We start from the raw sequence: 72,089 nt of genomic DNA, 5'->3' as shown, positions 1-72,089 counted from the left end.
TTTAACAACTCATCGACGCGAGTTATCAGTTAATGGCCAATTCGTGTAAACTTTATCAGTGTGAAGTGGGTTTAATCATGTGAACGTCCCGATTAACCCGTTTGTGGAATTAATGCTTAAGGATTGTGCCGAATGCATTAATTGTGAAAACGATTAGCGACTCGATGAGCAAGACGATTCCATAAGGATCGAGGATAATTTGGTCCAATGACCGAAACTACCTTCGTAACCGAATAGACCCGAATGAGTCATCGATACCCAAATCCATGCATGCTTTGTTTTGAAAAGACACTTTCATGCGATATTGCGACGATAATGTAAATTGAAAATTACACGAAAGCCGAGAAGGGACTCAAAACGGGAAGAGGAAGCCTCATGCAACCCGTACGAGTCTAAGAGGCTCTCGGTCACTTCTCCTTGGAGATAACCGAGAGGTCCCATGGCCCGAATGAGGTTCCACGAGATTTCCCTATCTCGTTTCGAATCATTTCTCGCATGCTTAAACGACAAACATGATAAATGACACGATTAAACGAAAGTCGGTATTGCCATGATTTGAATAACACATTCGAGCATGCAAACATGCACAAACAAGTTATTTAAGGAATCGATAAAACAATACCAACTTCATGCATGTAAGAAAACACGAGAAAACTCGGGAATCGAACTTAGATCAGGCTAAGAACGCCGTTCTTAACCCGAGGAAAGCAAGCCAAGTCTCGATTACCTCTTCTTAAGGCAAACCCGAGAGCTCTTTTGCTTATTTCAGGTCGGGAAGGTCTTCGAGGGTCGATCCAAACGTTTCCCGACATGTTAACATGTTATATGATGACGAGCATGCATAATATAACATGAAAGTGTATGAAAATTAAGCCTTGCAAGTTAAACATGCATAAAACGCCATGTTACTCCATAGCCATGCAAATAATGTAAAAAGCCCTAACTCCTCTAAGTCAAGAGTGATTTACCTAGCCTCGGGATACGAGGAAAGAGTCGGGGAAGTGTTCGAGATTCGGGTGACTCGGTAGAACGCTTGGAAGAGTGCTCGAGTGCAAGGGCATGCACGTTCGGGGAGCTAGGCGCTCGGGGCGTGCGGCTAGAGTGCACGGTAGGCGCGCGGGAGGCGTCAGGCCCGCTGGGCGCATGCGCGGGCGCGCGGTTGTGCGTGCGGCTGGACGCACGGCCACGCGGGAGCATGCGGCTACGGATGCACTATTCACCCGAGAGCACATCCTTCACCCGAAATCACCTAAATGACCTGAAATAATGAGCAAATGACTTCAAATAAAAAATCTAAGTTCATAAATGAACTCCTTGGGTCCAAAACATGTGGTCCATGGAGTTTGAGAATTTTTTAATTTAAGTCAGGATGATGAACATCGGCTTCCGACTTAAGAAACTCAAAGCTTTCTTCGGGTTTTCTTCGGTTTTTCTCTCTTGGTTTTTGAAGTGTTGAAGCTTGCTGGTTTTGGCTATGGAGTTGAGAGCTTTTCTTGAGGGAGAAAGCTTGGAGAGAATGTGCAAGAGGAGAAGTGATTAACTTAATCACTTTGGGGCTATTTATAGGCAAAGCTAATGGGCAATTAAGCAAAAGCAAGCACACTTAAGCCTCCCATTAGCAAATTTCGGTTTGCCTAATAAGGTTGAGGATGAATGTGGACCAAGTGTTCTTGATGAAGATGATCCAAGAGCATTTATGAGCATTGAGTGTTGTCTTCAACCTCTCCAAGATATTTTGGCTAAGAGAGGGCAAGTTGGCTTCTTGCATTGAAGAAGAAGAAGAAGCTTCTAGTGCAAAGGGTGACTCATCTTGGGTAGCCCGTGGGTCCCACGACCGAAGAGGAGAAACCGGGAAAAAGCTCGGGTCTAGATTGATCGCGCATTCGAGGCTCGTGGTTCGAACCGAATGTTGAATTATCGATATACGCGAGGAAATGGATTTAATGAGTCCGAGATTGGCATTTTCCGTGAGGAATTGCCAAATGTCTGTATGAGGCTCGAAAGCCGGTTTTGCTCCTTTTATTCATTCAGAGCGAGGTTACCCACTTCTGACAGCATATCTTTGTATCTGCATCCCGCGTCGGTCATTTTGACATAAATTGTCAAATTACGTGGGCACATGTCCCTTAAGCCGGTAAATGCAAATATGGAGCCGGAGATGTCCTAGGAGGCCGAAACTGGATTTCTCAGATTGTTTTATGAGTTTCTTGAGCGATCCGGAGATCACTGTGATCTCTGTTTGCCGAGATTGGGCCTCTAAGGATATGAAAAGTGCATCTGAGACCCTTAAAGCACTGCTCGAGGGGTCTAGATGAGTTGTCTGATTCATTCCGACGATTCCACATTGAGCCTTGAGAAGGCTAGCATTGTGTAAGGTAAGCATCCGGCGTCAAGTTTCCCCAAAGAGAACCTCCGGATATGGATTTTCACTGAAAATGGCCTTTTGTGCTCCTCGGAGGTTACTCGGGAAACCGTGAAGGGTTTTGCTGTCTGTTTTGCTCAATTGCGAATGTCCGCTGGAGTTTTCAGGGCAATGTAGTGTGAACTTCGTTTGCCGTAATTCCATCAGACCAGTCTCCGATTATGCTCTTCCGAAGAGAGGTATGCCCGTTTTGTCGTTCGGAAGTCATTCAGGGTGTCTGTATGGCTTCCAAAAGACAATCTGAAGCACTGCTCGTGCTCTGTATGATTGTGGGACATGGCCGCATCTAATATTTGGAATTAACTTTTCTCCGAGAAATCGGCATTTTTGGACTTTCATTGAAAAGTTGTCTGTATACAGAAAGTTGTTATGTATGGAGCAGATGATTTGCAAAACGTCTTTGGGGACACTTTTCATCTGTTTGGCCTTGGAGTGGATTTTTGAAGTCCAATATTGGCTATCTTCCGACGGTCGAGCGAACTATCGGAAAATAGGCCTGTTCGTGTGAACTCTGGAAATGCCGGTTTCGGACATTGTTGAGCTCTCTAGTCACTCTGTTGCTTCTTGATGACCCCTGGAGTCATTATGTCATATCCACGTGTCATTTGCTCAATTTTGTCGACTTGAGGATGAATAATGATTTTTCGCTCTGTTGAGCCGTTTTTTCTGTACTCTGCTCAAGTCATACCTTAGATCATTGCTGATAATGTAATTTAAATGAGTGAGCCAAAATGGAGTGCTGACAGCTTGCCCTTCTTTGACTGCGTGCTCGAGTAGAGGATGCAACCAAAGACTTCAGAAGCACCCCAGTTTGATAGCAATGATCGATGTGAAATTTCCTATATGGCATTCTCCTTCGTGCTTTGGATATGTGGGATGTTGTACCTGATAAAAAAGAGATATAGTGAGATGTGCATAATGGACGTGCAGAGTCCGGAACAGAGCTGGGATAGGCATTTAAAATCGGGATTGACCCGAAGGGGATTGACCCCAGTGCAGGAATTAAAGTCGCATGGGATGCAATGCATAATGAAAATGCTCGCAGAAAGTAAATGCAAACGCTGGGGAGTTGCATGAGGAGTGGAAGGAATCATTGTGATTCCTCCATTACTGAGCTCTTCTGTGCTGCAATCAATGTTGTAGTAGAATGCTTCGTTGCTTGCCAACTGATTGTAATGCCATTGAGTGCATGGAGTATTTGTATCATCTGAGAACGAGACTCAGTCTTGTGGAAACCTAAAGATGGGACTTGGCCTTGTCAGAGATCTATCGATGGGACTCGGCCCTACAAAAGATCAAAGGTTGGGACTCGACCCTGTGAGAGATCTAAAGATGGGACTCGGCCCTACGGAAGATCAAAGGAAGGGACTCAGCCCTGGGAGGATCTAACGACGGGACTCGGCCCTACGGAAGATCAAAGGAAGGGACTCGGCCCTGGGAGGATCTAACGACGGGACTCGGCCCTACGGAAGATCAAAGGAAGGGACTCGGCCCTGGGGGGATCTAACGACCGGACTCGGCCCTACGGAAGATCAAAGGAAGGGACTCGGCCCTGGGGGGGATCTAACAATGGGACTCGGCCCTACGGAAGATCAAAGGAAGGGACTCGACCCTGTGGAGATCTAACGAGGGTACTTGGCCCTACGGAAGATCAAAGGAAGGGACTCGGCCCTGGGGGGATCTAACGACGGAACTCGGCCATACGGAAGATCAAAGGAAGGGACTCAGCCCTGTGGTTGTCATTGTGAAGCGGTGGTGCTGTAGGTGTGTGGGGCGAATGTTGTCCCGAGAGTGCTGATTCGTCGAAGGCATGTGTTGTTGCTACTAGGGCGATCGTGCTTTGCTGAAGGGTGACTTTGCTGTGGAGCAACTGTGCTTTCGCTGGTGATGCTCCTGCCGTGCAATGAGGGATTTTGCTTTGCGTTGCGGGATACCGTGTGCTGAGGGACTCGAGCTCTGGGGTGGAGCGCCTACGTATCCTGAGTGGTCGGGAATCAGAGTCTGCCGTAGTTCTTGCAGTTTGCAGTACTTGTGATCCTAACATTACTAATAAATCATGTGAGAAATACTAACATGAGATAGGCACAGGTAAGCAGTAAAAATGTTATTGCAACACGCATATCTTCAGTTTTGGGTCACCTAAGTGACTCGTGAAGAATTTTGCTTTAACAGTGCAGATGGGTCTCGTTCTCGGAGGCCTAGATGCGAGGCCTCCATGGGCTCCCATTAGCTATGTATTGGGCATATCGAGACATCCCTGACAATGCCCTAGCAGCTCTATCGGTTGTTCGACGCACCCGTCGGCTTTGAACCATTCTCAATAAGGTACCGTAGGGCGGCTGCATTTGGAACTCGTTTGGGGATTTCTATTCAGATTTGGTCAGACTCGGTCTAACCATTTCCAAAGCGTTAAGACTAGACTCTCGGAGATGAATGTCTGGGATTTTGGCTCTGTGATAGCCTATTGAAGGGTGGCTGTGGCCCATTCGGAGTTATGCAAAGACAAAGTGAAAATAGAAAGTTTGGGAAGCACGTTGCCCCAGGCTAAAAGGATACACGGGCTCACGCCTGCAGCGAGATGTACCCCCATTTTCCTTCGTCCTTCTATTGTGTAGGTTGTACTGAACTGCTTGGACAGCATATTCAGTTACCCACTATACTGGAGGAAGGTTCCCTCTTGGACGGTTGAATGGTATTGGAGAGCCGATCAGGGATCATGTTGGAATAGATAAACTGACCACTTCCCTTGGGGATCCCTTGTCCGCATGATGTGCGAGAGGCAATTTTTATCATTCTCTCGTTTTGCTCTCCTTTTGCTACGGTCACCCACCTCGGGGCCGCACCTCTCAACCTAAAGGGGAAGAGCTCTCCTTTTGCCACGACCGCCCCAAAGGGTTTCCGGTCATGCCTCTCTTTTACCCTAGCTTTTGCCTAGGCCGCCCCAAAAGGGGTTTTCAACCTAGCGGGTTCGATTCTTTTATCTCTCGAGTTTGCAAGAGCGAAGGGTTCGAAGGATTCAACCTCCAAATGCATTGTTTTCTGTCTCCGTCGAGGAGTTGCGTCTGCTGCTCCCCTTTTGTCGGGGTTTGTTGATTTTTTCGAATTGGCAATGCCAAAGCTTTAAATCTCGGTGGTGCCTTGTTTTGTTCATTAGCGGATTTTTCCGTGTCTTTTCTCTCTCTTCATTGGCGGGTTTTTCCCGCTTCTTTTCACTCTGTTTTTTTTTTGCAGCTGGGGTTTGTTTTGTACCCTGTGTCTTTGTTTGAAACTCCTCGACTTTGCATCGCCAAGGCCGCTTTAGTGTGCTTCGCCTCATGGAGATTTGTTGTGTGTTGCTAGCCCCATTTTGTGAGGACCAGCTTTCTTGGAAGTTTGACTCCCGTGCACTCGAAAGCTGAACTTCGTGTCATTTGCCCTTGCAATCTCTTCAGGTGAATTCCCCTATTGTCTAGAAGGAAAATACAAAATTGCCATAGGGAATCAGTGGTCGGGGTTGTCTTGGTGCTTGTTGTGGAGGAGGCCTGGTCTTGACACAAATGACTAGGAGCGTTCCAACGTCACTTGCTGGAGTGACCCACTATGGCGACCTCGGGGCGAACTTCAACCAGGGAGGCCCCAGTGTACGTCGCTTGCCGAGGTTGTGTTGGCGCGAACTTCAACCGAGGATGCCCCAGTGTACGTCGCTTGTTGAGGTTGTGCTAGTGCGAACTTCAATTGGGGATGCCCCAGTGTACATCGCTTGGAAAAGTTGTGCTAGTGCGAACTTCAACCGGAGATGCCCCAGTGTACGTCGCTTGGAAATGCTTATCGTGGGTGGATGATGTTCGAGGTGGTCTCGGTGCAAGCGTTGAACGCGAATGCCCCGGTCTTTATCGTCGATGTGACTCATGGTGGGCCGTTTGTGCAACTATCACCCCTGACCGTCTCATGTCGTCAATGTCAACTGAAATGGTTGCGTTGATGGCATATGGCTCGCTCAGTTATTTTTGTCTTTAGCTTTGTAGGGGGTACCTCCGTACCGAGCCCCTTCCCTGTCAAAGTATAAGGGAGGAGGCTCGAGAGGAGTTCTCGGAAAGGCGTGAGCCTGTACATCACTCTTCACCTGTGACCGGCGTGTCCCTGTAAAAGATGACAAAGAAGATGGTGTGTTAGGCGACTGTGCGGTGGAATATACGGTAAGAAATATGAGGTGGACCCATGGGGAAAATCCCTTTTGTCCCGCACGCGACCCATGGGGTGTTGCGGTTTCCGAGAATGTAGTCATCACTACTCTAGAGTGGTTAGACCATGACTGAGGTCACATAAGCATGTTTTCCCTAATTGCGAATAGGCATGCGCAGCCGTCCTAGGGAAAGCTCGAGAAGCCGGGTCCCATGATGACAGGTGAGTCGAACAGGTCCAACAGAACTAATAGGGCGTCTTCGACTGTCCTAATGCTCCATTGAAAGATTTGTTCATGTCGGGAGCCCATTTGTGGGAATGCATTTGAATGAAAGCAACAAAGAGTTTAAAGAAAATTGCGCTTGTTGCCCCAGTATTCAATCAGCGACCCCAACGGAGGTGGATGAGATCCATTTTTTTGATCGAAGGCATGATCGTGCTGGTATCTCCTACAATTGAGGGTTGGGTCATGCTCTGTTTGTGGAGCTGTCACTTTTGGTCTTTGCAGTGGAAGGATTAGACTTGCTCCTCGGAGTATCGCTTGGATAAATTTGAATCCAAGTCGATTTTGGATTTCAGATGAGCCTGAAAGCAGTAAATGGGATGTGTCAAAACCTGAAAGCAGTAAATGCGGGGCCGGAGCCCGATGCAGTAAATGCAGGGTCGATAGGAAAGTGCAAGAAATGTGAAAGCAAAGGTCAATGCTGAGGAATAACGCAAGGCGTTGCAAAGCGGTGACGCTGATTTGCTTGCGGTCTTACTCTGTGGAGCAAGGATGGGGACTTAGTGTTGAAATCCCAAGGAGCTGGATGAGAGACGTTCGTCGTCTCAATTGTGTTCGCTCAGTATTCAGGGTGTCTTCTTGTTGAGAATTTCCTGCAATGGAAAAAGAAAACAATGAAGGAGCGTGAACTGTTCAGGATTTCAATGCAAGAATGTAGGGAAGCGAACTGGCCTGGTAGGTGTCGTGCAAGCACACCGAGAGACATGCATTGATACGTTGAGCAGGCATGTATGAGTTGGTGTGAACATGATTGGACATGTGTGAGACACGCTTGATTATTGGTAAATGCGTGGGGTCATGTGAAGGGATGTGCGTCCGATCACACGGTGACACTCTCCGCGAAGGTTGGCACGACTCGCCGGTCATGCGGGATGGGTGGTCGAGCTAGACGGCCTCTGGTCATAGCACGTCTCGCCATGGAGAGGTGAAGACCGCGGGTGGTCTACCCGCGAAGGTTGGCACAATTCGCCTGTCGTGCGAGGTGGATGGCCGGGATGGACGACCTCTGATCACAGCACATCTCGCCGTGGAGAGGTGAAGACAGCGGGTGGTCTACCCGCGAAGGTCGGCACAACTCGCCTGTCGTGCGGGACATGATAGTTGCTATGCAAACATCAGATGCAGGCAATGTATGAGTTTTCAAAAGCTAATGTCGTTGCATTGATTTGATTCAAGTTCCCAGATTTACGAAGATGATTCATTTGAGAAAGGGAACTTAAGTAATAGACCAATGCAATGTCCTAGTTTGTTTGAAAATATGCATGCAGTGCAGAAAAGTAAAGTATAACTGTATCTGTTACAATGTACATCGCTCTTTGTGAAAAACAGCAAAAGGCCCGCCTAAAAAGAAAACTACGGGCCGACTCAAAGACTGGACTTTGGGTCGGTTGGCGGTATGAGGTTTGTTTTGGTCCAGCATGACGGTCCCTATTTATGCATGGTTTCAGTGTTCTACTGGGAAAACCACTAACTAGGGATGGGGGCTCCCGATTCAAGGGGATCAACTCCTTGAAATCGAGCGAGGATCTTTGGGGGTCGGTTCGGTGGCAGAGCCAACTCGATCCGTTCCCTTACTCGGAACCTCTGACTAACCTAGCTTCCTAGATCGGTGCCCGTGGGATTTCAGGCATTTGGTACCTAAATCCGCTAGAATGATGCAATGCAAGTGCAGGAAAGTAAATGTGCGCAAAATAGATGTACGGAAAGCGATAAATAAACATGCAAGCAAGCAAACGGATCGAGCCTGAACCCACTAAGTATGTCCCCAGCGGAGTCGCTAAGCTGTACGGACCCGAATGTGAACTCTCGTCGGGGCCCGCATTGCGCGCTTTTGGATCGCGCGGCTTGGGAGTGTCCACCTTCCCATGGGGACGCGTGACGGACACGCGTGAGAGAAGGAGTCGCCACTTATCATTTTACGACCCGAAGGTCGAGGGCGGATAAGTTACCCTAGGTCTAGGAGTATGGAACACCTAGTTGTTGTTAAGGCATTGGTCCACATGGACCCGAACGTCCATGTAACATCGGACCGCGCGTTTCGGGTTTTGAAATTGATTAGTTTGAAAAGGGCACCAACGTCATTTAACAACTCATCGACGCAAGTTATCAGTTAATGGCCAATTCGTGTAAACCTTATCAGTGTGAAGTGGGTTTAATCATGTGAGCGTCCCGATTAACCCGTTTGTGGAATTAATGCTTAAGGGTTGTGCCGAATGCATTAATTGTGAAAACAATTCGCGACTCGACGAGCAAGACGATTCCATAAGGATCGAGGATAATTTGGTCCAATGACTGAAACTACCTTCGTAACCGAATGGACCCGAATGAGTCATCGATACCCAAATCCATGCATGCTTTGTTTTGAAAAGACATTTTCATGCGATATTGAAACGATAATGTAAATTGCAAATTACACGAAAGCCGAGAACGGACTCAAAACGGGAAGAGGAAGCCTCATGCAACCCGTACGAGTCTAAGAGGCTCTCGGTCACTTCTCCTTGGAGATAGCAGAGAGGTCCCATGGCCCGAATGAGGTTCCACGAGGTTTCCCTGTCTCGTTTCGAATCATTTCTCGCATGCTTAAACGACAAACATGATAAATGACACAATTAAACGAAAGTCGGTATTGCCATGATTTGAATAACACATTCGAACATGCAAACATGCACAAACAAGTTATTTAAGGAATCGATAAAACAATACCGACTTCATGCATGTAAGAAAACACGAGAAAACTAGGGAATCGAATTTAGATCGGGCTAAGAAGGCCGTTCTTAACCCGAGGAAAGCAAGCCAAGTCTCGGTTACCTCTTTTTGAGGTAAACCCGAGAGCTCTTTTGCTTATTTCGGGTTGGGAAGGTCTTCCGAGGGTCGATCCAAACGTTTCCCGACATGCTAACATGTTATATGATGACGAGCATGCATAATATAACATGAAAGTGTATGAAAATTAAGCCTTGCAAGTTAAACATGCATAAAACGCCATATTACTCCATAGCCATGCAAATAATGTAAAAAGCCCTAACTCCTCTAAGTCAAGAGTGATTTACCTAGCCTCGGGATACGAGGAAAGAGTCGGGAAGTGTTCGAGATTCAGGTGACTCGGTAGAACGCTTGGAAGAGTGCTCAGGTGCAAGGGCATGCACGTTCGGGGAGCTAGGCGCTCGGGGCGTGCGGCTGGAGTGCACGGTAGGCGGGCGGGAGGCGTCAGGCGCGCGGGGCGTGTGCGCGGGCGCGCGGCTGGACGCGCGGGCGCGAGGGAGCGTGCGGCTACGGGTGCACTGTTCACCCGAGAGCACGTCATTCACCCGAAATCACCTAAATGACCTGAAATGATGAACAAATGACTTCAAATAAAAAATCTAAGTTCATAAATGAACTCTTTGGGTCCAAAACATGTGGTCCATGGAGTTTGAGAATTTTTGAACTTGAGTCGAGATGATGAACATCGGCTTCCGACTTAAGAAACTCAAAGCTTTCTTCGGGTTTTCTTCGGTTTTTCTCTCTTGGTTTTTGAAGTGTTGAAGCTTGCTGGTTTTGGCTATGGAGTTGAAAGCTTTTCTTGAGGGAGAAAGCTTGGAGAGAGTGTGCAAGAGGAGAAGTGATTAACTTAATCACTTTGGGGCTATTTATAGGCAAAGCTAATGAGCAATTAAGCAAAAGCAAGCACACTTAAGCCTCCCATTAGCAAATTTCGGTTTGCCTAATGAGGATGAGGATGAATGTGGACCAAGTGTTCTTGATGAAGATGATCCAAGAGCATTTATGAGCATTGAGTGTTGTCTTCAACCTTTCCAAGATATTTTGGCTAAGAGAGGGTGTACGGACCCGAATGTGGACTCTCGTCGGGGTCCGCATTTGCGCGCTTTTGGATCACGCGGCTTGGGAGTGTCCACCTTCTCGTGGGGACGCGTGACGGACACGCGTGAGAAAAGGAGTCGCCACTTATCATTTTACGACCCGTAGGTCGAGGGCGGATAAGTTACCCGAGTCTAGGGGTATGGAACACCTAGTTTGTCGTTAAGGCATTGATCTGTGCGGAACCGGAAAACCCGTGTTCGGGGGTTCATGTTACGTGCGGGCCTATATCCCGCACGCCCTTTCGGTACTCTGGTTTGCTAGGCTTGCATTTTTGTTTTATTTACCGCATGAATTAGGCTGCACTCGGCTCACACGTTTTGACACCGTAACTTTGATGAATTAAACGATGTCGGTGGAGAAGCTGAGAGAGAAGTTAACCCGTGTGTCGGGGAATTGGTTCACAATCTTGCGTTACAGTTCATCGAACCATGGAGGTTGAATCCCTGCGTGAACCAGAACCGCGAGTTCTTGGATTTACTTGTATCTGGGCAAGCATTAGACCGATTCGATTAATTCGACTCTCGGACCGTTCGCTCACCGACTGGAATTCTTACAGAATAAATGTACAAAATAAAATCCTTACAATGCTCTCGAAAACAATAAATACAAATTACAAATGGCCGAATTCCAGTCGACTCGCGTTCGGTTATTATTCCACTCTAACTCACCGTGAGTTTAGGGAAAAAGACCGAAGAATTGAAATTCAATGGACGCTCTCACTGAATAGGGCGTTGGACCCTGTGAGTGTTGATTAGGGCGTTGAACCCTGTGCTCGATGATTAGGGTGTTGAACCCTAATATTATTCGGCCTAGGGATCAAGCTCGACCCGTATGGCAAACAAGTGCGGAAAGATAACACGCAACATGTTAATAACAGACAAGGTGTTTTGTATTTACCGAATGTACGTGGATTAACAAGTTTATTAATCCAAAAGTGTTTTTGCAAGCAAATGCCATATGCTAAGCAATCAAACACGTGCCAATGTTTTAGTATTCTGCTTTTGTTGGAAATTTGGAAAAGAGAATCGAATATCATGTGTGTAGATTGCTTTTATAGTGATTCGGTGTTGTGACACTGAATTACCACTGAATTGATCCAAACTTGTATTTTGACTCTAGATTTGGAACCTAGAGTTCCGCCTAACCATTTTCTAGGATTTGGTTAAGTCGAGTGAAATGATTAGTCCGATAACTGTATTTTGATACAGAATACCCAACTGACATCTTAAACTGCGCTAGGATGTCGGCGAATCACGAAATGATGTTCTTGCCCTTGATTTGAAAATTTGTTTTCAGAAAAGGAGAACAACACAATAAGGATTTGAAAGTATGAGGGTTTTGAAAAGGGCATTAACACCGTTTTGTAATTCGTCGACGCGAGTTACAAATTAATGTCCAATTCGTGCAAAGTTATTTAAATGGAATGAATTAACCGTGTGAACGTCCCGATTAACCCGTTCGTGGAATTAATGCTTAAGGTTATTGCCGAATACTTTAATTGTGAAAACGATTCGTGATTCGGCGACCAACACGAATCCGTAAGGATTGAGGATATTTGGTCCAATGACCGAAACTACCCTCGTAACCGAATGGACCCGAATGAGTCAACGATACCCGAATCCATGCATGTTTTGTTTTGAAAAGACATGTAATCGATGTTTTAACATGGGAATCGTGGAAATATCGAAATTACACTTTCGTACAATCCGAGAAATGAATTAAACTCGAAATAAGGAAATCATTCTTGATCCAAAAAGGGCCAAGAAGCCCTCGGCTTCACCTTGTCAAAGATGGCCGAATACTCTCATGGCTCGATTCAAATCACAAAGAATTTCCTTGTCTTGGTTTAATCATTTTTCGCATGCTCAAACATCAAACATCATGAATAACACGTTTTGACAAAAGCCGGTATTACCATGATTTGATTAACTCATTTAAACATGCAAACATTCACAAACATGTTATTTAAGGAATCGATAAAATAATATCGGCTTCATGCATGCAAGAACAACAAAATAAACTCGGAAAATAACTTGGATCGGGCTAAGGAGACCAATCTTAACCCGAAAAGAGCAACTCAAGTCTCGGCCATCCCATTTAGAGACTTGGCCGTGAGCTCACTTGCCATTTCCGGGTCGGGATGGTCTTCCAAACAACAATCCAAACCTTTTTCCGACATGCTAGCAAGTTATAAGGTAATACACATGCATAATATAACATAAAATTGCATAAAAGTTAAGTCTTGCAAGTTAAGTATGCATAAAATACCATAGTACTCCATAGCCATGCAAAAATATAAAAAGCCCTAACTCCTCTAAGTCAAGAGTGATTTACCTAGCCTCGGGATACGAGGAAAGAGTCGGGGAAGTGTTCGAGAGTCGGGTGACTCGGTTGAACGCTTGGAAGGATGCTCGGGTGCAAAGGATGCACGTTCGGGGAGCTAGGTGCACGGGGAATGCGGCCGGAATGCACAGGAGGGGCGCGCGTGCGCGGGGCGCGGGCAGGCGCGCGGGCGTGCAGGCGTGCGCGCGGGGCGGGCGCGGGCGTCCGCGGGGCGCGGGCGTGCGCGTGCGCGCGGGCAGGCGCGCGGGCGGGCGCGGGCTTGCGCTCGGGCGGGCGCGGGCGTGCGCGGCTGGCGCTGGCGGGTCACTAGTCACCCGAGAGTAGCGATTTCACCCGAAATGCACTATTTGACCTGAAACAATAATTTAAAGACTTCAAATGGAAAAACCAATTTCACCAATGAACTCCATGGGTCCAAAATGAGTGGGATATGAAGTTTTAGAAATTTTGAGCTTAAGTCGGGATGATGAACATCGGCTTCCGACTTAAGAACTCAAGGCTCTCTTTTGATCTTTTCGGTTTTCTTTTCTCTTCCTTCTAAGTGCTGAAGTTTTCTGGTTCTTGAGTGTTCTTGGCTATGGAGTTTGAGAGGATTTCTTGAAAGAGAAAGGTTGGAGAGAGTGTGTAAGAGGAGAAGTGATTATCTTAATCACTTTTGGGCCATTTATAGGCAAAGCTAATGACACAATTAGCAAAAGCAAGTGCTCTTAACCCCCATGCTTAGAAAATATCAAGCATCATCCTCTTCCATTGCATTAATGAAGAAGTGATAAGACATTGATGAGCATTGATGAGCATTGATGGAGGCTTGAGTGTTGTCTTCAATCTCTTGGATATTTTCAAGCAAGAGTGCAAGTTGGCTTCTTGCATTGAAGAAGAAGAAGAAGCTTCTAGAGTAAAGGGTGACTAATCTTGAATAGCCTATGGGTCCCACGACCGAAGAGGAGAAACCGGGAAAAAGCTCGGGTCTCGATTGATCGCGCATTCGAAGTTCGTGGTTTGAATTGAACGTCGAATTATCGATATACGCGAGGAAATGGATTTAATGAGTCCGAGATTGGCATTTTCCGTGAGAAATTGCCAAATGTCTGTATGAGGCTTGGAAGCCGGTTTTGCTCCTTTTATGCATTCAGAGCGAGGTTACCCACTTCTGACAGCATGTCTTGTATCTGCATCCCACGTCGGTCATTTTGACGTAAATTGTCAAATTACGTGGGCCCTTGTCCCTTAAGCCGGTAAATACAAATATGGAGCCGGAGATGTCCTAGGAGGCCGAAACTGGATTTCTCAGATTGCTTTCTGAGTTTCTTAGGCGATCCGGAGATTACTGCGATCTCTGTTTGCTGAGATTGGGCCTCTAAGGATATGAAAAGTGCATCTGAGACCCTTAAAGCACTGCTCGAGGGGTCTAGATGAGTTGTGTGATTCATTCCGACAATTCCACATTGAGCCTTGAGAAGGCTAGCATTGTGTAAGGTAAGCATCCGGCGTCAAGTTTCCCCAAAGAGGACCTCTGGATATGGATTTTCACTGAAAATGGCCTTTTGTGCCCCTCGGAGGTTACTCGAGAAACCGTGAAGGGTTTTGCTGTCTGTTTTGCCCAATTGCGAATGTCCGCTGGAGTTTTCAGGGCAATGTAGTGTGAACTTCGTTTGCCGTAATTCCATCAGACCAGTCTCCGGTTATGCTCTTCCGAAGAAGGGTATGCCCGTTTTGTCATTCGGAAGTCATTCAGAGTGTCTGTATGGCTTCTAAAAGACAATATGAAGCATTGCTCGTGCTCTGTATGATTGAGGGGCATGGCCGCATCTGATATTTGGAATTAACTTTTCTTTGAGAAACCGGCATTTTTGGACTTCCACTGAAAAGTTGTCTGTATACAGAAAGTTGTTCTGTATAGAGCAGATGATTTGCAAAATGCCTTTGGGGACACTTTTCATCTGTTTGGCATTGGAGTGGATTTTTGGGGTCCAATATTGGCTGTCTTCCTTTGATCGAGCGAACTATCGGAAAATAGAACTGTCCGTGTGATATACTGAAAATGCCGGTTTTGGATATTGCTGAGCTCTCTAGTCACTCTATTACCCTTTGGTGACCCCTGGAGTCCTTCTGTCATATGCATGTGTCATTTGCCCGATTTTGCCGACTTGAGGATGAATAGTGATTTTCTGCTCTGTTAAGTCGTTTTTCTATATTCTGCTCAGGTTGTGGCTTGGATCATTGCTGATATCATCGTTTGGAAAGGTGAGCCAAAATGGGGTGCTGACAGAGGGCAAGTTGGCTTCTTGCATTGAAGAAGAAGAAGAAGCTTCTAGTGCAAAGGGTGACTCATCTTGGGTAGCCCGTGGTCCCACAACCGAAGAGGAGAAATCGGGAAAAAGCTCGGGTCTAGATTGATCGCGCATTCGAGGCTCGTGGTTCGAACCGAATGTTGAATTATCGATATACGCGAGGAAACGGATTTAATGAGTCCGAGATTGGCATTTTCCGTGAGGAATTGCCAAATGTCTGTATGAGGCTCGGAAGCCGGTTTTGCTCCTTTTATTCATTCAGAGCGAGGTTACCCACTTCTGACAGCATATCTTGTATCTGCATCCCACGTCGGTCATTTTGACATAAATTGTCAAATTACGTGGGCACATGTCCCTTAAGCCGGTAAATGCAAATATGGAGCCAGAGATGTCCTAAGAGGCCGAAACTGAATTTCTCATATTGCTTTCTGAGTTTCTTGAGCGATCCGGAGATCACTGTGATCTCTGTTTGCCGAGATTGGGCCTCTAAGGATATGAAAAGTGCATCTGAGACCCTTAAAGCACTGCTCGAGGGGTCTAGATGAGTTGTCTGATTCATTCCGACGATTCCACATTGAGCCTTGGGAAGGCTAGCATTGTGTAAGGTAAGCATCCGGCGTCAAGTTTCCCCAAAGAGGACCTCCGGATATGGATCTTCACTGAAAATGGCCTTTTCTGCTCCTCGGAGGTTACTCGGGAAACCGTGAAGAGTTTTGCTGTCTGTTTTGCTCAATTGCGAATGTCCGCTGAAGTTTTCAAGGCAATGTCGTGTGAACTTCGTTTGCCGTAATTCCATCAGACCAGTCTCCGGTTATGCTCTTCCGAAGAGAGGTATGCCCGTTTTGTCGTTCGGAAGTCATTCAGGATGTCTGTATGGCTTACAAAAGACAATCTGAAGCACTGCTCGTGCTCTGTATGATTGTGGGGCATGGCCGCATCTGATATTTGGAATTAACTTTTCTCCGAGAAACCGGCATTTTTGGACTTTCACTGAAAAGTTGTCTGTATACATAAAGTTGTTCTGTATGGAGCAGATGATTTGCAAAACGCCTTTGGGGACACTTTTCATCTGTTTGGCATTGGAGTGGATTTTTGAAGTCCAATATTGGCTATCTTCCGATATTGTTCGTGTGAACTCTGGAAATGCCAGTTTCGGACATTGTTGAGCTCTCTAGTCACTCTGTTGCTTCTTGATGACTCCTGGAGTCCTTCTGTCATATCCACGTGTCATTTGCTCAGTTTTGCCGACTTGAGGATGAATAGTGATTTTCCGCTCCGTTGTGCCGTTTTTTTTGTACTCTACTCAAGTCATAGCTTAGATCATTGCTGATAATGTAATTTGAATGAGTGAGCCAAAATGGGGTGCTGACAACTGAGAAAGAAAAAAATCACACTAGAACGAAGGTGTTCCATAAGGATGCCGGAGAATCACCTTGGACTGGCAATAGACTCGAAGGCCACGGCCCGAGGACCGGAGAGCCTGACCGGGATCGCGTCATCCTGGGATGGATTTGGCTGAGACGAACATCAACAGTTGGTTTGAAGGGGAGAGGAAGTGGAGCCCATGGCCGTGATCATTAGAGGTGAGGAGGAGGAGGTTTGATTTCGGAGAGAGAGCAGCCATTTCCGGGCTCGCTGGATAGAGTGAGGATTGACGGAGGGGGGCAGATGGGGTTTATTGAATCAGACAGCGCCCGGCATGACACAACACGAATCCGACAAAAAAAAAACCCAGACGAGCTGAAGCCTCTGGACAGAAAAGCGCGGTGATGGCGAGAGAGAGAGAGAGAGAGAAAGAGAGAGAGAGAGAGAAGTGGGGAGTTTAATGTGAGAGAGAGAAGGGAAGAGAGAGGTGGTGGAGTTGGTGTTGAAGTCTCCGCAGACTTTTTGCCATTAGGGGAGAGGGAGGGAGGGAAAGTCCAAGTAAAAGCACTTATTGAGAGAGAGAGAGAGAGAGAGAGAGAGAGAGAGAGAGAGAGAGAGAGAGAGAGAGAGCAACACCTATTCTTCATGTTCTACCAAATCTTGCTTATCCTAAACTACAATTTAACAATAGGTCCGCTCGGATTACGGGTGAGTGTCTTCTATTCCTTGAAGTTTTTATCCATATGAGTAACAATCAATCAGAATATTTATAAGTGAAAATATGCGTAAGTTTTTTACGAGTTCAGTTTCTCACTTTCAAATATTCTGATTCGATGCTGCACACCAAGTTACTGAGAATATTCATCGAATATTTGCTCATTTCGAGGCTGATTTTGAGAATGGATGTATATTTTCCCCTTGTACATTGATTCAAACAAACTATTAACTCTTGGTTGAACTAGCATATAAAGAGAAAACTATCGAAATGGCTCTCAATAAATTGAAAAATCAACACTTTTTTTCTCTCAAGGTTTTTTTCCATCAAAATGGTCTTCCAGTGTTAATTTCGTTCGACAAAATAGTCCTCCATTAGAAATACCGTAACACTGGCACTAATACTGTTAAAATGATGTAATAATTAAAAAAATTATAAAAAATACTTTTTTTCTTTTTAAAAAACAAGGAAAGGAAGATCGGAAACATAACATCATAATCAATAATCATATTGACATACATGTGCGTCTCAAAATGCTAAAATGACCATGATAATGAATTTTAAACATTATACACATACATTTTGAAAACACAGGTTATATTACTCACCTTGATGATTCACTTGAAAATCCGACTCTTAGGCTATCTTCAATTGGTCTGTCTCTAAACTGGGTTCTACACTACCGCCTATAGCGTCACGTCAGACAAAGACAAGCTCCAAAGAAAAAGATAGATACCAACTCCATTCATATCTATGATTTTGGTGTCTCTGATTTAGGCCCATATACATATTATATTAATTAAATGCATATAACTACTATTATATATAATTAATATATATTCTTAATAGTTTTAATTAATTAAATTAATTAAAAATAATTTAAAAAATTCAAAGGAAATAAAATAAATTATTAAAATTTAAATTTAAAAAATATGTTGATTAATTAAAATTCATTAAAATAAAATAATATTACATAACGTTTTAAAAAATATAGGACGTAAAAAGAAAAATATACCCATTGAGAAAAAAATTACATGCCGAAGGACAATTTTTCTAAATTAAAATTACACCCCGTTTGTGGTTTTGTCGTTGTTGTCATATATGTTCCACCAAGTCCGCCTGTAGTTATCGATGTTTTTCTCTATCCTAAAGCCTGATATTATTTTGAAAAAATTCTTGCACTGGATAAAAATTTTGCTCTCCTTCCTCCGGTTGTGGTAAGCCGTCGTTGGGGGGTTCATCGCACAAGGTTGCCAAATCGACGTTTACATCATACATTTCTCACTCATCCTCGACGATCATATTATGCAAGGTCCCATAATCACTCCGAGCTTCTCCTAAGACCACGATCTGGCAGGGCCACGTATAATTGCAAAGCGAGCCTTCATCACTCCGAGTGCATATTCCACGTCCTTCCATGTTGATTCTTGAGCTTTAACAAACAATTTACTCTTCTTTAACTGTGGTCGAGGGATTGAGTCGACTGGCTCTACAATCTGAATGCCCTCTTCGACTAGATCGGGCTCACTGTTGTTGTCTTGGTAGCTGGGGTCATCTCCTTGGCTAAGGCCATCTATTTTGATCTCTATGGTTGTCATCGGCTACGCTCCTCCATTCGATCAATTCTGTTGTTCCAACATAGTTGTGATCGTCCCCTCTGTGGTCGTCCTCAACATCTCAGCCCTCCGAGTTGTGGTAGAGGCAGTGAAGATGGCATCCTGGAGGTTGTATTGGCCCTGCTCCCCTTCCTCTTCATTTTGCAAAGAGGTACATGTAATGGCGATCTCCCTCTCCCCTCCAATGGTCGCGTCTTCTCCCTATTCGGTTAGATCGATGGCCGAGAATGGCAGTAATCATGGCAGCAGTGGCGAGACAGTAGCACCGAACGGCCTTGACCAACCTTGGAAGACCCTGGTCGACCTTGACGCCTTGTCCAACCTCTTAATCCAAATCAAACCTCATTCGCAGCCTTCTCTCTCTGTCCTACCCGCTCTCCTCGCCCCTTCGATGGCTGTTCTTGTCTAAAGCTTCTCGCCTCTTCCTTCACGACAGCATCCCCGCCATCCACTTCACACTTTCATGACAATAGTATGATCGATCCTACCTTATGCGAACATCGACGAACCTGCCGTGAAACCCAGCAACAATAGAATGAGATCAAATCCGAAATCATCCAATGAAGGTTTCAAGGATAGGGAATATTGATGCGATAACTATAAAGAGCCACAAACCAATATTATAAAACGAAATATTGGCCCGCTAGCTAGAAAGAGCTAGAAACCAATATTATAAATGTCGGGAATCACAAGTTATTACACTTGCAATATCCGCAAAGTTGCTGAAAAATAGCTTGGAGAAAATCTCTCTCAAAAAGATTGAAAACTGATATATCTTTCTCTATGGAGACCACATGCCTATTTATAAAGATACTAACTGATAACCTAAATGGACTAATGGACTTCACTAACATAAATCCTAAGTTTAAGGAGTCCAAAATGAAATTGGCCTAACTTATTAAAAGTAACTAATTATATCTTACAACAATAGCCCAACTTCAACCCTTTGAACTTGGATCATTTTCTAGATAGGTTTCTAGGATATTAACGATCGTGGCTTCATGTTCCACATGCATCTCGCCCAAGAGCTCGACTTCTCCTCTAAGGACATGCAATAACATCTTTTGTATGGCTTGTTCGATTCGCTTGACTCGTGCTCTTGTACTTAGTCCAGCTAGCACATGCATGTCCCAATGCTCGACTTCATGCCACACCCCGTCATCCTATCATGCCCATGCAAAGGGTCCCCCCGTCACCCTCTCTCCTCAAAAGGGTTCATCCTCGAATCTGCACCCACATTAAAAGGAGAGAGATAATAAACATTTGGAGTAGAACTCACTTGAAAATTACCTAGAAGATCCAGCTTGTATGAATTATCGTCAATTTGATGCTTAACCCATTTGTTTGGTGGCCATCCCGGGGGCATTTGCTCGAGAAAAACATCATTGAAGTCCTGCAAAAGAGATGTAGTATTATAGGGTAACGAAGAATCGAGGTTAGTAGTAAGAAGATAAGCCTCTTTGTTAAAGAACAAGATCATTGGCCTATTTTCCGTAAACGCACTCTTGATCTCTTTCTCTTTTGCAATGAAACTCAATTTATCTTCCGTTTTCCTTACCATGGCTAAACTCCCAATCTTTTCCTTTTCACCTATCTATTTTTCCTTCTTCACCTCACTTTCTTTTCTCTCATGTTCACACTCTTTTTCTCTTTCTGTTTCAACCATACTCTCATTTTCCTTTAAATTGGAAGCAACGAACTTGATCTGAAGTTGCTTTGTATACGCTTGGTGAGGTGGAAGCGGCACAAGTGTTACATTCCGACCATCGTTTTTCGGGCATTGAGAAGCAATATAACCTTGATCTTTGTTGTCAGGTTGAAACTTGGCCATGGGTTTCTCTTGTTTTGACTTCAATGCTACTTTCTCTTCTTGTTTCGAAGAAGAACCACACTTCAATTTACTAGCAGATGAACCAAAAGCTTCATCATAGCCATCTAGCAATTGTTCAATCCGTTTATCTTGCATTTCCAACCGATCACAAATCTTATCAAACGCCACATTCATGCGTTAAAATTGTTGTTGCATGGCTCGGATTAACATGCTTTGATTAGTCTCTCCACTGTTCGGATTAGCTCCTTCGTTATTCTCTTGTCACATGGTAAAAATCAACTAGTGAAATTCTAAACATACAAGTGGACCTCACATACTCCCTCACGTGTATAAACTCAGTTAAATGTGACGCAAACACTCGTGTTTCGCTCAATTTTATGCTTTTACCCTCTGATATACTCACCCACTCTTGCCTTTTCCTCTCTAGATTTTCTCCTCAAAGTTCCTAAGAAACTAAGCAATTCAATCACAAGAGTAAAATCACTTGATCAGCCCAAAGCACTTATAATCACTGATTTCAAAAGTGAGTCAAATTTAGGAGCCAAACCTAGACGAGAAAGGAAGTAATGTGGTAAAGGAATTTAAGAAAACAAATGAGATGGACAAGGAAGATTTCCGGGATTAAGGAAACAAGAAATTTATGGAGACTATCTAAATGGAGGAAAGGAATGATTCTGAGAAACAAGAAAGGAATGTGATAGAAAAAAAAATTCAAATGAAAGGAAACAATATTAGATTTTCGAACCATGCCTTATATGCAATGGTTCACCAAGGTAAACAAGAATATCTAAAGGAAGGTAAAACAAGGATAATGGCAGATATGGAAGGAAATGAAATGAAACTTTTGGGATTCCCAACTTTTCTTGTATAGCAATGATATCTAAGGAAGTTTCTTCCACCCCAAAAGTAAATAATTCACCAACAATTGCTTTTTCCTTTCTTTCTTTTTTTTTCGTTCCTTTTATTTGTCTAACTTTTTTTTCTTCTCTTTTCCTTTTTTATATGTATTTTTTTTGTCGAATTTTCTTTTCATTTTTATTTTTTTCAGACCTTTTTGAAATGACAAGACGTAGTTCGACTATTTGCTGAACCCTAGGACAAGAACAATAATAAGAACGAAATAGGATAAGTGAAGCCTGGATTGGAGCCAAAGCTCTTATACCAAATGATGCGAACCTAGACGAACCTACCACGAAACTCAGCAACAATAGAATGAGATCAAACCCGGGATCGTCCAATGAAGGTTTCAAGGATAGCGAATATTGACATGATGACTATAAAGAGCCACAAATCAATATTATAAAACGTAATATTGACTCGCTAGTTAAGAGCTAGAAACCAATATTATAAATGTCGGGAATCATAAGTTATCACACTTACAATATTCGCAAAGTTACTGAAGAACAGTTTGGAGAAAATCTCTCTCAAAAAGATTGAAAACTAATATATCTTTCTCTATGGATGCCAAATGCCTATTTATAGAGAGATACTAGCAGATAACCTAAATTGGCTAATGGACTTGGCTAAAATAAATCCTAAGTGTAACAAGTCAAAAATGAAATAGGCCCAACTTATTGAAAGCAATTAATTATGTCATACAACAATAGTCTAAATTCAACCCTTCGAACTTGGATCATCTTATAGATAGACTTCTAGGATATTTACGGCTGTGGCTTGATGTTCCACATGCATCTCTCCCAAGAGCTCAACTTCTCCTCCGAGGACGTGCAATAATATCATGGCTTGTTCGATTTGCTTGACTCGTGCTCTTGTACTTGGTCCAACTAGCACATGCTTGTCCCAATGCTCAACTTCATGCCACACCCTATCATCCTAGGATCCTTCTTCATGCCCATGCAAAGGGTGCACCAGCTGGATCATATCACTACCACCCACCTATGAAAAAACTAAACTTTTGTGACTTTGGCTTTTTTGTTATTGGTTTTTTTACAGGTCTCGGCTCTTCGGTAGCAGTAGCTAGTTTGAACCAATCAAAAGAGTCTGGCTACTTTTTTTTTACTGTACTGCAGTCCATGGTTTGAACCGATCAAGATAGTCTGGCTTCTTTATTTTAATAGTGTCTAAGGATTTGGCTGTTTAGAGCTTGCCTGATTGATTTAGTCTAGAGGTTGTGATCTTACGAAGGGTTCTTATGCCGGGTACTAGTTCAAGACCCTACTTGGCTCTGCTCCTCAGTTTTCATATAGTAGTAGTCTCTAAATGGATTGCAACTACCTCCGCTTCTCGATTTTCACTAGAGTCCATACCGAGTGTAGTTGCAAGAGGTCGAGACAGAACTAGAGCAATTGGAAGAATCTCTGAAATTGTATTTGCGCTAACTTATCGTGCGTTCGTCACTTCGTATCTTTCCTTGTAGTGATCACGATGGATATGTTGTATTTTCTTTTTTCTTTGTAACTTCACTATTGGTCATTTTACCTTGTACTTATTTTTCATATTGTTCTGCCTAGAAATGACCAAGCCAATCTCTAGCTACCACGCATCGGCTAGGGAGCCGATTGTGCCAGGGTGCAGTCTCAAGAAAAGGCGAAATCATTAGTTGTCTTCACCGGCTTATAGCGAAGCGTCCCTGAGGTCCGTAGGTATAGGCGGCAGCTAGGTTTCGGTTTGATAGATGATTGAGTATGGTCGCATGCTTATTGGAGGTGTTCAAACGATGAAGTGGCTCTGAGGGTTAGACCACCGAAGTTCTCCTAACATGCGTGCGATGTATGCCTGAAGTGTGGGGGCAATGGGTGCCCGAGTAGCCGGCACCAGATCGCAACTGAGCGGCTAGAAGTAGTGTGGATTGAAAGTAGCCCAGCTAAGGTAGCCGAGATACAAGAAATGATTCCCAGCCCGGAAGCTGAGACGGGCGTAAAGAAGGAAATCAACTCTGAAGCAAATTGAAAGTGCGAACTAATCCTGCCCAGAAATGAGGAGCGGTGAAAGAGAATCGAAGAAGCTGAGGGCTCCAGTAGTAATTGAAAGGAACGGGTAGGTAATGTGCAATGGTGCGATCGCTTGTAATGTTAAAGCGCGTGTAATGTAGATATGAAAGGATGCACGAGCGGAAGAATGTAGTTAAGAGTGCTGGAAAGGTAGTATTGTGTATTGAGAATGCGGATAATGTAAATGTAATGTAAAGGTAAGAGGCGTTGGGTCGGTTTGTGTGTTTGACGCGGGAATATTTTACAATGAGTGCCTCTACTTGCTTTTATTGGGTCGGACCTAGGAGACTCAAATAAAGTAAGTTTCGGTCTTATTAATGGGAACTAGGAAACTATTAGCTAAGTTCCTTATCTACTTGCTAGAAACTAGGAAAGAAACATTATTCTAGCTAACATAGGAAAATTGCTTAATATTGATCAATCTAATTGGCAACATCTAATTAATTTCCAAAGATGTGAACAATCAACCAAAGCAACAATCAATGGCTGCCAAATCGAGATGTCAGCCTTGCCTTCTTGCCTTCACGCGCACGTTCAACTCATATAGGAAAAGATTTTCAGACTTTCCTTGTGTGAGCTAACTTCTTTCATTTCTAGCTGTTCCCATGTCCAATTGGCTTTGCTAAGGAAATGTTCCCCAGTTGTCATGTAGAACCGCCAACTTTGTATGTGAATGTATCCTGATACAAGTGCGGGTATTGTCTTGGAAAGCATCGAGATCCTTTCCTTGTGAGGGCTATTAGCCATGTGCCCATAGCTACTCGTAATCTGATCAGCCCGGCTAAGAAATTTTCCTGATTTTCTTCTTGAATTGCCACTCCGCCACTGCTATCCATGCAGGTTGTGCCGTAGTATCCCGGATGAGGTCAAGAATTCGATCTTGGGCCGCCTCCTTACTTGGGCTGCATTGTCCATCCAATATGTCGCATCGTGTCGTGGACAACTAGTTAGGCCCAAAATGACCAATGAAGCTCGAACATAAGTCGGTCACGGACATCTAGTGCAGGTATTGTCTTGAAAAGCATCGAGATCCTTTCCTTGTGAGGGCTATTAGCCATGTGCCCTCAGCTACTCGTAATCTGATCAGCTTGGCTAGGAAATTTTCCCGATTTCCTTCTTGAATTGCCGCTCCGCTACTGCTATCCATGCGGGTCGTGCCGTGGTATCCCGGATGGGGTCAAGAATTCGATCTTGGGCCGCCTCCTTACTTGGGCTTCTTTGTCCATCCAATATGTCGCGTCGTGTCATGGACATCTAGTTAGGCCCAAAATGACCAATGAAGCTCGAACATAAGTCGGTCACGGGCTCCACAACCTATGCTAGATGCAAAAATTGGGTGTAAACACATATCAATGGACATTCAGTGATTGAACACGAAAAAAAGAAGGCAGATAGATAGAGAGGTAGGTAATAGATAGATAGAATTCATTGTACAATCACTGAAAATAAGAGAACCATAAACTTACTTTTAGTTTAATATTCACTCAAAATCCATTTATTACCGGATGTTTGTGTACTTCTAGTATGGACTTCATTTTATGTTCAACAAAAGTTCGTAAAAAATTTGGTCTTTGCACTTCATCTCACGCAGAGTTTCTTATTATTATATATTATGAGTATATAAACATGTAAAAATGCTAAATTCTCCTAATTAGTGGGCTTAAATATCCTTCTAATTCAAAATTTCACTTACATCACATTATTAAATAGCTCTTTTATATTGTGTAATTACAATTCATGCGATTTTGAGTGAAATTTTGAATTATGAGGATTATTAGGTTGATTACTAGGAGCATATAGCAACACAAATTTATACATACATATATATATATATATAAAAAGTTGTATCCTACTCTATTAAATACGGTAGAATAGTAAATGTCTCTATTAAGTTGGGGCATAATAGTAAATGTATTGATGAATTAGTATGTTGAATAGAAATTGAATAATATTACTTATTATTGTAATCAAAGAGAAATAAATATTAAAGAACAATTACAATAATTTATTGTCATTTTATAAGCAACTGCTATTTTGTAATTAAATAAATAAATATAATTTCAAAGCAATTAAGATTTATTAAACTTTACTTAATTAATTTTAAAAATCATTATTAGTATTATAAAATTTAAATTAAGTAAATATCTCATCGACATTATTAGTTATTTTATCTAAAGTAGTCATTTTATCCAAAGTTATTCAAATTTACAAAACTTAATATATGAAATATGAGTGAGAAAAAAACAATTACAAATACTTAATGTTAAAAATTTTATAGACGCTATGATTATTAATCTTTATTTCATTGACTAAAGCTAGAAATTTTGTATTTTTTGGATTTTATAATTATTTTCTTATAAATTCAATTGATAATTGAGATCATGTCTATCAAATATTTTACTTTAATTATTTGCTCATGAACTCTTGAATTAATATTATCTAGATTGATTATGAAATTTATCGTATTAAAGTTTATATAGTATAAAACCGTATCAATCAATATTATTAATTATCTTAAATATCTAATATTTTGTATTTTTTTTTACAAAATCAGTGCAATGCACTGGTTCAGTAGTCTAGTAAAATATATTTAGGTAACAATTTTCATAAATTCAATATACAAAATATTAACTAAAATCTATAATTACTCCCACCCAAAAGCGATAGTAACACAAAACTAATTAAAATAAATCATTCTTCCTCCATTTAATGTATACATATAGCCAATAAGTACATCCACATAGTTTTGTTGAAGATTTCATTCTAGAGATTAGAAGGAAACTAATTATAGACTTGATTTGATCTCCTCATCTTCAAAACGTAACGCTCGGGACCTTGCAGGATCCACGACCTGCTCGAAAAATAATTCAATGCTATGTCAGATAAATGAAATTGCTTCAAATATCAGCATATATTTGCACTATTATTTTTTCCTGCTCGGGAACTTGTACCCAAAGACTACCTATAAAACGTTCTAAGACAGTGCCAGAAGCTCATCCAGCGTCACAGTTTTTCATCAAGCGTGTCTCTCACAGAGGGATTAAGCGGGATGAATTGCAAACGAAATCAAAAGACTCATGTGCAAACAGGATGGATTTATAATTTTATAAGGATGACTAAAGTGGCAAACCTAAAGGATGGGGTGTAAATTGCGAATTGAAAATTCATTGGGCAGAATGGATGATTAATCAAATTTGAGGTGCAAAAAGGCAATTTACTAAGAAAATATTAGGGAAAGATAAAAAAAAATTCAATTTCAACTTTGAATAACTTTTATTTTCCCCTCGAGGAAGTCTTGTGTGTGAAGAGTATATGGCACATAGCATATGTCACTAGTTAATAATAGTTTTGACACATGAATAAACTTGTCACAAAATTTTAGAGGGTAAAAATAAAATAAATGCATTATGATTTATCAAAAAGAAAAATAAATGCATTATGGAACCAAAATGCTATCGATCGACTCTAGTGTAATTTGTTATGGAAAAAAAATCAAAAAATTCCATTTGAGAAGAAAGTTTTATTGAAGATGTATCGTCCTTCAAAATCCGAGAACAAATGTAATACAATGGTGATCATATCTTATCAGATAGAGGAAGAAAAGATAGAGAAAGAAAGTACTGATCTAATTATTACATAGTGGATTACTATTTTGCTTATTCCAAAAATCTTATTAATTATTTTTTACCATATCATCGCGATCTATCTCGATGCTCAAGAAAGAAAAAGAAAGAGAACCAAGGAAGATACACTCAAAGAGATCAAGAAAAGACTCACTTGGATTTGAAGTGGTCTGCTCAGCAAGTCCATTGAAATAGCAAGTGGCCCCCTGACTCCTGAACCGAGCCCAGAACGAGCTGAACGCGTAGCTCGCCCGCAGATATTCTGAAACTGGCTCTTGGCACTCCCCTCCTGGCATAAGTGCATCGCACGTCCCATTCCCACTTGCGCAGGCATACTCTATCGCTAACCTGAGCTCCGTCAAGTTTGCTTCCCTAGCTACCACACACCACAACTCCCCCTTGCATGGTTCGTTATTGGTGGGCAATGGCAACGATTTGTACTGGGAAATTGGCCTCTTTCCTGTGAGATCGATTTCGTAAATGGACGTTCCATTTGGATGCAGTAGTCCCCAGTGCCGCTCCGACCCTGGACCTGTTTTTTGGTCCTCATCGTACAGAGAGAAGATGAATGTCGGAATGTTGACCCCGGGCCGTGCTGGTGTCCCACTTGGTGGCTTGGCTGTCAATTTCTTGATCAGGTTACGGTTATAGATTGCGGCATTATGCACATTGACTCCTGACTGGTCAAGGTCCCCGCCGTTTGGCCATCCTGTTTCAGCTATCACAAGCGGGATCTTCTCATAGCCAAGCTTAGACATTGCAAATGTTATGGAATCGAGCATTTGGTCAAGCAAATTGGTGTAGACTAATCTGCTTCCAGGGTCGGTGTACCTGAAATAGAATGTAATGATGCATGATTTGTAATAAATAAGAGATTGATAAATACTTAATTCAATCGGAACGATGATATATTTCTGTTCATTACTAACGTGTAATTCCCTTGAAGGAGCGCAAAATCAAGGTCTATGTTGGTGGGGTCGCCGGACCACGGGAAGTAGGGGTACACATCCACGAAGAAGTGCGATCTCGTTCCATTCAAGAACCGGAGCAGAGGTTCCATTACAGACTCGGAAATATCAGACCGGAACTTCGCGCTCGAAGGTGGAAAAGTCGACTCCACCACATCCATTGCCAGTGGAGTGCTGACCTTGATGGTGCGGATACCTTTCGCCCTAAGGGAAGCTCTAATCCTTCTCATTGCAGGCACAAGGTCCCGCCACAATTCACGGTCTTGGTCCAAAGTGGAGCTCAGGACTTCATTCCCCACAAGGATGAAAGAGATAATTGTATCGGGGTAGTACAGGAGGACATTGTTCCGGACCCATTCATCAGCTATCGCCTGGCTCGAACCGATTCCTGAGATTTCATGGTTTTGGACCATAATGGAAGCCTGGAGCTTTGTCCCTGATAACAAATTCAGGACTTCAGGGTTGGCATCATAGAGCTTTACCCTGCTGAACTTCATCGATTGGATGAGCTCAATGGATCGGGCTGGTGATGGCAGATTATTTCCAAGCATCCCGTAGTTTACGCCAATCTTGTTCGGGATTTCAGCCACTATGTATTTCATTTGTGAACAACAAGATCTATTAATTAGAGCAGCTCAAGGAAGATGATATAAGAAATGAAAGCTTTGTCTGAATTAATGGAAACTTACTTGAGAGGCCGAAGAGGGAGAGGAGAAAGAGAGCAACAAGAGTCTCCATTAGATTACAGAATGACATGATTTATCGATCCGCTGGAGTTTGCTTTATCGCGAGAGGAGCTTCTGTATACGACGATGATCGATCGTCATGAAAGACTACCATTTATGAACTGGTTTTGAGAATAAGTTGTACTTTAGCTGAATCATCACCTTGGTGAGGCTCACAATAGAAAAAATTCTTTGGTGTTATAAAACGAATTTTAAAGGGAAAAAGGCATCGTGCATGGATCAAAGTCGGAGACATATATTTATATAACAAAATTGTATGTCGTTTCGATTATAAGACATCTATTGCCATTGGCACAAATGAATGAGAAATAAAGGGAAATCGGAAATCCTACAAATGATAATTGATCTCGAATCTCTTAATTTCTAGGTAGAACGTATGCCATTCTATTATATCATCGTTCTCGAAATTTATGTTCGTTTGATTTAACAAATTGGAGATAAGCACCACAAACCCAATAATGGAAAATAAAAGAGAAAAATGACTCTCGTCTCTTTGGCATTCCAAGCAAGAAAGGTAGCTAAGGAAAAAAAGTTAAAGAAGTTCGAGAAGTTGGGACATCAACAAGACTGTGGGCTTAATAAAGTGAATGCATGCACTTCCATTCACTTGATAAATTAGTCCTTTTCATTGATTCTTTTTCAATTGTTTCGGGGAAATTTCTTATCCTTGTGCCCTGTATTTATAAGGCAGGAAAACATGTTTCGAAGTTTCGAATTGGATATTCAGCCTAAAGAAAAAATTTAATTGGATAGTTCAATACTTAAAATAATATTAAATAATCTTATCTCATAATGACATAATAGAAAAATAAGTAAGTTTTTACAGTATAATGGTCGTCTTCTCATACCACATGGTTATACATAATATCATTGTAAAGAAGAGTCGTCCCTTATTTATTCCATTCTTGTGTGGAGTAATTTTTGTCAAGGAAAATGCATTCTAGAAAATTTAAAGTTGATTTCATGTCATTTGATAGTGAATTCCCATACAGGCATTTGTTTTGTGAGTTTTGGATACTTATTTAATTTAAATTTCTTTTTAGTGGAAGCTAAGGACAAATCATTTTTTTTCCCTGAATATTCATATTAGCACCAAATTCCAATTGTGTAAGGCCGGGACTATTTCAACAGTCAATTGAAGTCAATTGAAGCTGATCGACTAGGTCACCCTTTTTTTTTCTAACCATTCGAGTAATTATTATAATTGTTTGTCGTTGTAAAATTCTTTTTGTTCTTTTTCACCACACCATTGTAAGGTAAATGTCAAGTCGGACCATTTAAAATTTTCTTCTTTAATTGATTAATTGAATTTAAAGGGCAAGATATGGTAATAAAGTTTGGAGTTACTCTAGTCTCCAGCCAATAATAGAGTTTTCAGATAAAACGTTAACATTAATTTCAGAATTAATTGAGTTTCATAGACCGGGCCGTGGGATTATTATGGCCCAGGCCTGCTGGCAGTAGGCACAAATGAAAGCTTATCTTCTTGCCAATCGGGGCCGAAATGTGATTTTGCCGGCCATTCGAAGAAAGTAGAAGCCAGAAGCCGAAATGGATAGATCATAATAAAAGAAAAACGGTGAACTAAATAAACTGGGTTCATATTGGAGGCTTTCCGAGCCCCCATCAAGCACCTAGATGATGGAAATCGGGACACCATCCACCTTATCATTGTTGCTGGTGAGTGGCGGGCTAAGCGGCATGTCAATCATTTAACAAAAAAATTTAATGGAGGCGAACAACGTATGATAGGTGTGGATCATATATAAAACGTTGTGACCTTACATAAATAAAATACGTGTTAGATCTAACATAAGTCAAGAGGTACATGTTTCTCTGAGTCATTTATCAAAGACCAGATAAAACTCTAAGGTACATATTTAGAAAATGTAGACTTTGTTCAACTTTTTATTAATGTTTACTAAGAAAATGACAACATACTTGCATCGGGTCAATTACACAGATGGTACAAAATTTTTTACAAATGTAATACTCTGGTACAAAATTAAAAATTTAACAATCAAGTGCAAATTTTTATCATTTTGTAACAATATTGTATATTTCGTCAACTTAATGCTGTCGACATCAATGGTTGCAGATGTGGCTTCTTGCGTAGCTATTGACTCATCAAACATTGTTTATGTGGCTCCTACTTGGCGTTGACATGTCATTTTGAATTAAAAATAAATAAAATAAAATACAAAATGAAACCAAAACAATAAATATGAAAAACTAAAAATATAACAAAAATATTAAAAATAAATGAAAAATAAAAACAAAGTTTTTAAAATTGAAATTAAATAAGTAAAACTAGATTATTAAAAATAAAATAATTAAAACTAAACCTAAATTAACAAATAAAAACATAGAAATTAAAAAAGTGAAATTAAAAAAAGAATATCTTATATTTTTCTCATCCAAAAAATAAAAAAAAAGCCTGAAATTTTAACGAAAGAAAGAGAGAGAGAGAGAATAATGATCAGAGATGGTTGAAAAGGTGCTCCTGTCGGCCACCACCCCCTACCGAAGTTGCGGGGGCTGGCTTAGACCCTAATGCAAATCGTAGCTCGACTTTAAAGGATTCAGTTCAAGTTCCAATTAGGGATCTAGTTCAAGTTCCAACTAAGGATCCAGTTCAAGTTCCAATTTGATCGGTTACGCGGGCATATGCAAAGAAGTTTAAAGATGAACTCAACGGCCTGATTCAAGAGGTTTGGGCTCAAGCAAATTCGTGGAGGCCCATTGGACATGAACCACGTGATCAACAAAGATCCATCAACATGATTCAAGTTATAGAAGATTCCGGACAAGGCTAAATTTAGCAAGTGTTTAAGGAAGCTTCTAGAATATTTGATGATCAAGAGAAGATATTATCATATTTGTTTAAAGTTTAAATCTCATGGAGATATTCTAGGGATATTTAGATTTCATATCTTTATAGATTATGTCATATCTTTATAGATATTCTAGGTTTTATTTTCCTTATCTTTAGGAAGAGATATGGTCAGATTAGGATTAGTTTATGTCTATATATATTCATCTTAGTCAAGTTTTTTAAAAAAATGAACATTCAGAAAATTGTGAAAGTATTCTCTTTGGTTCTTGAAGAACTAATTTGAACTTATCGGAAGTTTCCATGGCGTTCATCAACGACTTATCAAACGGCTTTCCACTACCGTTTGTGGCGTCTTCATCGACTTATCAAACGGCTTTCCATCACCGTTTGTGGCGTCTTCCTATATACCGAGGTTCTTGTTTCGCAATAAACAACGAGGTTGATGTCAGTTATACCAAGGTTCTTGTTTATGTTGTAAACAATGGGTCGAGAGTTTGTCAATCAAATCTGATCGTTGAACAATCTTGGGTTCCTTTAGTTATCGGGTCTCGTCATTCTTGGCGGGAATCCCATCATTTGGTATCAAAGCATTAGGCTCCAAATCAGGTTTTCGTTTCAATTTGCTGAGCTTCGTTTCGTCAAGTTTGTTCTTTCTAGATTGTTATTAGTCAAAAAAAAATCGGCCAAAAAAAAATATAAGAGCTGGAAAAAAAAAACGAAAAAACGAAAGAAAAGAAAGAAGTTGTAGTGGATTTGATCCAAATTCTTTGCATCAAACCATTCTAAAGTTGTTATTTCCCTTTCTTTGTGATCTACATTGATTCTGTTCCCAGAATTACATATAACATTCTGATATATATTTTATCCTTTATAGTAGTTGCCTTCTCTCTTGTTTCCTTTCTTCCTTAAATTTCCTTCGACCATTAATTTTCCTTGGGAAGTTCTTGGTGCATTGCTGCTGGAAATTTTGGAGAATTGTTCATTTAGTTTCAAAAGAACTGAAAGAGAATTATCAAGTGGAAAAAGGCACATTTGTTTGAGTGAAAACACGAGTGTAGAGTGATTCACATTCTTGAGTGTAAACACGTAAGGGAGAGAATTATGAGGTCCTTTCTTTCGAACTTTATTTTGCAGTAATCATGTCTCACAACAGTTCTAAGAGTATTCCCGAATATGCTACGGAATTGACTGATTCGAAAATACTTATAGATGCCATGATGAGTGAGATGAGGCGTGTGATGAGGTTGGAGTTTGAGCAGGTTCATGAACGGATTGATCTGATGGAGAATAAACGTGTGGAGCAGCCACGAAACGCTCATAATGCATGTAGGAGGAAAAGAGTTCAACCGAGGGAAGTGAGGGTTGAAGATGAAGAGAATTATGGGGCTAGTTTTGATGAAGAAGATGATCAAGATTCGGTTGTTAGTAATAGGAGACATGGAGGGCGGTTTAGAGAAGATAGGAATCGGGAAGATAATAACTTGGGTAGTATTAAGATGAAAATCTCATCGTTCCAAGGAAAGAGTGATCCCGAAGCATACCTTGAGTGGGAGAAAAAGGTGGAGTTTGTATTTGATTGTTATAGTTATTCTGAGCTGAAGAAAGTCAGATTGGCAGCAATTGAATTCTCTGATTATTCAATTATCTGGTGGGATCAATTGGTGATAAATAGGTGAAGAAATAGAGAGCCACCTATAGATACGTAGGAGGAAATGAAAAGGGTGATGAGGAAGCGATTTGTTCCTAATTATTACTACCGGGAGCTATATAATAAGTTACAAAGTCTTAGGCAAGGTAACCGGAGTGTAGAGGAATATTTTAAGGAGATGGAAGTGGCCATGATTAGAGCAAATGTAGAGGAGGATCGGGAGGCTACTATGGCAAGATTTTTGGCTGGATTGAACTGGGAAATTCAAAATGCCGTGGAATTACAACATTATGTGAAGTTGGAGGATATGGTGCACATGGCCATCAAGATTGAGAACAAATTCAAGAGGAGAGGCAATACACGTACAAGTCAAAGTCCAAGCACATTCACTTGGAAACTGAATCAGTGGAAGAAAGATGAGAAGCAATCCACGTCGAAGTCGAAAATCGAGCAAAATCAAGATGCAACCAGCCACGTTCCTCAAGGTAAAACTGACATTTCTACCTCCAGGAATCGTGGCATTAAGTGTTTTACATGCCAAGGCAGGGGACACATAGCAAGTCAATGCTCGAACAAGCGGGTCATGGTGATGCGAGACAATGGTGACATTGTGACTGACACTGAAGATTTCGACACCGATGACATGCCCCCATTGGAGGACGTTCCCGAGGAAGAATATTTAGCTCCAGATGCATTAACATTGGTGGCAATGAGAGCATTGAGCTTGCAAACAAAAGGAGTGGAAGAAGTGCAGCAGGAGAACATCTTTCACACTAGGTGCTACATCAAAGATAAGGTATGTAGTGTGATTATTGATGGTGGTAGTTGTACTAATGTCGCAAGCGCAACAATGGTGGAAAAATTGAGACTGCCCATGTTGAAACACCCTAGGCCGTACAGGCTGCAATGGTTGAATGATAGTGGTGAGATAAGGGTGAACAAGCAAGTGTTAGTTGCATTTCGAATTGGTAAATACGAAGATGAAGTGTTGTGTGATGTAGTACCGATGCAAGCAGGACACTTGTTGTTAGGGCGTTCATGGCAGTTTGATAGGCACGTGAAGCATGACGGCTTTACGAACAAATATTCATTTGTACTTAATCAACGATCGATCACTCTTGTACCATTGACACTGCAGCAAGTATATGAGGATCAAGTGAGATTGCAAAAAGAGAGTGATCAAAAGAAAGAGAGTGAACAGAAGAAAAGGAGTGAAAATCAGAGAGGCCGAGAAAAAATGAGAGAAAAAGAAAATCAAAATTCGGCTATTGAGAGAAAATCAGAGAGAAAACAAAAGAATTTCTATGCAAAAATGAGTGAAATTAAGTGAGCAATGTTTTCAAATCAGCCGATGATTGTACTTTTGTACAAAGAGGCATTTTTCAACACTAACGAACTTGACATCGTTCTACCTAACTCTGTTGTTTCTCTTTTGCAGGAGTATGAAGATGTCTTTCCCGATGAAACACCACATGGGTTACCTCTAATCCGAGGGATTGAACATCAAATTGATTTTGTTCCCAGTTCAATAATTCCAAACCGACCAGCCTATAGGAGCAATCTTGAGGAGACAAAGGAGCTTTAACGGCAGGTAAGTGAGTTGTTCGAGAAAGGGTACGTGAGGGAGAGCATGAGTCCATGCGCCGTTCCTTATACTTGTACCTAAGAAGGATGGGACGTGGAGAATGTGCATTGATTGCCGAGCAATCAACAACATAACGGTAAAGTATCGTCATCTTATTCCTCGCTTAGATGATATGTTAGATGAGCTACATGGTTCTTGTGTATTTTCTAAAATTGATTTAAAGAGTGGTTATCATCAGATTGGAATGAAAGAAGGAGATGAATGGAAAACTGCCTTTAAAACAAAATACGGTTTGTATGAATAGTTAGTTATGCATTTTGGTTTGACTAATGCTCCAAGCACTTTTATGAGACTTATGAATCATGTTTTGGGTGCATTTATAAGTAGATTTGTTGTTGTCTACTTTGATGATATACTCGTTTACAGCAAAAACTTAGATGATCATAAGGTACATTTGAAATCTGTTTTAGATGTTCTTAGGAAGGAAAAGTTATTTGATAATTTGAAGAAGTGTACTTTTTGCATCGATAAGCTTGTATTTTTGGGATTTGTTGTTAGTGCACAAGGTATACAGGTTGATGAAGAGAAGGTACGTGCAATCCAAGACTGGTCCAGTCTCACAAGTGTAAGTAATGTTCGCAGTTTTCATAGACTTGCTAGTTTTTACAAGTGGTTCGTGAAGAACTTTAGTAGTATAGTCGCACCACTTACTGAAGTGATCAAGAAGAACATGGGATTTAGATGGGGAGAAGAATAAGAGAAGGCGTTTCAGTTAATCAAAGAGAAGTTGACCAATGCTCCTTTATTATCTTTACCTAACTTTTCTAAAACTTTTGAAATTGAATGTGATGTTTAAGGTGTTGGTATAGGTGAAATTCTCACACAGGAAGGACGACCAATTGCTTACTTCCACGAAAAACTAAGCGGGGCAATCCGAAACTATCCAACTTATGATAAGGAGCAATATGCAAAACACGCCAACAAGGGGCGTCATAAGATGATTTTTCAACCCTGAGATTAGGTTTGGTTGCATATGAGGAAAGAGAGATTTCCGGTGCAAAGACGTTCCAAATTACTTCCAAGAGGGAATGATCCTTCTCAATTCCTAGAGCGCATCACTGACAACGCTTACAAACTAAACTTACCTGGTGAGTACAATATAAGTGCTACTTTTAATGTCTCTGATTTGCTTCCTTTTGATGTAGGTGATGATTTGAGGACAAATTCTTTTCAAGAGGAGGGGAATGATGCAAATCATAACTCGACTTCAAGGGATCCAGTTCAAGTTCCAATTAAGGATCCAATTCAAGTTCCAACTAAGGATCCAGTTCAAGTTCCAATTGGACCGGTTACGCGGGCACGTGCAAAGAAGTTTAAAGATGAACTCAACGGCCTGATTCAAGAGGTTTGGGCTCAAGCAAATTCGTGGAGGCCCATTGGACATGAACCACGTGATCAACAAAGATCCATCAACATGATTCAAGTTATAGAAGATTCAGGACAAGGCTAAATTTAGCAAGTGTTTGAGGAAACTTCTAGAATATTTGATGATCAAGAGAAGATATTATCATATTTGTTTAAAATTTAAATCTCATGGAGATATTATAGGGATATTTAGATTTCATATCTTTATAGATTATGTCATATCTTTATAGATATTCTAGGTTTTATTTTCCTTATCTTTAGGAAGAGATATGGTCAGATTAGGATTAGTTTATGTCTATATATATTCATCTTAGTCAAGTTTTTTAAAAAAATGAACATTCAGAAAATTGTGAAAGTATTCTCTTTGGTTCTTGAAGAACTAATTTGAACTTATCGGAAGTTTCCATGGCGTTCATCAACGACTTATCAAACGGCTTTCCACCACCGTTTGTGGCGTCTTCATCGACTTATCAAACGGCTTTCCATCACCGTTTGTGGCGTCTTCCTATATACCGAGGTTCTTGTTTCGCAATAAACAACGAGGTTGATGTCAGTTATACCAAGGTTCTTGTTTATGTTGTAAACAATGGGTCGAGAGTTTGTCAATCAAATCTGATCGTTGAACAATCTTGGGTTCCTTTAGTTATCGGGTCTCGTCATTCTTGGCGGGAATCCCATCAGACCCCGCCAACGACCTTCATTAGAGTTGTGGTGTTCGTCGACGCGCAGGCAACCCTACTTCCATATCAATCGGGGGGGCGCGCCCTCACTAGACACTACCTTAACGGATGTCGCTAGCCGGTTTGAGTCTGCCGGCAACCTTTGTCAAGGGTGGCGGCATCCTAAGGGCCGCCCCATCCCCCTCACAATTGAGATCTCTTTGTGATGGGGGTGGAAGCGCCCTCGTCGGCCACCTTTCCCTGATCAAGATTATCGGTGGGGTCTACCACATCCTTGATTACTGTTATCTCTCTATCTTCTTTTTTTTGTTTATTAATTTCAGTTTTTTTAATTTTCTGATAAAAATATAAAATTTTATTTTATTTTAATTTTAGTATTTATTTATTTATTTTTATTTATTTTATATTATATTTTTAAGTTACTTATAGTTTTAATTGTTTTGTAATTTCTAATTTGATTTATTTATTTTTAATTTTGAAAATTTTTATTTTATATTTATTTTTAATATATTTTTAGTTTTTCATATTTATTGTTTTGGTTTCATTTTGTATTTTATTTATTTATTTTTAATTTAAAATGACATGTCAATTAGACGCAAGAGCCACATAACAAGGTTTGACACGTCAATAGTCACGCATGAAGCCATATCAACAACCATTGACATCGTTACTCTCAAGTTAACGGAATGCACAATATTGTTGCTAAGTGAAAAAAATTTGCACTTGATTGTTACAAATTTTTAATTTCGTACCGAAGTGTTAAACTTGTAAAAAAGTTTGTAACATCTATGTAATTTACTCTACTTTTATCACCATTGATAACTTTGTTTGAATGTTTATAGAGAATATGAAAACATTCTTCTTTTTCGATCATCAAAAATTGTGAGAGATATCGTCTCACAATTTCGGGGAGATCGAACGTTACAAGTTATTGTCCCTTCTCATTGGATGCTCACTTGCATTTTGAATGTATTTCTATTAAATAAGTGTAGTTGCAACGGGGGAGATTAGGAGTTAATGCTGGAAGATTTTTATTCATCTATCTTCATTAAATGCCTTTACCATTTTTAAAATTCTCTTTTCCCCATTATAATTGGGAAATAGCTAGTTTTATCTTCATTTTGAAAGAATTTCTATTTTTATAAGGACTATATAAAGCTCTATTTCTCATCAGAATGAGAACTATTGAATATTGAATGAAATTTTCTTGAGCAATTTCTATTTTTCTTATTCAAACAATTTGATTATTTAGTGCGAAAATTCTCGATTATTATCATCCTCAGTGGCAAATTCAGGACCCAAGGATCAGTGGGTGCAAATTATATGACCTAAATATTATCTATTTTTTAGTGACATATAAAAATTTAACGGTTAGAATAATAACTGATTTTCTAATAATATTTTGTTATAGTAAAACCTCAAATGATAATTAAAAAATTAAAAAATGTAAAAATAATAATAATTCACAATTGCTTTGCATTATTTCATATATTCAAGGTCCTTGTATACGAATCATCTCATTTCAAATACTGTCAAATACACTTTCTCAGTAAAAGTAAGTAAAATAATTATTTTTTTATCATTTTCTATTTAAATTTGCAATTTATCTTCACGTTTGTTAAAAAAAATATGTATAATTGTTTAGTGACGGACAAACAGATAAAAATAAGTGTCATTTGATTTAATCTAGTTTTTTTGAGGTACTTCACTGTACAAGCAGATAGAAATAATAAAGTTAAATTTAATGGTATATAATAAACCAAATTAACAGTGAGAGTATAAAACTTGATTTAGAAGAGATAGCATAGGCATATAATTAGGAGTCCTTCTCAAAGAGTTTTAAAGAACTTAAGATTTTCCCCTTTTTGTTGTAAAACATCATAGAAGGGATTGGGAGAAGGGGATAAAAGATAGTCCTAGGTTCTCAATAGATAATTGAACATTTCTGTATTTGACAACATAGTCTGACCTTTTTGGCATCTGAAAGAGAAACAAGATACGAAGCGTTCAAAATTATATTTTTATCCTATTTAATTCAAAATTGCAAAAGCAAATAAAAAAAATGAAGACACAATATCAACTATTAATCTTAAATCATCAATAATCAAGTGGGATCAGTTGACCTCACTTTTTCTCATTTTGATCCGTCCTTACTCATCTTTGAATATGGCGTATCAAATAATTATTCTTACTTGTGGCGATTCATCTTATTAAGTGAATCTAATTGGTTTTACCTTCTACACTTCTTCCCTAACCATTTCCCTATCCAGTCGAACCATGAACCGAAGGGGTATGTCTTATTCGACAACCGCTCCGGGTTTGAAAATATTCACCATTGAAGGCCAACGCTTTCTTTGAGCTCAACAAACTTATTGACATGATCCAGACGAGTTTTGTTTTAAGGAAGAATGTTAAAAAATGAGAAATCTATTTTTTCGTTGAAGGCTTCCAGACTTCTCGGTAACTCCAGGTGTTAAAATATAGAAGATGAGACTTATTTATAGTCGTGTCTTTTTAGGGTTGTTTCGCATTTGCTTCATAACTTATAATTTCCATCTTTCAAATACAGATGCAATCTAGTTGTGATTAAACATAAAAGAAAACTTTTCATATTTGAAATCTCTCAGTAATCTTACTAGATCGTAAAAATTACAGAATTGAGTCAAATAAGTTTTTGATTTCGCTTCCATTATAAGTCAAAGAATTTTTTTTAATCAATTTCCTAAATTTTCGAAACTGGTTGGATTTCTTTGTTTTTTTCTTTTTTACCAATGGATTTTTTTATCAACTTTCTTCATTCATGAAAACGTATTATTTTCAGAGAAGGAAACACAAAAGAAGTGTACCCATTCGGGAAATTTTTGATTATACAGGGCTGAAACCAAACTTATTTCACATGAAAGCAAAATGTTTTTTATTCTTCCTTTCAAGCTAGAAAGCCAGAGGTTTATTACGCGAAAACAAAACCAGATCATCGCGGCACAAATTTTGGGAGAAGAAAGGAACGGCGGGGGACGCGCTTAACCGGCAAAGGGGGAAATGGATACTTCACCCATTTAATATTTTAATAATCTATTTTAGGAAGCTTATTCGATCGGTGGGCGGAATAAGTTCAAGATAACATAGTTGACTACAAAATAAACATAGTCAACTGAAGCAAAATGCATTCGACTATGCTATATTTCCAGTCGACTATATTATCCTGGATTGGTTCCGTCCTAAGACTGGATAAATTTCCTCTATATTATACATAAAAAAATCATATGATATCTAATCATGAACATGCCACATGTGTTCGCACACATTGAATTTTCAGTAGACGAACTTTATCTGTATTGCATGAATTCACAACCCCTTTAACGCATTTTGTGACAAGAATCAAGATGATATCCAGACGAGATTAATCTCAGGCAAAAGATTGAGAAATTCTATAACTTTTTTTGAAATATTATATATATATATATATATATATAAATGTGGATTTCACATGACAATTAGTCACAAAGATAAGTATAGTATATTTTGTTAAAAAGTTGATATTTCTATTTAAATGTGGAGTATTTTAAAATATATTAAAAAATTGAATCAAGCGCTATGCGTATGAATAAAAGCATTGACACCATTACTAATTGTCATATTATATTCAAGCAAAAAAAAAATTGTCACGTGATAAATTTACATATTATATTTACAAATAACTGATGGAAAGAAAGGGGGAGAGGGGAGGGAAACTAGGGAGTCTCCCGATCAGCCGTGACTGATGCGGAGGAACTACGAGAACAGCTAAGTGACGGCTCTCCGGTGGGCTCCCACTTCCCTTTGTTCCACAAAACCACACCTGTTTTTTTTCTCATCACCACTTTATTATATTTATTTATTTATTTGTTGGTTTTATTACGTATCACAAGCAATGAAATGTTTCTTCGTCAGAATAATCGGGGGTGTATGGATACCGAGTATACACGGAATCGGTCGGAATCTACCCGTTAGAATAGGGTTCGGGTAGTTCGTATTGAAAATAGGGTAGGGTTCGGATATTAAAATTATGAGCCGGTGAAAACAGATTCCGATTCCGATTCTTGCATACAGGGTACTCAAAACTGGAATTAGAACCGGTACTTGGACCAGATAATAATTTTCCTGATTATATTCAGATATATTTATCCATTTTACTTTACTATTATCCCCTCTCTGTCTCTCTCTTCTCTTGGTGGGAGCTTTGCATTCTTTATCACCGGCAGTTTTGGTCTGACGATGATATGTGTATCCTTGGTGGGGCCTGATCGTATTACAGATGTTTAGTTTTGTGGATGGATTGATGAGACATATTACTTTTTGTTATAGATGTATTGTAGATTTAATCTAAATCTATGTCGACATTATGTTATGCGTAATTACTGATTATAGATGAGATATTTTTGGTTTTATTTAGCGAGATAAAAAAATTGACAATTCCAACAAGGTATCTGGAACTTGTGGGATAATACAGGTTCCAGGTAGGTCCCGGTTTCATGACTCAACATGGTAGGGTCCGATTCCAAAATCTTGAAACTTGTTCTTTATAGGGTAGGGTCCAGGTATCGTGAAAAAAAGCAAGATACTCAAAACTGAACACCCCTAAGAATAATATTTCGTAACTGACAAAAAAGAAATACTTGTAACTACCAACAAAGTTATTTCCCTTTAAGCAAGATTTCATATTCGACTTTATAGGTGGAAAAAATCCTTGATTAAGAGGTATTTACCCCTTAGTGAGCCGATCCTGCTCGAATTGAATTAATCGAGAATCCGTTAGATTTTCATATACCTGAATACACACCGAAAAAAGTACTACTAACATAGGGCTCAATATGTGTTGTCCCATGATATTCTTCACTTTTTTTTAATTAATGTGGTGATGCGATTGTCCGATCCATCTAGTCAATGAGTCAAACGCAAGCCATTCATATTTAGCATGAAGAGTACACACAGGTAATATATTGAACTTGACCCAATTTCTTCCACCGTCGGAGCCTTTGCCTCCCCTTTCCATCCTTAGAAATTGACAATGGCAGATATAATGACAGGCCGAAAAGTGGAGTAGGGGGTGGGGCGGAACAAGAGCCAACTAATAACATCAGACATTAAGAACGAGTAATTATATGTCTTCGTGAGTCATTAATTTCAGGAAAGAGTAATATTTGACTTCCTTGCTTAGTAGATGCAGAACCGATTCTTCTATTGTCAAATACAAACTTTGTGTTGTCACTTTCCTTCTCTTCTTCTCAGCAAAAAAAAAAAGTGTGGAAGTTCTGTTGGCATCTCATCACACAGCAGGTTAGCAAATTATCATCATCATGTAATAATTTTTCTTTTATAAGTTCAAATATTATATAAATGTTATCACTAAACCATAATATGAAGACTTATCTCGGTTAATAGTAGGTATCCCAATTACCTTTTTTTTTCCCCCTTCTTTTGAAATACATATATGAATACTGAAAAAATAATTAATGTTTTGATAAACTTATATGACTTTGTTATTGAAGATGGTTATTGATAATGTTAGTACATCAAACAAATATTGGCTTGAAGACATTATACTTATGGAAGCTAGGACCACTAAGGAACTTTTCTTTTTCAGTAGAATGCTCAATTAGGATTTGAGATATTCCCGTCCCGTCCTTGTTGCATAATTTAGGTGGAGTTAAAGGCAGTTGTATCTTTTGTAGTGTACATATAGATTCAATGTTATCTTTGTTCCAAAATCATATTAACGTGTCATTTACTCATTGAAGCAGTTCAAATCGCTAAATCAACGATTGCTGGTATGCACTGGATATGTAGGTAGATGGCGGTCCTGTTTGGTCTTGTCGAAATAGGCTTGACCTATCTGAAAGGTGAGAAATTTTCATTCTAAGATCAACTATAGACATCAAAATTGAAAAGAAATATCTCATGAAAGAAAATATTAGATAAGATTAATATATATACTGTATTATACGACTTCCTAATCGAATATACTCGTAAATACTGTAGGTTGAAGTTCCATCTAATATTTGTTCGATAAGACGATGACAAAGACCGATATGTAACGGGATTATGTCTCCGGTCCTTCTTTATTTTCCCCTTCACACCAATAAGGAAATAAGAAAACCCGGCCAATGAATCGCGACACGTCAAAACATTCCTTTTTTTTTTCTCGGTGTGTTAAGAAGGTTTGGTTGGTTGGGAGGAGAAACCTGGGACTCCACCGCGATGGACATTGACACTCTATTTGGTTTCAGAATTAAAATCACAAAAATTTTAACTTTAACTTTAACTCAACACACTACACAATAAAAATACACATTTTCCAAGTAAAAAGTTTTAACTTTAACTTTAACTCAACACACTATACAATAAAAACACACGTTTCCCAAGTCAAATTTATAATCTCATCTCATTTGTCCTTTTCCACAATCAAAATCAAAGTTACTTTAATTTCGAAACCAAACGCACCGTGACATTTTGAAGCTCGCCATTATTTTTAGAGCTATAAGCTCTCTTTTTTTTGGCTAACCCAGGGTGTCCAAGTTTCGCCCGACTAATTCTCGAGGATCCGTGAACCCCCGGCGACATACGGAGCGGGTAATCACGTCAAAGACGCTCCGGTAGCTCCAAGGGATTTCGACCCCGGGATCGAGTGGATACTGGAGCTCCTCCTTAACTACTAGGCCAAATCCGTTTGAATTAGCTATAAGCTTTTGTTATTAGGTTAGGATCACCATCATCATCATAATCAACATCAGTAGTTCATTAAGTGGGTTTTTAATTAAAGAGGTGGGGGATTGTGAGATGGATGGGTCCATGGTCTAATTAGGTCTTTCTTCTTTTCTTTTGGGTTAGTTTAATCAAAGATTAGAGAATCTGTGAATATTTATTGTGGATCTAATCTCTGGTGGGCAGAGAAAGTGGGGTGTTAGTGGGAAGTCCTTTGTTTCTCCTTCGTAAATATAAATATATTCATATGTTCGTAGTTTCATATATATTTCGTTATTTTTATATGGCTGGGGAATGCATGTGGAAGCTTTCGTCTTTTAGTAAGTGGAATATTCAGAGGCTCTTCTTATTTTGGTCCTTTGCTTTATTTTTAATTTTTTGCCCCCTTTATTCCGCACTGAATTCCATCCTATCCTATTGTACTGTATAATAATACCACCTCCCGCCAAACAACAATTGAATTCCGACTGCATGTGGGCGGCACGACGGTCCTTTCCGACGGTCCGATTCCCCCTTCCTTCTTCATCTTCTTCCTCCTCCTCTCTTCGTCTCTCTCGGTTCAGATCTTCCCTTCCATGAGTCGCCCCCTTCAAAACCCACGAATCTAAAAAAACCCAACCATTCGCTTCTCTCTCTCGGTGTCTCGATGGGTACGCTAAGAAGGCTCTTTCTACCGACGTTTCTATGTCTGTCCGCCGTTCTACTTCTCGCCGCCAGCGCCGCCGATGCCGATGACTCCGCCGCTATGGCTGCCTTTCTCGCGGCACTGAGACCGGCACCCTCGGGGTGGTCGTCCTCCAAGGACTACTGCTCCTGGACCAACGTCGTCTGCAACTCCGGCTCCAAAAGGGTCACCGCCATCAACCTCGCCTCCGCCTCCGTCTCCGGCACCCTCCCGTCGGAGCTGTCCTCCCTCTCCGAGCTCCAAAAACTCTCCTTCCAGAAGAACTCTCTCGGCGGCGATTTGCCCTCACTCGCCGGCCTCTCCAACCTCCAGGAGCTCTACCTCGACAACAACAACTTCACCTCCATCACTCCCGGCTTCTTCAAGGGCCTTACCTCCCTCCAAACCCTCAGCATCAGCGAGAACTACGAGCTGGCCCCGTGGTCGATCCCCTCCGACCTAAGCGAGTCCACGAATCTCGCTACTATCTACGCCGACAACTCCAACATCGTGGGGACACTGCCCGATTTCCTCGGCACCCTCCCGAGCCTGGCGAACCTCAGGCTCTCCTACAACAATCTCACTGGGTCCATCCCCAGTTCCTTCGGCGGCTCGGCGATTAAGAACCTGTGGCTCAATAACCAGGCTGTGGGGCTCTCCGGCACCCTCAATGTGCTCTCTTCCATGACCCAGCTTTACCAGGTCTGGCTCGACAAGAACCAGTTCACCGGGTCGATCCCCGACCTCTCCAAGTGTGAGAGCCTGTTTGATCTCCAGCTCCGCGACAACCAACTGACCGGTATTGTCCCCACCAATTTGCTCTCTCTTAGCAGTCTGAAGAACGTGTCGTTGGATAACAATAAGTTCCAGGGTCCTGTGCCCGACAATCCTAACAACATTGAGCTTAGCTATGGTGTCAATAGCTTCTGTAATACTAAACCCGGTCCCTGCGACCCGCAAGTGACGACATTGCTCGAGATTGCTGGGGCATTAGGATACCCGACTGTGCTGGCTGGTTCCTGGGAGGGTAACGATGCTTGTAATGGGTGGAGTTTCATCACTTGTCAGGGAAAGAATGTGACTTCGGTGACCTTTGCGAAGCAGGGCTTTCCGGGGACTATTTCCCCCGCTTTTGCAAAGTTGACCTCGCTGAGGACTCTGCTTTTGAACAACAACATCTTGACTGGCTCGATTCCTGAGAGCCTGACCACCCTGCCCTCACTCCAGGTCCTTGATGTCTCGAACAACAACCTCAACGGATCAATACCAGTATTTCCAAGTACAGTAAAGCTGACCATATCAGGGAATCCTCTTCGGCGAATAAGCTCAGGTTCTGGAGGTAATGGGGGAATTGCTGAAGGGCCTAGCTCGAGCTTGGGCGGGGGTTCAACTGGCTCATCAAGCGGCTCCCCAGTGTCAACAGGAATGATTATCGGTGTGGTGTTTGCTGTCTTGGTTTTTGTCGGGGTCGTGCTGTTCGTGTTATACAAGTGTTGCTATGCGAACAGACTCTGCAGAAAATTTAGCCAGGTTGAACATCCCGAGAATGGGAAGGAATTGGTCACTAAGAATGGGACGGTGAATGGTATGAATGGGTTTGGTGCAGTTCCAAGCGAGCTTCACAGCCAGAGCAACGGCAACCATAGTGACCTCCCTGTCTTTGAAGGTGGAAATGTTGCGATCTCAATCCAAGTCCTAAGACAAGTAACAGGCAATTTCAATGAGGAGAACATCTTAGGGAGGGGAGGTTTTGGGGTGGTTTACAAGGGAGAACTGCATGACGGGACCAAGATCGCTGTTAAGAGGATGGAATCAGTGGCAATGGGGATTAAAGGGATGAACGGGTTTGAGGCTGAGATTGCTGTCCTTACTAAGGTTAGGCACAGGCATTTAGTTGCACTTCTCGGTTACTGCATTAATGGTAATGAGAGGCTTTTAGTTTATGAGTACATGGCACAAGGGACGTTAACTCAACACTTGTTCGAGTGGAGAGAGAGGGGCTTGCAGACCTTAACATGGAAGCAGAGGGTCACGATTGCTTTGGATGTCGCGAGGGGAGTGGAGTACTTGCATAGCCTTGCACCGCAAAGCTTCATTCACCGTGACCTAAAGCCGTCCAACATACTGTTAAGTGATGATATGAGGGCCAAAGTGGCTGATTTTGGACTTGTCAAGAACGTGCCTGATGGGAAGTACTCGGTCAAGACCCGTTTGGCTGGTACTTTTGGTTATCTTGCTCCTGAATACGGTGGTAAGTGAAATAAATTGAACTTTTATGCTTGCTGGGAATTATGTGAAACTTTATGAATTGATTAGATTTTTCAATATTGTCTAACCAAAAATATTTAGCTACTTCGCTCCTGATAAGATATTTTATCTATAACCGAAATTTCAAAGCTTCCAAATGGATGATTAGATGTTAGTTTAGTTTAGTTTAGTTTCTTTGGTAGAACTTCTGGAATGATTGCTGGTGATTTAGATGCTATTGGCCTTAAAGGAGCCAGTGAAATCCATCAGTCCGGCATCATGTTTTAGCCGGATTGCTTATGTTGGGGCTTATCAGTGGACCCCTTAGTTGTAAACTCGAAGTTGACTTGGATTGGTTCTGTTTCTTATCGCTTCATGTGATATGTTTGCACTCTAAATATGGTTTTTGATGTTGATCCTTTTTCCTGTTAAACAGCTACCGGCAGAGTGACCACGAAGGTCGATGTGTATGCTTTTGGAGTTGTTTTAATGGAGCTCATCACTGGGAGAAAAGCGCTTGACTATTCCGTACCCGACGAGAGGTCCCACCTGGTGACATGGTTCCGTCGTGTCCTGATCAACAAGGAGAATATCCCAAAGGCCATCGACCAATCCCTGAACCCCGATGAGGAGACAATGAAAAGCATCTACAAGGTGGCCGAGTTGGCGGGCCGCTGTACAGCACACAAACCTTTCCAGAGACCCGACACGGGCCATGCCGTCAACATCCTCGGCCCACTGGTGGAACAATGGAAGCTCACTCGCCATGAAGAGGAGGATGGCTTCGGGATCGACCTCCATTTGAGCCTTCCCCAGGCACTGCAAACATGGCAAGCTGATGAAGGGACCTCAAGAATGTTTAATAGCATGTCCTTCTACCAGACCAAGTTTTTTAATTCCTGCTAAGCCCTCAGGTTTCCCTGATTCATTCCATTCGTCGGACTGCCGGTAAAAGTTAAGGAAACAAGAAGTAGAAAATTGGTTTACTGATAATTGGAGACAGTCGAAAAGGTGATGAGTTGTTCGCGAAAGGCGATGAGTTGTTCGCGAAAAGTGGGTAAGCTGTTGGACCAGACGATGTCGTTTGAGGCTGTCGGAGGGGGGCCAAACGGCATCAATTGCGCCTTTCCTGCTCGAATGTCATGTCAAGGATGGCGTTATCTCCATCTCGTCATGAAGGTAAACGGAGTGGTATAATTGTTAGAGAGAATGTCAACGTTTATGAGAAATTTGTAACAAAAATTTGTCAGGGGCAAAATCGGTGACAAATTAATAAATAGAGAGCGACAGTAATAGTCTACTTTTATATTAACTACCGTTCAATTCAATTTTTAATATTAAATTCTCTCAACTATTCATTACTTTTTTTTCACAATTCAACATCACAATTATTACTTTTTCTCAACTATTCATTATTTTTTTCCAATTTTTTTCATAATTTAATAATACAATAATTACAACCATAAATAAATATAATTGTTTATAGTTGGAATTGAGTGATCCAAATAAAGCCTCATTAACTTTACATGTATTGCATGAATTTAAAACCTCTTTAACACATTTTGTGACAAGAATCAATACGATATCCAGACGAGATTAATCTCAAATAAAAGATCGAGGACGTCCGTAACTTTTTTGAAATATTATATATATATATATATATATGTGTGTGTGATTTCACATGACAATTAGTCACAAAGATAAGTATAGCACATTTTGTTAAAAAGTTTATATTTCTATTTAAATGTGGAGTTTTTAAAATATATTAAAATAATAAATCAAGCACTACGCGGATGAATAAAAGCATTGACACCATAACTAATTGTCATATTATATTCAACCAAAAAAAATTTGTCATGTTATAAATTCACATATTATATTACAAATAACTGGTGGGAAGAAAGAAGTAGAGGGGAGGGAATATAGAGAAAGTAACGATCAGCTGTGACCAATGCGGAGGTATTACAAGCAAGGTTGTTAGAATCGCGATTCTACCTAGAATCAATCGAGGGTCGTAGAATCGTGAATCGCGATTCGAATCGTGAATCGTAAGATTCTACTTGTAATTAAAAAAAAATATATATATATATATATATATATATGTAACATACTTTTCTGAGAAAAAAAATTAATTCTTGTTCATTCAAATAAAAACACAAACCAACAAATCAACAATAAGTCATATTGTGAGTGGAAATCCCTCCAGCAACTGATAGTACTTCAATGCTGAGTTGCTTGTATCCGATGCGAGAAATATAGGCCCAAGGAAATTGAATCAGATAAGCTACTGGAGAGAGAGATGTTTTGGTTTAGAAAGAGAATTAAATAAGTAAATGGAAAATTCTAGACAGAGCATACAAATGGAGCCATACTAGCACATATAACAGCAAATGACTTTGTTCATAGAATCATGATCAGATAAAGGAGGTTTACATTTTCCAGATCATCAACATATAAAAATCACAGGTCGAACAAGAGCCTCAACGAGAAATCTAAGTCTGATGCAGAGTCCGAGTTTAATGCCCTGATGGGAAGGCTGGACTCGATCGAAAAGGAGAATGCGTTCCTTAAATATGAGTTCTGTGTGCTGGAGAAGGAGGTCTCTATCCGGAATGAGGAGCTGGAGTACAACAGACGGGATGCAGAAGCGGCCCACCAGAAGCACCTCGAGAGCACCAGGAAGATCACCAAGCTAGAAGGGGAGTGCCAACGTACTCAGGTGACAACAAAGTGAATACGCATTACAAAGTATCATGAACAACTATCATCCCCCTCCTCCTCACCACCACCATCGTCATCATCATTATCATTATCATCATAACCATAGTTATCATAAACTAGGTTAGTGGGGAAAAGAAGTGGTTTTTCTTAACTTTCAAAAGTTCAAATTTGAAGTTACCCTCAAAACATGTGATTTTTTTTTTCGGAGTTGAAATGGCAGCAGCTTATCCAGAGGTAGAGCTACATTTTTAAAAAATTTGAGCTTACAATGAGCAGCAAATTGAGCTGCGAAACAAACTAAAGATTTGCTGGAAGGAAGCTTGTGGATGACAGCATTTCTTCTAAGTGGTAAATTGTATTTAGAAAAGCTCTTATTGGTGGTATTTTTACAAAGGGAAACTGAGGAACCGAAGATGGAACCCCGCGATGGCTGCGAGATGCTCCAGCATCGCCAAGCCAAGAACGGCCACTTCCCTGAGGATATTACCTCACATTTCCATTTCAATACATGTAATCATCAAAGACTCGAAGATTGCCATTTTGATATCGGAATGGGGGATACTCGTCATCTGCAGATAATGCTTCGGAATATTATGTGTGTCATTTCAAAGGGCAGAGGCTGATTTGATTTTGCAGAAAACCAAAAGGTTGATGACAGAGATTGAGATCCGGCCGTGTTTCCCCTTCACTCCAACTGAACAAAAGATCGAGAAAGTGACAAGAAATCAGAGAGAAATGCGAGGAAAAGTACCTGGAATGGAACTATCGAAGATTTCGTCCGCAACCGCAATCGAAGCTTGGACAAGCTAGCTTCTCGGAAGGAAAAGAGGAAGAACCGCAAGCTAGCTTCGAAGATTTCGTCGAAGACATTCGAAGGTCGAATTGGAAGGACTTCAGCAGGGGAGAAATTAGGGTTCGTGACAGGAAAAGAGGAAGAAGGGCGGGTGGGAGAGGGGTTTCGGGTTTGGGCTTTCGGGTCCAGGCTTCGGCCCGCTTATTGGGCCCGGACTTGGGCCGAATCCAGCCTGAACATAGAATCGCAGAATCGGCCCGATTCTGCGATTCTACGATTCAACACGCGATTCAGCTCCGATTCTACAATCCCGACTCACCTAGCTGAATCAGAATCGGTGATGCTCCTTGAATCGTAGAATCGTACGATTCTACGATTCGAATCGCGATTCTGACAACCATGATTACAAGAACAGCTAAGTGACAGCTCTCCAGGGGGCTCCCACTTACCTTTGTTCCACAAAACCACTCCTGTTTTTTTCTTATCACCACTTTGTTATATATATTTATTTATTTGTTGGTTTTATTACGTATCTCAAGAAGTGAAATGTTTCTTTGTCAGAATAATATTTCCTAATTGACAAAAAAAAAAGAAATATTCGTAACTACCAATAAGATTATTTCCCTAAATCAAGATTTCAGATTCGACTTTGTGGATGGAAAAAATACTTGATTGAGAGATATTTACCCCTTAGTGGACCGATCCGGCTCGAATTGAATTAATCGGGAATCCGTTAGATTTCCTTATACCAGAATACACAATGAAAAAAATACTACTAACTTAGGGCTCAATATATGTTGTCCCATGAGATTCTTCTCTGTCTTTTTTTAAAAATTAATGTGGTGATGAGCTTGCCGATCCATCTAGTCGACGAGTCAAACACAAGCCATTCATATTTAACGTGAAAAGTACACATAGGTAATTTATAGAACTTGATTGAGAGATATTTACCCCATAGTGGGCTGATTCGGCTCAAATTGGATTAGTTAGGAATCCATTAGATTTTCAAATACCATAATACACACCGAAAAAAATACTACTAATGTAGGGCTCAATATGTGCTGTCCCATGATATTCTTCTCTTCTTTTTTTTTTTTAATTAATGTGGTGATGAGATTGTCCGATCCATCTAGTCGATGAGTCAAACGCAAGCCATTCATATTTAGCGTGAAGAGTACACATAGGTAATATATCGAACTTGACCAATTTCTTCCACCATCGGAGCCTTTGCCTCCCCTTTCCATCCTTAGAAATTTACAATGGTGGATATAATGACAGGCCGAAAAGTAGAGGAGAGGGTGGGGCATTGTGCATGGATCAAAGTCAGAGACATATATTTATATAGCAAAATTGTACGTTGTTTCGATTATAAGAGATTTATTGCCATTGGGACAGATGAATGAGAAATAAAGGAAAATCGGAAATCCTGCAAATGAGAATTGATCTCGAATCTCTTGATTTCTAGCAAGAACGTGTGTCACTGTATTATATCCTCATTCCCGAAATCATGTTCTTTTATTTAACAAATTGGAGATAAGCACCACAAACCCAATAATGGAAAAGAAAAGAGAAAAATGAGTTTCGTCTCTTTGGCATTCCAAGCAAGAAAGGTAGCTAGGGAAAAAAGTTAAAGAAGTTCCAGAAGTTGGGACATCAACAAGACTGTGGGCTTAATAAAGTGAATGCTTGCACTTCCATTCACTTGTTAAATTAGTCCTTTTCATTGATTCTTTTCCAATTGTTTCGGCGAAATTTATTATCCTTGTGCCCTGTATTTATAAGGAAGGAAAAAATGTTTCGAAGTTTCGAATTGGATATCCAGCCTAAAGAAAAAATTTAATTGGATAGTTGAATACTTAAAATAATATTAAATAATCTTATATAATAATGACATAATAGAAAAATTAACAAGTTTTTACTGTATAGTGGGTCTTCTCATACCACATGGGGATACATAGATTGATTGTAAAGAAGAGTCGTCCGTTAGTTATTCCATTCTTGTGTGGAGTAATTTTTGTCAAGGAAAATGCATTCTAGAAAATTTAAAGTTGATTTCATGTCATTTGACAGTGAATTCCCATACAGGCATTTGTTTGTGAGTTTTGGATACTTATTTAATTTAAATTTCTTTTCAGTGGAAGCTAAGGACAAATGATTTTTTTTTTCCTGAATATTCATATTAGCACCAAATTCCAATTGTGTAAGGCCGGGACTATTTCAACAGTCAATTGAAGTCAATTGAAGCTGATCGACTAGGTTACCCCTTTTTTCTAACCATTCGAGTAATTATTATAATTGTTTGTCGTTGTAGAATTCCTTTTGTTCTTTTTCACTACACCATTGTAAGGTAAACATCAAGTCGGACCATTTAAAATTTTCTTCTTTAGTTGATTAATTGAATTTACAGGGCAAGATATGGTAATAAAGTTTGGAGTTACTCTAGTCTCTAGCTAATAACAGAGTTTTCAGATAAAACGTTAACATTAATTTTAGAATTAATTGAGTTTCATAGACCGGCCGTGGGATTATTATGGCCCTGGCCTGCTGGTAGTAGGCACAAATGAAAGCTTATCTTCTTGCCAGTCGGGGCCGAAATGTGATTTTACTAGCCATTCGAAGAAAGAAGAAGCTAGAGGCCGAAATGGATATATCATAATAAAAGAAAACGGTGAACTAAATAAATTGGGTGCCTATTGGAGGCTTTTCGAGCCCCCATCAAGCGCCTAAATGATGGAAATTGGGACACCATCCACCTTATCATTGTTGCTGGTGAGTGGGGGGCTAAGCGGCATGTCAATCATTTAACAAAAAAATTTAATGGAGGCGAACAACGTATGATAGATGTGGATCATATATAAAACGTTGTGACCTTACATAAATAAAATACGTGTTAGATCTAACAGAAGTCAAGAGGTACATGTTTCTGAGTCATTTATCAAAGACCAGATAAAACTCTAAGGTACATATCTAGAAAATGTAGACTTTGTTTAACTTTTTATTAATGTTTACTGAGAAAATGACAACATACTTGCATCGGGTAAATTACACAGACGGTACAAATTTTTTTACAAATGTAATACTTTGGTAAAAAATTAAAAATTTAACAATCAAGTGCAAATTTTTATCATTTCGTAACAATATTGTATATTCTGTCATCTTAAGGCTACTGACGTCAATGGTTGCAGATGTGGCTTCTTGTGTAGCTATTGACTCATCAAACATTGTTTATGTGGCTCCTACTTGGCGTTGAGATGTCATTTTGAATTAAAAATAAATAAAATAAAATACAAAATGAAACCAAAACAATAAATATGAAAAACTAAAAATATAATAAAAATATTAAAAATAAATGAAAAATAAAAACAAAGTTTTTAAAATTGAAATTAAATAAGTAAAACTAGAATATTAAAAAATAAAATAATTAAAACTAAAACTAAATTAACAAACAAAAACATAGAAATTTAAAAGGTGAAATTAAAAAAGAATATCTGATATTTTTCTCATAAAAAAAGCTTGAAATTTAAAGAGAGAGAAAGAGAGAGAGAGAGAGAGAATAATGATCAAAGATGGTTGAAGAGGTGCTCCCGCCAGCCACACCGCCCCCTATCGAAGTCGCGGGGGCGGGCTCAGACCCCACCAATGACCTTCATTAGGGTGCCCTTGCAGGACACCACCCTTGACGGATGTCGCTAGCACGGTTTGAGTATGCCGATGACCTTTGTCAAGGGTGGCGATCGAGATCTCGATTGAGATCTCTTAGTGATAGGGGTAGAGGCACCTCCGTCGGCCACCACTCCCTGATCGAGGTTGTCGGTGGGGTCTACCCCATCTTTGATTACAGTTCTCTCTTTATCTTCTTTTTTTTGTTTTTAAATTTCAGATTTTTTTATTTTCTGATAAAAATATAATATAATATTTTATTTTAATTTTAGTATTTATTTATTTATTTATATTTATTTTATATTATATTTTTAAGTTACTTCTAGTTTTAATTGTTTTTTAATTTCTAATTTGATTTATTTATTTTTAATTTTGAAAATTTTTATTTTATATTAATTTTTAATATATTTTTAGTTTTTCATATTTAATGTTTTGGTTTCATTTTGTATTTTTTTAATTTAAAATGACATGTCAATTAGACGCAAGAGCCAATTAACAACGTTTGACACGTCAACAGTCACGCATGAAGCCATATCAACAACCATTGACATCGTTACTCTCAAGTTAACGGAATGCACAATATTGTTGCTAAGTGAAAAAAATTTGCACTTGAATGTTACAATTTTTTAATTTCGTACCAAAGTGTTAAACTTGTAAAAAAGTTTGTAACATCTATGTAATTTACTCTACTTTTATCACCATTGATAACTTTCTTTGAATGTTTATAGAGAATATGAAAACATTCTTCTTTTTCGATCATCAAAAATTGTGAGAGATATCGCTCTCACAATTTTGGGGAGATCGAACGTTACAAGTTATTGTCCCTTCTCATTGGATGCTCACTTGCATTTTGAACGTATTTCTATTAAATAAGTGTAGTTGCAACGGGGGAGATTAGGAGTTAATGCTGGAAGATTTTTATTCATCTATCTTCATTAAATGCCTTTACCATTTTTAGAATTCTCTTTTTCCCATTATAATTGGGAAATAGCTAGTTTTATCTTCATTTTGAAAGAATTTCTATTTTTATAAGGACTATATAAAGCTCTATTTCTGATCAGAATGAGAACTATTGAATATTGAATGAAATTTTCTTGAGCAATTTCTATTTTTCTTATTCGAACAATTTGATTATTGAGTGGCGAAAATTCTCAATTATTATCAATCATCCTCAGTGGTAGATTCAGGATCCAAGGATCAGTGGGTGCAAATTATATGACCTGAATATTATCTATTTTTTAGTGACATATTAAAATTTAACGGTTAGAATAATAACTGATTTTCTATTAATATTTTGTTATAGTAAAACTTCAAATGATAATTAAAAAAATTAAAAATATGAAAAAAAAAAGCTTTTCACAATTGCTTTGCATTATTTCATATATTCAAGGTCCTTGTATACGAATCATCTCAGTTCAAATACTGTCAAATACACTTTCTCAGTAAAAGTAAGTAAAATAATTATTTTTTTATCATTTTCTATTTAAATTTGCAATTTATTCTTCACATTTGCTAAAAAGAATCTGTACAATTGTTTAGTGACGGACAAACATATAAAAATAAGTGTCATTTGATTTAAACTAGTTTTTTTGAGGTACTTTATTGTACAAGTAGATAGAAATAATAAAGTTAAATTTAATGGTATATAATAAACCAAATTAACAGTGAGAGTATAAAACTTGATTCAGAAGAGATAGAATAGGCATATAATTAGCAATTTAGCATTCCTTCTCAAAGAGTTTTAAATAACTTAGGCTTTCCCCCTTTTTGTTGTAAAACGTCATAGAGGGGATTGGGAGAAGGCGATAAACGATGGTGCTAGGTTCTCAATAGATAATTGAACATTTCTGTATTTGACAACACAGTCTGACCTTTTTGGCTTTTGAAAAAGAAACAGGATACGAAGCGAGTTCAAAATTATATTTTTACCCCCATTTAATTCAAAATTGCAAAGCAGATTAAAAAAATGAAGATAAAATATAAAGTATTAATCTTAAATCATCAATAATCAAGTGGGGTCAGTTGATTCCATTTTTCCTCATTTACATCCGTCCTTATTCATCATTAAGTGTGCCGAATCAAACAATTATTCTTACTTGTGGCGATTTATCTTATAAAGTGAATCCAAGAGATTCTATCTTCTACAGTTCTTCCTTATCAATTTTCCAATCTAGTCAAACCATGCCCCGAAGAAGTATGTCTTATTCGACAACCGCTCTCGGTTTGAAAATATTCACCATTGAAGGCCAACGTTTCTTTGAGCTCAACAAACTAATTGACATGATCCAGACGAGTTTTGTTTTAAGGAAGAATGTTAAAAAATGAGAAATCCATTTTTTCGTTGAAGGCCTTCCAGACTTCTCGGTAATAGTCAAGAGTCTTTTTTAGGGTTGTTTCGCATTTGCTTCATAACTTATAATTTCCACCTTTCAAATACAGATGCAATCTAGGTGTGATTACACATAAAAGAAAACTTTTTCATGTTTGAAATGTCTCAGTAATCTTTCTAGATCGTAACAATTATAGAATTGAGTCAAATGAGTTTTTTATTTCGATTCCATTACAAGTCATAGAATTTTTTTTTATCAATTTCCTAAATTTTTGAAACTGGTTGGATTTCTTTTTTTCTTTTTTTTTTACCACTGGATTTTTTTTATTAACTTTCTTCATTCATGAAAACGTATTATTTTCAGAGAAGGAAACACAAAAGAAGGGTACCCATTCGGGGAAATTTTGATTATATAGGACTGAAACCCCACTTTTTTCACATGAAAGCAAAATGTTTTTCATACTTATTTTCAAGCAAGAAAGCCGGAGGTTGATTAGGCGAAAACAAAACCAGATCACCGCGGCACCAATTTTGGGAGAAGAAAGGAACGGCGGCGGACGCGCTTAACCGGCAAAGAGGGAAATAGATACTTCACCCATTTAATATTTTAATAATCTATTTTAAGAAGTTATCCGATTGAGGGACGGAATAGGTCCATGATAATATAGTCGATTACAAAATAAACATAGTCGACTATGTTATATTTTCAATTGATTATGTCATCGGACCGGTTTTTTCCGAGATTGGATAAATTTCAAATCACATAATATTCATGAACATGCCACATGTGTTCACACACATTGAATTTTCAGTAGATGCTGCATGAATTCAAGACCTCTTTAGCACACTTTGCAACCAGAATCAAGGCGATACCCCCAACGAAATTAATCTTTGGCAAAAGATTGAGGATTCTGTAACTTTTTTGAAATATCACATATATATATATATATATATCGTAGGGTACTCGAAGGATGGATTTTATCCCCTACTATATATATATATATATATATATATATAAGTGTGGATTTCACATGACAATTAGTCACAAAGATAAGTATAGTACATTTTGTTAAAAAATTGATATTTCTATTTAATTGTGGAGTATTTGAAAATATATTAAAATAATAAATCAAGCACTGCGCGTTTGAATGAAAGCATTGACACCATAACTAACTGTCATATCATATTCAACAAAAAAAAAATTGTCATGTTACAAATTCACATATTATATTGCAAATAATTGGTGGAAAGAAAGGGGGAGAGATGAGGGAATATAGGGAGAGTCACGATCAGCTGAGACCGACGCGGAGGTATTACAATAACAGCTAAGTGACAGCTCTCCGGTGGGCTCCCACTTCCCTTTGTTCCAACAAACCACTCCTGTTTTTTTCTTATCACCACTTTATTATATTTATTTATTTGTTGGTTTTATTATGTATCACAAGCAATGAAATGTTTCATCGTCAGAACAATATTTCGTAATTGACAAAAAAAAGAAATACTCGTAATTACCGATCAGATTATTTTTTTTAAGTAAAATTTCAGGTTCGACTTTATGGATAGAGAAAATCTTTGATTGAGAGATATTTACTCCTTAGTGGGACGATCCGGCTCGAATTGAATTAGTCGGGAATCAATTGGATTTTCAGATACCATAAAACACACCAAAAAAAAATTACTAACTTAGGGCTCAATATATGTTGTCCCATAATATTCTTCTCTCTCTCTCTTTTTTAATTAACATGGTAATGAGCTTGCTGAATCCATCTAGTCGATGAGTCAAACACAAGCCATTCATATTTAGCGTGAAGGGTACACATAGGTAATTTATCGAACTTAACCCTATTTCTTCCACCGTTGGAGCCTTTGCCTTCCCTCTCCATCCTTAGAAATTGACAATGGTGGATATAATGACAGGCCGAAAAGTGGATGAGGGGGTGGGGGGAACAAGAGCCTAACTAATAGAGTAAATTGTACCGGTATTTCAAAATATTACTAGTTTTTAAAATAATTTTGTTATTTTTTTCTAAATTTTTTCTTTTTTATTTTATTTTTTTCTATATTTTTATTGAACTTTTTCAAATTTTATTTTCTCTTAAATGACGTGCCGCACAATGATTGGTTCCACGTAACAAAAGTGACATATAGGACGCGCCACGTCAGTAAAATGTTAATGGCGTCGGAGGCAATTGACGAAATATACTACATTGAAACGGTTTTGAAACTTTTTGTACCAACAAGTTATCAAAAAAATATTTTGAAATATTCATGAAACCTTATGGACTATCAGTGCAATTTACCTGACTAATAACATCAGACATTAAGAACGAGTAATTATGTCTTCGTGAGTCAGTAATTCCAGGAAAGAGTATGGTGCGTTTGGTTTCAGAATTAAAGTAATTTTGATTTTGATTGTGGAAAAGAACAAATGAGATGAGATTATAAATTTGACTTGGGAAACTTGTGTTTTTATTATGTAGTGTGTTGAGTTAAAGTTAAAGTTAAAATTTTTAACTCTTAATCCAAATGGGTCGATAATGTTCGACTTCCTTGCTTAGTAGCTGCAGAACCGATTCTTCTATTGTCAAATACTAACTCTGTGTTGTCAATTTCTTTCTCTTTATCTAATTCTTTTTACTCAGCAATAAAAAAAATAAAATAAAACAGTGCAAGTTATGTTGGCATGCATCTCATCACACGGCAGGTTAGCAAATTATCATCATGATGTAATAATTGTTTTTTTATGAGTTCATATAAATTTATAATATATAAATGTTATCACAAAATCATAATGTGAAGACTTATCTGGGTTAATAGTAGTTAGCCGTAATACCTTTCTTTTTTCTTCTTTTCAAATACATATATGAATACTGAAAAATAAGCAATGTTCTGATAAACTTATATGACTTTGTTATTGAAGATGGTTATTGATAATGTTAGTACATCAAACAAATATTGGCTTGAAGACATTATACTTATGGAAGCTAGGACCACTAAGGAACTTTTCTTTTTCAGTAGAATGCTCAATTAGGATTTGAGATAGTCCCGTCCCGTACTTGTTGCATAATTTAAGTGGAGTTAAAGGCATGTGCATCTTTTGTAGTGTACATATAGATTCATTGTTATCTTTGTTTCAAAAACGTATTAACGTGTCATTTACTCATTGAGGTAGCTCAAATCACTAAATCAACGATTGCTGGTATGCACCGCATTTGTAGGTAGGTTGCGGTCTTGTTTGGTCTTGTCGGAATAGGCTTGACTTATTTGAAATGTAAGAAATTCTCATTTTGAAATTAGCTACGAACAACGAAATTATAAAGAAATATCTCATGAAAGAAAATATTAGATGAGATTAATACATATACTTTATTATACGACTTTCTAATCTAATATACTCGTAAATACTGTAGGTTAAAGTTCCATCTAATATTTGTTCGATAAAACAATGACAAACACCGATATATAACGGGATTATGTCTCCATTCGCTATTTATTTTCCCCTTCACACCAATAAGGAAATAAGAAAACCCGGCCAATGAATCGCGACACGTCAAAACATTCCTTTTTTTTTTTTTTTGATGAAGCCTTTATACTCCTAACTGAGTTCCATCCTATCCTATTGACTGTATAGCAATACCACCTCCTCCCACAAAACCCAACTTTTTTTTTTTTTCATTACGAGGGAGACTCATTTATTAAAATAAAAATTTTAAATATTTAATAAAAAATATAAATAATTTTATTAAATATTAAATTTATAACATTTTGATCATAATGTGAGAGGTGCGTCGCTGCTATACCTCTCCCGATCTGCAAAACCACCAAACACAACTGTATTCGGACTGTATGTGTGCGGCACGACTGTTCTTTTCCTGCACCCGGCTCACAATAGCCTAAGTTCCGACGAGCGCATGGGACCCACCCTCAGAACCTCGGTTCCCCTACACCCGGGTCAAATAGAATCTGCCCTGTTTTCCCTTCCTTCTTCATCTTCTTCCTCCTCCTCTCTCCGCCACTCTCGGTTCAGATCTTCCCTTCCATGACCTGCCCCCCCTTCAAAACCCACAAATCTAAAAAACCCCAGCCATTCACTTCTCTCTCTCTCTCTCTTTCTTTCTCTGTGTCTTGATGGGTACGCTAAGAAGGCTCTTTCTTCCGACGTTTCTATTTCTGTCAGCCGTTCTACTTCTCGCCGCCAGCACCGCCGCTGCCGATGACTCCGCCGCCATGGCTGCCCTTCTCGCGGCACTGAAACCGGCACCCTCAGGGTGGTCGTCCTCCAAGGACTGCTGCTCCTGGACCAACGTCGTCTGCAACTCCGGCTCCAAAAGGGTCACCGCCATCAACCTCGCCTCCGCCTCCGTCTCCGGCACCCTCCCGTCGGAGCTGTCCTCCCTCTCCGAGCTCCAAAAACTCTCCTTCCAGAAGAACTCTCTCGGCGGCGATTTGCCCTCACTCGCCGGCCTCTCCAACCTCCAGGAGCTCTACCTCGACAGCAACAACTTCACCTCCGTCCCTCCCGGCTTCTTCAAGGGCCTTACCTCCCTCCAAACCCTCAGCATCAGCGAGAACCACGAGCTGGCCCCGTGGTCGATCCCCTCCGACCTCAGCGAGTCCACGAATCTCGCCACTATCTACGCCGACAACTCCAACATCGTGGGGACACTGCCCGATTTCCTCGGCACCCTCCCGAGCCTGGCGAGCCTCAGGCTCTCCTACAACAATCTCACTGGGTCAATACCCAGTTCCTTCGGCGGCTCGGCGATTAAGAACCTGTGGGTCAATAACCAGGCTGTGGGGCTTTCCGGCACCCTCAATGTGCTCTCTTCCATGACCCAGCTTTACCAGGTCTGGCTCCACAAGAACCAGTTCACAGGGCCGATCCCCGACCTCTCCAAGTGTGAGAGCTTGTTCGATCTCCAGCTCCGCGACAACCAACTGACCGGCATTGTCCCCACCAATTTGTTCTCTATTAGCAGTCTGAAGAACGTGTCGTTGGATAACAATAAGTTCCAGGGTCCTGTGCCCGAGAATCCTAACAACATTGAGCTTAGCTATGACGGTGTCAATAGCTTCTGTAATACTAAACCCGGTCCCTGCGACCCGCAAGTGACGACATTGCTCGAGATTGCTGGGGCATTAGGATACCCGATTGTGCTGGCTGGTTCCTGGGAGGGTAACGATGCTTGTAATGGGTGGAGTTTCATCACTTGTCAGGGGAAGAATGTGACTTCGGTGACCTTTGCGAAGCAGGGCTTTCCAGGGACTATTTCCCCGGCTTTCGCAAAGTTGACCTCCCTGAGGACTCTGCTTTTGAACAACAACAACTTGACTGGCTCGATTCCTGAGAGCCTGACCACCCTGTCCTCACTCCAGGTCCTTGATGTCTCGAACAACAACCTCAACGGGTCAATACCAGTATTTCCAAGTACAGTAAAGCTGACCACATCAGGGAATCCTCTTCTGGGAAAGAGCTCAGGTTCTGGAGGTAACGGGGGGACCGCTGATGGGCCTAGCTCGAGCTCGGGCGGGGGTTCAACTGGCTCATCAAGCGGCTCCCCAGTGTCAACAGGAATGATTATCGGTGTGGTGTTTGCTGTCTTGGCTTTTGTTGGGGTCGTGTTGTTCGTGTTATACAAGTGTTGCTATGTGAACAGACTCTGCAGAAAATTTAGCCGGGTCGAACATCCTGAGAATGGGAAGGAATTAGTCACTAAGAATGGGACGGTGAATGGTCTGAATGGGTTTGGTGCAGTTCCAAGCGAGCTTCACAGCCAGAGCAGCGGCGACCATAGTGACATCCCTGTCTTTGAAGGTGGAAATGTCGCAATCTCAATCCAAGTCCTAAGACAAGTAACAGACAATTTCAATGAGGAGAACATCTTAGGGAGGGGAGGTTTTGGGGTGGTTTACAAGGGAGAACTGCACGATGGTACCAAGATCGCTGTTAAGAGGATGGAATCAGTGGCAATGGGGAGTAAAGGGATGAACGAGTTTCAGGCTGAGATTGCTGTCCTTACTAAGGTTAGGCACAGGCATTTAGTTGCACTTCTCGGTTACTGCATTAATGGTAATGAGAGGCTTTTAGTTTATGAATACATGCCACAAGGGACGTTAACTCAACACTTGTTCGAGTGGAGGGAGAGGGGCTTGCTGGCCTTAGCATGGAAGCAGAGGGTCACGATTGCTTTGGATGTCGCAAGGGGAGTGGAGTACTTGCATAGCCTTGCACAACAAAGCTTCATTCACCGTGACCTAAAGCCGTCCAACATACTGTTAAGTGATGATATGAGGGCCAAAGTTGCTGATTTTGGACTTGTCAAGAACGCGCCTGATGGGAAGTACTCGGTAGAGACCCGTTTGGCTGGTACTTTTGGTTATCTTGCTCCTGAATACGCTGGTAAGTGAAATAAATTGAGCTTTTATGCTTGGTGGGAATTATGTGAAACTTTATATTGATTAGATTTTTCAATATTGTCTAACCAAAAATATTTAGCTATTTCGCTCCTGATAAGATATTTTATCTATAACCGAAATTCCGAAGCTTCCATATGGATGATTAAATGTTAGATTAGTTTAGTTTCATTGGTAGAACTTCTGGAATGATTGCTAGTGATTTTAGATGCTATTGGCCTTAAAGGAGCCAGTGAAATCCATCAGTCCGGCATCATGTCCATGCCAGATTGCTTATGTTTGGGCGTTATGAACCCCTTAGTTGTAAACTCGAAGTTGACTTGGATTGGGTCTGTTTCTTCTAGCTTCATGTGATATGTTTGCACTCTAAATATGGTTTTTGATGTTGATCCTTTTTCTTGTTAAACAGCTACCGGCAGAGTGACCACGAAGGTCGATGTGTATGCTTTTGGAGTTGTTTTAATGGAGCTCATCACAGGGAGAAAAGCGCTTGACGATTCCGTGCCCGACGAGAGGTCCCACCTGGTGACATGGTTCCGTCGTGTCCTGATCAACAAGGAGAATATCCCAAAGGCCATCGACCAATACCTGAACCCCGATGAGGAGACAATGGAAAGCATCTACAAGGTGGCCGAGTTGGCAGGCCACTGTACAGCACGTGAACCTTTCCAGAGACCCGACATGGGCCATGCCGTCAACATCCTCGGCCCACTAGTGGAACAATGGAAGCCCACTCGCCATGAAGAGGAGGATGGCTACGGGATCGACCTCCATTTGAGCCTTCCCCAGGCACTGCAAAGATGGCAAGCTGATGAAGGGACCTCAAGAATGTTTGATAGCATGTCCTTCTCCCAGTCCCAGTCGAGCATTCCTGCTAAGCCCTCAGGTTTCCCTGATTCATTCCATTCGTCGGACTGCCGGTAAAAGTTAAGGAAACAAGAAGTAGAAAATTGGTTGACGGATAATTGGAGACAGTCGAAAAGGTGATGAGTTGTTCGCGAAATGTTACAGACAGGTGGGTAAGCTGTTGGACCAGAGCAGGTGGCCAAGTAGGGGCAGAGTACCTGCTATTTTGTTTTCCACGATTAACCGTATTTAATTTTTTCTTTTTTCTTTTGCTGCTACATATATCTTTTTCTCATTCTATATTGTATATTGGTGTCTTATCTTGGATTCTTTGATAGTATACATTGGTTGGTTTGTTAATGGTGGAGAGGTGATATTAAGGCAAGGGGAAAACAAGATTGCACGAAATTTCCTCGCTGTTATTATGATTAAGACTTGTGCGATTTGATATTCTTCTACATTCGGGTTTGCCGGTTCGATATTGGAAGTGGCAACAGTTTATCTGATTCTGGCAATAGCGTTATGAGGTGGGGCCGTGGATCCCGAATTTGCTAGACAACTTCCCTCCACTTGTAATATGTTTGTATTTCTGAACAAGAAAGTTTACATGTTACATTATTTCCAGGAGAAAGATAGCATCATAGGATTCTGCAGTCGCCAGAAAAGGTGCGTTGGCTCCTTTTGTCACAAAGATATTGTATTATGGATTGGAGGTTTCTTTGGTGATAGAATGTGACCTGTGGGTGGTTGACTCTGTGCGTCTATGAGGGGGAGTGAGAGAGAGAGAGACACTATATTATCTTACTTGCTCATGTCTATCAGATCACTCATTGTCATGAGATCATCCAAACCTACTTGTTTTAATTCTAGATGACTTCTCATATGGTGATATAACATTAGATATTGATGCTGCAGCAACAGCAAAGCAAGAATTGAGAATTGTGATGGTGAGAGCTTGATCGAACCATGGCCACGTAGTAGTCGATGTAAGAAGAGAAAACGAAATATGGGAAATCCCACGTATCCAATTGAAAATCTCTTGCTTTTAGATCGAGAATACATAGTACTATACTAAATGGGTTTTGCTTATTTTAATGATCATATAGTTTAACTGCTTAAGAACTCACACTAGGTCTTGCATTGTCACATATATTTTTATGTAAAATTATTATTTAGTAATAATATTATAAGAAGCAATCAGGTGCGGTTACCAACGTCACATGGTAGGAAAGAGGAGGAGAAGAGAAATGGATGGCATGTTGTGGTTTTCAGAAAGAAAATGCATGGAAGGTGGGAGCTTTAGATTGACTCTATTGATTGCACATGCTGTGGGGACACTCCTCCCGCCCCTCCTTGTCTGAACATTGTGTTTTGTGGGCAAAGCAACCTTTTCCTCTGATTCAAATATGTGCCTGTGTTTATGTTTTTATAGATATACAGAACGATAATCATTCCTGTTGAGAATGGGGAGTCGACTCAGTAAATTAATTGAGATCAACTGTTTGTTCACACAGTTGGTAACAAGTAACAAACTGTGTAACAGTTTGTGGGCAAAGTAACCTTTTCCTTCCTTGTCTCAAATCACTTGTGTAACAAACATAACGTTCTAAATTAATTGAGATCAACTTATTAATTGCTTGAGAAGCTGTTTGTAACTTAAATTATAAAAATAACGGAAAAATGTACAAAAACTCCCATTGTGATTAGCGATCGGGATAAATTGGATCATGTATTTTCTTAAGGGAAAATTAACACTCTATGGTATACTCCATGAGACATAAAGAACCGCACCGCTATTTTTTTCTTTACTTTTGGTCCTCAACCTTTAACATTTTTTTTTACTTTCCGGTCCTAAATTTTTTTTTGTCATTTTTATCCTCAACTTTCAATAATTTTTCATTTTAGTCCTACTGAAGGGAGGGAGGGGCTGGGCCGCAAATTGGCGATCCCGACCCCACTCCCGTGATTGTTGGCATCCTCTGCGAGTGTCGGTGACCACAGGGGTGGGGTATGGGTCGTCGATTGGCGGCTCCAGTCCCCGAGTTAGGCGGGATCTCCGGCGACCAGGGAGGTAGGGTCGGGGTTGTTGATTGGCGGCCCCAACCCCTCCTCATCCCTTCGGTAGGATTAAAGTGATAAATTCTTGAAAGTTGAGTATAAAAATGACAAAGAAAAAAGTTTAGGACCAGAAAGTAAAAAATGTTAAAGGTTGAGGATCAAGAGTGAAAAAAAGAGTAGCGGTGAGGCTCTTTACATCTCACGGAGTAAACTACGTGGTGTTAGTTATCATTTAAAAAAATACAGGATTCAATTTGTCCCAATTCCTAACCACAAGGAGGTTTTTACACTTTTCTAAAAAAAAATGATGAGATCGACTAAAGTAACGGTAAACTCTACGAGTCGACTCAGTAAAGTAACAGTAAACTCGATAAACTCTCGGGTAGATTTTTCAGATTAAGTAAACTCTATGAGTTGACTGAGCTTAGTTTTTAGATGAAAAAAGAAAAAAGCCCGGGCTCACTGAATGACAAGATATGAAGCAAATCCGTTAACACTCACAACATTTTACAATTAAAAAATAAAATATAAATACATAGTGTGCAAATTCTTTCTTCTTCACTTATCAAAAGAAAAAAAAAAAGTCTTCTTCAGTTCAATTCTTCATGAGTCTTCTCTCTTCCTCAGTGCTTTATTCTCATCTACTTTGGTTGCGTTAGTTTTGGACTTTATTGTACTTATATGGACTTGAAATTTAGTGGGGTTGGAGTTTAAGTGCTTAAAATTTTTATCCTTTTTCTGTTACAGTGTAATATATAGTTGAAGCCTAGAGTTGTATGCTTCTAGTTTACAAATCGAGTTTACGAGGCTTCTATTGAATCCACTTGAACTCTTGAGATTGATAACCTTGATTATGAGTCTCTGATTTCTATATATGCTATTCAATTTCCCGATATACTTTATGACTGCATAATGTAACAGCTAATTTATATTTCCTGCAAATTCACGAGGCGTACTTCTAACCGCTTCAGTCTAAAATCTATGGGGGTAAGGAAAATCCCTTAAAACCGGAAATTCGACTAACCGAAAAAACTGAACACTAAAAACCTAAAAGCCTTTATGAGTGATTTTTAAGGGAATGAAAAATCCACCAGAATATAATGGGGACCGATTGAGAATTCTTCCGGTATCTGAACTCACCCGAAATTCATATATATATATATATATATTATATTTCCACTAAAATCATTGAAAGATTGCTCAATCTTTTGAGAACTAATTATGTTGTAGTGTTATTATACACCTTAATTTATTTGCGTGGAAAAAAAAAAGAAAAATGTCAATTTTTTTAGTGATTCTCGATCGTTTTCAAAACTTCTTCAATTTTTCTCATTTTTTTCCACTTTCAGTCCCTGAAAAAACTGAAATAATGGGCGAGCAGTTTTTTTACTCCCAAATGGTTTTAGCTAGGGCGATTCTTTTGTTAAAAAAAAAAATCGGTCAGAACTAAACATGGCTCGAATAATTTTGAAAAAACCCACCCGTATTCACCGTTTTCACCCCTACTAGAACCATATATATTGTGTGACATAGGTTTATGTTTGTTTAGTCTCTCAGACTAGTCAAAGTTTAACCAACAATTCTTCCTGTAATAACATCCTTTAACTATTATCTTTCAATTGAGGGGTGAATTTTTAGGCCATTCTATTTTATTACGTAACATGGGAAATTACCAATGAGTAAAAGTGAAAAGTTCAAGGTGCAGTTTGGGACAATGAGAACTGCAGGGTGAAAAAGTAATCCTAATGCCATAGTTAGGGATGCAGATTGAAGCAATAGAAATTTTACGGAGCCCATTGCAAAGTCCGAATATTTTTTTTTATATTTTCTTCATTGATTCTACAATAATGGTTATACTTTTATATAACCATTATTGACATTGATGATTATATATTTTTTATAATGGTTATAACCATTATAAAAAAAATGGTTATATATATATTTTTATATTCCTTCATTGATTATTTATTATTACTGACATCGCGAACTATAACAGTATATTCTATAATAGAATCTCAACTTGTGTTCCGTGATGGAATATTAATTTAAGCCATTAGATCCCACCAACTTTTAATATCATCCGTTCATTATTTATATATTTTGTCCATATTATTTCTAGTCCTTCATATTGTCATTTTAAAATTTTCGCCTACAATACTATACCACTGTTCCTGAATCTTCCCATTATATGCATTTTACACCCATCATTGTCTCATCATTGAATCGGATCATAAAAATCGATTTTTAAAGAAATCGGTCTAATATAAGCTGGACACATTAGTGACACGTCAGCGACATATAAGCGGATTTTAATTTATGGACACGTCTACGACACGCCATCGACACATAAGTGACCTTTCAATTTTGTTGTACTTTACATGCGACTCGATGGATTTGTGACCCCATGACAAGATCTATGAATCAAAATGTTGTTTTTAATATTAAAAGAACTAGAAAAAACTAGCGTTCTACCGTTGAACATACTTTGGTTATAGAATAGTGCCAACTATATTACACTTGTTTAAGTATCACATGTAGTTACATTTTATTTGATTTGATTAGACAACATGAGACTTCATTGTTAGTATAAATGATTAATTTAGTTGAAGTATATAACGTTTACGTAATCATGTACAAATAGCTAGCCAAAACTCGTGTTTGACGGTGGATGTATTCAATTTTATTACTTTTAGTAGGGAGATAAGTAGATTTGAAAGAGACGAAGAATGCCAAATCACTCCAGTTAACTGTGTTATTTCTTGATTACTCCATTCTTTTTTATACTTCATAAAGAAGTAACAAAAAAGAGACGTGAGACTGGGAATATGAAAAGGCCCCGTACTCACTCTCTCTGGCCAAGAGAGGATCGGTTTACAATATAAACAATAAATAAAAAATAAACAAAATTAAAAATATAGAAGAAAGAAGAAAGATACATAGACAGATCGACTACATAGATTGATGATAATGATTTTACATGGGGGTGGCTTGGACGCGTGTTTTCATTTCAGTTTATTCTTCTCCATCACATCAAACGCCTTGTGAGATCGTGGACGGGCTAATTTTCCCAGTCCCTGATGTATACTTCTCTTTTTTAAAGCGTAATTAGAGTTTGTGTCCGGTTACAGAAAGCGGTATAAGTACTTTAAAATTTTTGATTTATTAGAATGATTGAATAGATATGGAACATAACTTTTTCTCTCATAATATATAGATAGTAAATAATTATTCGTGTTATTTGCTTTTTTCTTGTCACCAACACGTTAACTATATAATCAAGCAAATTTACACTTACAATTCAACTATTAAAAATCAACCATGCAGTCGCAACTATGAAAAGAATTCTTTGTGTATTAACATGCATGCTTATCACAATTATATAAAATGAACACAGTGAGTTCATGATTCGCATTTCGAGAATTTTTCAGGTAAATTACTTCGTAATTTATCGTGAAACATATAGTTTCTTAAACATATTTTTTACAATTAACTAACATTGCAGTTCTTGAATTAAAATAGTTTGCCATGAGTGGGAAGGATGGGAGAGAAACTAACATGAAAGTGGGGAAAATAAGTTGGGAAGAGGGAGAGAGAAATGGAAAGAAAAAGACAGAGAGAAGATTAAGCGAAATGATATATATATATATATGTATGTATATCTCAGATTATTTAATAGTTGGTTGACAATGTCGTATAATCGGCAATCAAAATTGTCAATTTTTTTACATTCAATTATTAGAATTTGAAAAAAAATGAGAAAATAAGAAAATGCCTCTCTTTATTATGCAATAAACATTATTATGTATTGTTCTCAAATTTTGTCTTTATAAGGGCAGTCTCAATCAAATAAAATTCTAAATTTTGTCAAATTATCAATTATACATTTATTCAGGGGAGAGTTACAGAAATATTCCTATAAATTTGCTCTTTTTTGACATCGAGTCCTATAAGTTTGATTTTACATTTTTCAGTCCTAAATGTTTGCTCCATTAGACACTTATGATCCAAATTGTGACTGACCGTTAACCGTTGCTGACATGGATGTAAACGACATTAAATCTTTCCACTTGTATAAAAAATGCTATTAGAATGATGGTTCTAAAAACTTTTCATTTTTTGAACTTGAGTCTAATAAGTTCAATTTTGAAAAAAACAGTTTTAAATCGTTTCAAAAAGTAACAGTCTCGGTTCATTCTATAACCGACCATTAACAGACAACGCTGTAAGAAAGCTTACAGTTTACAGTTAATATGGCACATGTTGACCAACTTTGTACGCCACTTCAAAAATATCTTAAAAATTTTAAAAAATAAAAATTAGAAAAGAAAATTCAAAAATTGAATAAGATTAACCAAAATTAAATAAAAAGTACAAAAATTCAAAAAAATTATTTCTTTAAAATTTTAATAAATATGAAAAGAATTTAAAGTTTTAGAAAAATAGAAGAAAAATTCAGTACAATTATTAAAATTAATTAAATTTACAGAAAATTATGAAAATTTTTTAAAAATAAGAAAATAGATAAAGAAATTCAGAAAAAAATAAAATAAAAATTCAAAAAAATATAGAAACTCTATAAAAAGTTCAAAACTTTTTAAAAGATTCAGAAAAATTAAATGAAAAATAAAAAATTAGGAAAACAATAAATAAAAAAATTAATATCCAAATACAACTATATCAAATTAAAAAAGTGGAAGATAATTTTCAAACTCTTCGAAGAATGGGAAGGGATTGGGTAATTACATAAAAGAAGAGAACTCAATATAAGTCTTGAAAAGTCTAGGATTATGCATAAAATATTAAAAAGAAAAATTCCAACCATGCATGATGAATTTTTATCTACAACATCATCAAAATTGAACACCTAAACCACACACACAAAATTGGAGAATCCTAAAATCCTACAAAAGTTTATGTGTGAGAAAAATAAAAAGTTGAAGAACTCACCTCCAAAAATCTAACCGCCGACATACCTCAAATAAACCGCATGCATGCTAAATTTGAAGAAATATAATAGTAGCAATAATTTTCATAGTCTGATCGGTCACGCTTTACGTGTGATACATTTACTATTTATAGCGCATTATACATAACAAAATATAGACAGTACATCATATCTTCATCTATAAAAAATAATATGGTTTGATTTGTTTTGAAGAACAAATATATAACAAATCTCATCTATAAAAAAAAATAAATCTATATCTATATGTTTTAGAAGAATTTAAAATTCATTTATAAAAATATTCAAAATTCGAGAAAATAACAACTGGTCCCATAAATATATATTTTGTATGTTTTAAAAATAAAACTAAAATTCGTTTTTCCAAAAAAATAAAAAAAAATTCAAGAAATTTATGAACAATCCCACAAATCTATGTTTATTTGTTTTAAAAATTTAAAACAAAAAATAAAGAAAACTAAAAAAATCGAGAAAATAATGATCATTTTCACAAATCTATATTTATATATTTAAAAAAATTCAAAATTTTAATTTTTTTAGAAAAACTTTACAAATCGAGAAAATTTCATTAAAAAACGGAGCGTTCTAGAGCCATTTGGCCGGCGTACCTTGATCATGCTTTCATATATATACTAGTCATGGAGCTCGTGCGTCGCACAAGATACTTCCAACAACCTGAAAAAAAAATAAAAACTCATTCAGGAATCATACGTGAAAAAAAAAGAATAAAATAAACAAGCATCTTTGCGTTTAGTAGTAGCAATACCTTTCGACAAACATCTTTTCATTTAGGGGTAGCAGTACCTTTCGAGATATGAAACTCACATCATCGATATTGAAAAAGAATATGAGAAAAAAAGTAAAATATTAGAGAAAAATAAAAAAAAGAATATTTTAGATAAAAATGAGAGACAAAATCGAAGCATAAATTTCATTAACTAACTTGCATCTGAGAATAAACATACATTTCAAGAGATCGCATCTAGTTGTAGACGTACTCTTTAAGAGCTGGACAAACTTATGTTTTGTGTATGATAATCCATATTTATAACTATACTACAGAATCTAGATAAAATATAATCTAATTTATTTTTCTTTTTTCGGTGAAGAAATCATATTTGTTTTGAAAAGAAATATAATTTATATATCTGTAAAATATTATCTAATTTATTTTTAAAGTAGATATCAATAAAAGCATATAATTTATATATACTTTTTTCCTATATATACATTAACAGATGTACACGTAGCCATATATCAATACATTTATATTATGTATGAATATAAACTAATATTTACTTAC

At 39.1% G+C, this 72,089-nt stretch overlaps 3 protein-coding genes and 1 long non-coding RNA gene across 4 annotated transcripts; 2 read left to right on the top strand and 2 right to left on the bottom strand.

Annotated features, from left to right (window-relative positions):
• Window positions 1-26,499: 26,499 nt before the first annotated feature.
• On the bottom strand, window positions 26,500-29,263 carry LOC116214976 (probable glucan endo-1,3-beta-glucosidase A6). The gene is made up of 4 exons (XM_031550517.1): window positions 29,120-29,263; window positions 28,392-29,019; window positions 27,617-28,293; window positions 26,500-26,690 (listed from the first exon to the last, which is right to left on the bottom strand). The coding sequence occupies exons 1-4, from the start codon at window positions 29,184-29,186 to the stop codon at window positions 26,653-26,655; spliced, it is 1,410 nt and encodes a 469-aa protein (XP_031406377.1). The 5' UTR covers window positions 29,187-29,263; the 3' UTR covers window positions 26,500-26,652.
• Window positions 29,264-44,470: 15,207 nt separating this feature from the next.
• On the top strand, window positions 44,471-48,363 carry LOC116215729 (receptor-like kinase TMK4). The gene is given in 3 exon segments (XM_031551565.1): window positions 44,471-47,006; window positions 47,439-47,890; window positions 47,892-48,363. Coding segments are annotated over 3 exon segments (2,784 nt in total). The 5' UTR covers window positions 44,471-44,737; the 3' UTR covers window positions 47,955-48,363.
• A 941-nt stretch (window positions 48,364-49,304) lies between these two features.
• Window positions 49,305-50,671, bottom strand: LOC116212720. The gene is made up of 2 exons (XR_004157901.1): window positions 50,475-50,671; window positions 49,305-49,694 (listed from the first exon to the last, which is right to left on the bottom strand). It is a non-coding gene; the product is annotated as an uncharacterized LOC116212720 (long non-coding RNA).
• A 9,687-nt stretch (window positions 50,672-60,358) lies between these two features.
• LOC116213787 (receptor-like kinase TMK4) lies at window positions 60,359-64,223 on the top strand. Its single transcript, XM_031548848.1, has 2 exons — window positions 60,359-62,905; window positions 63,329-64,223. The coding sequence occupies exons 1-2, from the start codon at window positions 60,634-60,636 to the stop codon at window positions 63,841-63,843; spliced, it is 2,787 nt and encodes a 928-aa protein (XP_031404708.1). The 5' UTR covers window positions 60,359-60,633; the 3' UTR covers window positions 63,844-64,223.
• Window positions 64,224-72,089: the final 7,866 nt, after the last annotated feature.

The sequence above is a fragment of the Punica granatum genome, chromosome 7 (assembly GCF_007655135.1).
Source record: "Punica granatum isolate Tunisia-2019 chromosome 7, ASM765513v2, whole genome shotgun sequence".
NCBI lineage: Eukaryota > Viridiplantae > Streptophyta > Magnoliopsida > Myrtales > Lythraceae > Punica > Punica granatum.
The sequence above is the reverse complement of the archived record's forward strand: the minus strand, read 5'-3'. Positions and strand labels throughout refer to the sequence as shown.

Bases quoted from the DNA above. Each gene is read 5' to 3' on its own strand.
- LOC116214976 (XM_031550517.1), bottom strand. From the start codon at position 29,186: ATGTCATTCTGTAATCTAATGGAGACTCTTGTTGCTCTCTTTCTCCTC. The intron at 28,294-28,391 runs GTTAGTAATGAA...ATTCTATTTCAG, and splicing joins CTCCTTCAAGGGAATTACAC to GTACACCGACCCTGGAAGCA. The intron at 26,691-27,616 runs GTGAGTCTTTTC...TTTTTCGAGCAG, and splicing joins GCAGACCACTTCAAATCCAA to GTCGTGGATCCTGCAAGGTC.
- LOC116213787 (XM_031548848.1), top strand. From the start codon at position 60,634: ATGGGTACGCTAAGAAGGCTCTTTCTTCCGACGTTTCTATTTCTGTCA. The intron at 62,906-63,328 runs GTAAGTGAAATA...CTTGTTAAACAG, and splicing joins TCTTGCTCCTGAATACGCTG to CTACCGGCAGAGTGACCACG.